Genomic DNA, 72,089 nt, shown 5'->3' with positions numbered 1-72,089 from the left:
TCACTCATATTCTTAACAACTTAAGAATAGAATTTATAATAAAATATCAATGGACCTTTTCAATTACACATAAATATATTATATAAACGGAAAAGTGAAATTGCCTTTTTATTAATAAAATATGTATAAGATACGTACAAAATGATGTGCTCTAAGGCATACTACTAATAATCTCCCACTAGCACTAGAGCCATTCATTACAATATCTTAGACCCATCTTCTCAAGATGTCGGTCTAACTGAGCTTGTGACATAGGCTTCGTGAATGGATTAGCTGATGCTATATTTTGCATGGCTACATGGCCTCGCCCAACTCTCTCTCTAATAATATGGTAGTGCCTTTCTATGTGTTTGGATTTCTGGTGAGACCGAGGTTCCTTAGCCTGTATGACCGCTCCATTGTTGTCACAGTAGAGAGGAACTGCTGACTCAATGGAAGGAATTATTGCAAGTTCTGTCACAAACTTTTTTATCCAAACAGCCTCTTTTGCAGTATCTGATGCAGTAATGTACTCGGCCTCTGTAGTGGAATCATTAGTCATACTCTGTTTAGAACTCTTTCAACTCATTGCACCTCCATTACAAATGAACACAAACACAGAGGTAGACTTTCTATCATCGATATCTGATCGAAAATCAGAATCAGTATAACCATCCAATTGCAAGTCACCACCTCAATAAATCAAGAATAAATCCTTAGTTCTTCTCAAGTACTTAAGGATATTCTTGACAGCTATCCAGTGTTCCAAACTTGGATTGCATTGAAACTTCCTAGTCAAACTAACAGTATATGCGATATCCGGCCTAGTACACAATATTGCATACATTAAACTTCCAATAGCCAAAGCATATGGAATCATGTCCATTTTATCTCTTTCTTCTGGTGTCTTTGGAGACATCTCTTTAAAAAGGTGGATACCATGTCTTACTGGTAACAATCCTCTCTTGGAATCAAGCATGTTAAACCTCTTTAACACCTTTTCCAAGTATAGACTTTGGGATAAACCAATTATTCTTTTCGCTCTATCTCTATAGATGCAAATTTCAAGAATATAGGTTGCCTCCCTTTAGTCTTTCATGGAGAATATATTTGACAACCATAACTTGATAGTTGTCAACATACCTATGTCATTACCTATTAATAAAATGTCATCTACATATAAAATAAAGAAAGTTACAACACTCTCACTAGCCTTTTTATATACACATGGCTCATCCATATTTTTGATAAAACCAAATGATTTAATGACTTCATTAAAATGGATGTTCCAACTCTTCGAAGCTTGTTTCAACCCTTAAATAGATCGTTTTAGCTTGCATACCTTGGAACCATCTTGGGATTCAAAACCCCTAAGTTTTTCCATGAAAATGTTTTCATCAATGTTTCTATTGAGAAAAGCTGTTTTGATATCCATTTGCCAAATCTCATAATCATAGTACGCAGCTATTGCTAATAAAATCCTAATTGATTTAAGCATGGCAACAGGCGAGAAAGTCTCCTCATAGTCGATTCCTTGCCTTTGGCGAAACCCTTTCGCAACTAGCCTTGCTTTATAGGTCTTTACCTTTCCATCAGAACTGATTTTCTTCTTGAATACCCATTTATTTCCTATAGGTACAATACCTTCAAGTGGGTCAACAAGGTCCCAAACTTGGTTTTTATACATGAAATCAATTTCAGATTTCATAGCTTTAATCCATTTTGAAGAATCTATATCTGATATAGCTTCTTCAAAGGCAAGAAGATCATCTCCATTATCTATTTCTTCATGAGTAAACAACTCTTGTTCATCTTCATGAGAAAAACCATATCTCACTGGTGGGTAAGATATCCTAGTCGATCTGCGAGGAATTACTGTAGATGTTACATCAATAGGTGTAGGTTGACTAGATGGATCTATATTCATTTGATCTATTGGTTGGTCAGAATTCTCCAATTCTAACTCTATTTACCTTCCTTTGCCACCTTCTTGAATAAACTGTTGTTCAACAAATATGGCATCTCTGCTTACCACAACCTTTTGTGATGTAGGTAAATAAAAATAATATCCAAAACTTTCTTTTGGATATCCAACAAATCGATATTTTTCTGATCTGGTTTCCAATTTATCAGTGTTCAATTTTTTAATATAAGCTGGACAACCTCAAATCTTAACATGCTTAAGACTCGATTTTCTTCTATGCCATATCTCATAAGGTGTGGAAAAGACTGATTTTGATGGAATCCTATTCAGAATATGCAAAGCTGATTTTAATACAAATCCCTAAAAGGAGACTAGCATATCAGTATAGCTTATCATACTGCGTACCATTTCTAATAGGGTACGATTTCTCCTTTCAGATATACCATTCAGTTGTGGCATTCCTGGAGGAGTTAGTTGGGAGATAATGCCATGCTTTTTCAAGTATTTATCAAATTCAGTACTTAAGCATTCACCTCCATGATCTGATCGAAGAGTTTTAATACTTTTTACTGTTTGATTTTCTACTTTACATTTAAATTATTTGAACTTTTCAAAGGATTCATATTTGTATTTCATCAAAAACAAATGCCCAAACCTTGCTTTATCATCAGTAAAGGTAATAAAGTAATGAAAACTGCCTCTAGCCATTTCCTTAAATGGACCATATACATCACTATGTATCAATTCCAAAATATTTTCAGCTCTTAACCCTTGTCCAACAAAAGGTGATCTAGTCATTTTGCCTTGAAGGCAGGATTCACAAGTTTGAGTGGGTACAAAACCCAATGAGGATAAAATCTCCATTTTCTCTTGCTTTGCAATCATATCTTCTGCAACATGACCTAATCTTAAGTGCCAAATATATTTTGAACTTGAGTTGATTTTCATCATGGCATTACATTCATTTAGATTGCTTGCATTAGATTTGTATTTAACATTATTATCTAAATAATAAAGTCCATCATGCATATAACCTGAGCCAACATATTTATTTCCAAAATAAATATTGTATACATCATTTGTGAACTGAAATTCATAGCCATTTCTAGTCAAACTAGATATAGAAATGATGTTCTTAAAAGCATCCAGTATATGCAAAATATTATTTAAATACAAAACATGTCCATTCATGTATAAAGATTTAGATCCTATGGCTAAAGCTTCAACAGTTGAGCCATTGCCAACCTGGAGTCTAATATCTTGTGACTGCAAGCTGCTACTACTTACTGGTTCCTGCATATCAAAAGTAATGTGAGAACTAGCACCAGTGTCTAAAACCCAAGCTGTAGATGAACTATGAGTATCATCAGAATCTAAATTATAAGACATAGACATACCTTCTAAAGGTCTATCCTTCTTATCCTTCAGAGAAGTAAGATACTCTGGACAGTTCTTTTTCTAGTGCCCATCCTTCTGGCGGTGGAAACACTTTCCCTTGCCTTTGTCAGTTTCGGTCTTGTTCTTCTGTTTGGCTATCTTCTTGGAAGGTCCAGGAATTTAAGGTTTCTTATTCTTATTACCTTTCTTCTTTTTTGACTTTCCAGTAAAAGAAGAAGATGCAATCAAAGCCACCTCTTTTCTTTTGTTGCCTGGCATATTCTTTTGGGCAATAACCAGCATGTTAAGCAACCTAGCTAAAGTACACCCTTGCTTTATCTTATGAAAATTTGTTACAAAATTCCCAAATGACTCAGGTAGGGATTGAAGGATTAGATCCATCTACAATTGGAAATCTATGTGAAAATCAAGATGTTCTAGCTGCTCAATAAGCCGAATCATCTTGTGGACATGATCTCCTACATTCTGTCCCTCAGACATCCTCATGCGGAATAGCTATCTGGATATCTCATACCTAGCATTCCTGCTATGCTCACCATATAACTCTTACAGGTGAAGGAGGATCTCACTTGCATTCTGCATATTTTCATGCTGTTTTTGTAACTCATTAGACATATAAGTAAGCATGTAACAGTTGGCTCTCATACCATGCTCCTTCCACTTGTCCAAAGTTTATAGTTTCTCTTGAGTGGCCTCTGGAGGTAAGGGACTGTAACACCCTTATATGTATAGCCTGGTATATTTTATTGTTCCGGTGACTGGTGTCGCTCCAGACAATTAAGAGAATTAGAACTAAGTTTAAGTCACTTAGAAAAGCTCTGAACAAGAATAAATAGTAATTATCAGAATTTCAAGTAGAAATAAGAAAAACAAAGCATAAAAGGTTAAATGAGTCGGGGGTCACAGCGATGGGTGACCTTACTGAGATGTGACTGTGAGGTCAGTTCTAACCCTAATTTCGAACGAGAAATTGTGACACCGCTGTCCTAAGAAGTATTGTGAACCTAGTGGAAAAGAGAAAATCATAGAAAAGAGTTGATAAGTAGGTCAAATAATTAGGTCAGGGTTCTGAAAGAAATACCGAATTATTTATAAATCGGATCAAACCGATAAGAGGCAAATTGGTCAATTCACCCTGTTTTGCTATTTTGCAACCACTGCAAGTGCACGGATCGTTAACAAGTAATAAAGTGATGAATAGAGTATCGGTCCCACGAGGAATTTGTTTAGCAAGTACCAATCTACATAGTAATTTTGACTGTTTAGGCTATCGAATACTTAGGGAATGAAGTTTATTAATTTTAAATACTAGAATGGTAAACTTAAAATGAAATAATCTATTTTGGAAAAATTCTGGAATTAAGATTTCATACTTGAATCTTACTATGGATGTTATCTAGTTTATTTACTGAATTTACTGTTGTTTTCCTTGATGGAAATCAGTCCTAAGCTATCCTAAATTCTCCCTCAAGGCATTTAGGGTGTATTCTAATTAACTCAAACCCTACTTTCGTGGCGATTAAATTAATTAAAATCCTTTAAGATCTTTGATCGATTTTGAAGTTCCACAAAGGTATCAGCCTATGTCTAGGTCAGAATTCCTAGGTTCAAGATCTTGATTTTCTAATGTTAATATTCACCTTTCAGTCCTTCAATTAACATTTACAATCATGACTAAGTGGGTACCAGCACATAGCATACATTAAGATCACAAGAAATTAAATCAAGAAAAGAATCCAGAATAATAATTACAAGAGCTACTCTCCCAAATCCAGAATAAGAAAACTACTCACTCATGGTGAGTTCAGCAAATATCATGATAAAAGGTAGAAACAATAAAAAAAGAGAGTTATGCAGAAGAAATAAAATAATAAAAATCTGTCTAGGGAGATGAAACGAAGGAACCAAAGAGAGTTTGCAGCTTTGATCTTGTGGAGCTTCAGCTGGAAAACTTCTTTTGGTACTGATGTAGAGCCCGACAACAGCAATCTTCAGCAGCAGTCTCGATGACAGTGACAGCCCTTATTCCTGAAGTCTTCTTTTCTATTTATATTGGTTGCTCTAGGGTTAGGTCATTTTGAGTCCAAAAGGCCTTAGGAGTCTCATTTGAATCAGAAAACAGGAGGAGAATTTGAGTTATAAAACTGGCTGCAGCACAGTACAAGGCCCATGTGTCACTACACGAGTCCCATAATGTAGGGCCGTGTAACTTGCTGGAGGAGAATTACAAAATCTTGTTTTGGCACAGAAGTTACACGGATCTACGCCAAATACACGGGCCTGTTTACATAGGCCGTGTACTGTTGTTCCCATAAGGTTCTTTAAGCTTGCGCCAAGCAGAGACTTACACGAGTCCTTCCAGATTACACGGGTCTACTTACACGACCAGTGTACTTGTGTTTCACCATTGATTTTCTTGGCTTTCTTCTGGCAGAGAGTTACACGGGTCTAGGGCTTGGTTTACACAACCCATGTACTTTGTATCATCAGCAATTCTCTGTTTTTTTACCTCTCTAAGCTTTCCTTTGCACTCCCATACTCTGGGGCTTCACCCAAACACCTGAAATGATGCAGAAAATATGGAATTAAGGGCTTGACAATAGTAATTATGAAAACTAATGAATTCAACTACTATGCATGAAAATACTTGCCTAAATGCTATGAATTAGTATACAAATGTGTTTAAAAACATCTATACAATTCAAGTGTATCAAATACCCCCAAACTCAAACTTTTGCTTGTCCTCAAGCAAAGCAAAACTCTTTTTTAAAACACATTTCAGGGGATGCTTAGGAATATAACCAACAACTTAATAAGCATAGAATTAAACTCCTCCAACCTTCATTCCAATTTCCCTCTTTCAAGGTATAAGGGTTCTAATAGTTGTCTGTTTAGAACTTTACCTCCTTTCATGGTATTTCGACTAATTATTTCTCTATACAAGACCATTAATAAGCCACAAATAAACTATTTTATCGGGATAGATTTGAGAAACACTAACTCTCCCAAATTTGCCTCTTTGTGAGTAATTGTGATGAGGTATTTCAATTTCAATTCCATAGGCATATCTCAATTTTTTATCTCCACTAATATAGCATGCACTTTTCAAAAGATCAAAAGGTCTTTAAAAAGGGTTATAATGGGCTAAGGGATAATGACTTGGTTGCCAATGAAAGGTTTTTAGAGAATGCAAATATGAGGATAGTATGTATGCATAAAGCACTGATTTTGTATGGAGAGGAAGGGCCTTTGGCTTTTTACAGTACTAAGCATGCTTCCATGATACTTATCTTGGGACTTCTTTTCTTTTCTCATTTTTTTTTCTTCTTTTTATGTCCCTTTTGTCCTCTCCCCCAAACTCATTGCTTTTGCTGGTTTGGAAAGGCAAGTTTTTCTTTGATTTCAATTGCACACTTGCACTCTTTCTTGAGTTCTACATCCTCTCTTCATTTTCCTTATGCATATTACTTTCTCAAAAGGGTATGGTAGGTGTTTAGGCTAGGAGCTAGGTAAATAACATGGGTAATCAATAAATTTTAAGGGGTAAACATAGGCTTCAAGTTGGCTACAAGGGATATGCATTTTAGTTAGGGATGGCTAAGGTTTAGTGAGGCTATATCAAAGAATGCCTTAATAATTTCTTCATCAAGCATATGCTAGGATTTCGCCTTGATAGGTCTAAGAGATATGTTTTAGAGCTAGTGAGGCAATTTTTAGGGTTGCTTGTATTTCAAAAATTTTTCTCCTAATTTTACAAGTTCAATGTGATAAATTAATAGTTATGAAGAGGTTTAACTAGTCTAGTTCCGTTAGGAAGATTAGTTTCTTCACAAACAACATGTTAGAATCCCTTTTTGCCTATCTAGATATGTTCATTCTTCTATCCCACGGAGTCCAATTATTAGCTTACTAGAATTTGGTTATGATGCTAAGTTTCATAATTTAAAGTTCAAAATTTTTCAAAAATTCTCAAAAATTTTGATACACAAGAATAATGTAGCTGAATTTAAACAATGCAATGATGTGCATGTAATGATATGCAAATGCAAATGTATTCCCCCCAAACTCAAACCAGACACTGTCCTCAATGTTAGAATAATATGCAAAATTAGAGAAGACGTACAAAAATTTTAAGGAAGCATATTATTTATTAAGCATGTAAAATTTTTTGAACATAAAGCAAATAAAAGAGACCTATGATTGCAGTATAAGACTAAGGCATGTAAGATATTACAATAAAGATTCTATCCTATAATCTTAGCTCTAAAAGGTCTCTGATGATGATGATGGTGATGCTAGTGATCCTGGCTCTTCTTCCTCCTCACCCTCCTCATCTAGCTTGTCCATTAGTATGTCCAGCTTCTTGTGTGCTTCTTGGAGGCTGTCCTCGATAGCTGGCATCCAGTCATATATTGTGGTCTCCATGCACTGCAGGTATGCAAGGACCGGGTCTATAGGTGGTGGTGTGTATGGAGGCATCTGAACGGGGGACTCCTCGAACATTCGGTCTTGGCCTTCTTTTTGAGGTTGCAAAGTCTCGCTAGGTCCCTCTCGTGCTTCGTCTCTCCTAGGTATGGTGTTTCCTTCAGCATCCACCAAGTAGCATGTGTTGCCCACCTTCTAATATATCCCCATGGATATACAGATAGTTTGGTCAATTCTTAACGTTCCAGTGAGGAGCACAGCCTATGGTGTCCTGGAATGAAGCCGAAGTGGAGGGTAATAGTTGGGACAAGGCCACTAAGCACGATGTGCCCGGTAGACTGTTGGCAGAGGCATTGGAGATGGCTGCACAAGAAGAAGTCGATGCTGCAGTGTTGCCCAATTACCATACACCACAAAAAAAATAGTTCATTGGCGTTTACCGCGCCAAGGCTGTCGCCACAGCCCATTATGGTGTAGGCGGCGAATCGATGCCCGTAGCGCAGGGTTGGAGTAGTGATACCTATGGATTTTGGATTTGCTGGAGTTATACAGCTCTGAGTTCAGGGCAATGGAACTCCAGAAGTTGAAGTTGTTGTAGAGCATGCGGTTCCTAGGAATTTCTTAGTGGCCAGCGCTGTCAAAGCCAAAGATGGCGTTGAACTCATCAATGTTCATTACTTAGTCGATACCAAGGAGGCAAAATTCAATTCTGCCCCTGTCCTCCCTATCGGTAGGCCATAAGTTGGCCTTTAAGCTACCCAAAAATTCCAATGAGGTGTCCTTGTATGCCAAAAATTGGAGTTGGGCGAACCTTGTCCACCCGATACTGTCAAGTAGCCCATTGATTTCATCTTGCAGCCTGATTTACTCTAAAAGCAGAAAATCCATGTATTTGGTGGAGTATATTTTTTGGGCATGAAGTCGGGTGCACATTGCTTTGTGGGAATCATCACGAAATCCCTAAAGAATAGAGATTTCGGGTTGTGGAGCGGGTTGTAGCTGTGGTTGCGGTTGTGGTTGTGGTGGAGGATGGGCTTGTTGAGATGGTTGGGGAGTGGCTATCCTTGTTCTTACGCGTTGGGGTGGAGGCTGAGGTGGAGAAGGTAAGGATTCTCCTCTTTGCCTCGAAGAAGAGCCGATTCTTCTTGCAGATCTCTTTGCAGGAGCCATGGATGAGATTTTGGGAAGGAAAAGAGTAGGGTTTTAGTGAAGGGAGATGAGATTTGAGAGGTTTTTATAGGCTAAGAAGGGAGGAGATGAAAGGTTTTGTGTTTATGAAGAGTTTCAATGCTAGGAGTGTATTTAAAGAGTCATTAGGACTCTTCGTTTCACCCGTTTCACGCCCCAGGAGTCGTGTCTGTGACATGATACACGGGTTGTATATCACTACACGAGTCCTGACATGTAGGGCCGTATAACTTTCTACCCGAAATTTTCAAATTATGTCGTAGTACACGGCCCATGTAAATGAGCACTGGGACCTGTGTAACTTTCTGTTTCTCGAGTTGCTTTTTTGGATATGTTACATGGACTGTGTCAAATACAAGGAGGCCTGTGTAACTTTCTGGCTTTTAGTTTTTCTGCTAGAGACATTACAAAGTCCGTGTAAATTGGTTTATGGACCCGTGTAACTTTTTGTCTCTCAAAGAGTTAAAAATATATGAAATTTACGGACTTCTAGAAAGTTACACGGGGTGTGTAAAACCAATACACTACCCGTGTAATTTTCTGATTTTTCAAATTTTTGGCAAGTGAAATATTTTATCATCACAACACATAAAATTGATGTAAAGTTTAGCAATAGAGCTACTTCCCTGGTTTTCTCTAATTTTCCCTTTCGTGGTTTTGACTTGGTGATTCCTTTCCTCTCTTGATCTCTACTCTCGTTTTCCAAAAATCCTACAAAATGAAATGCTAATGAGTAGGAAATAAAAATCAATATGCAAAAGAAGAAAAAGAAAAGAAAAGTTCAGAAAAACTTTTGGGTTGCCTCCCAAAGAGCGCTTATTTATAGTCTTTAACTGGACTTTACTTTTTTATAATTCATCAGTAGGATGGTTGAGAGTGCAATTGACTCCCGTTTCTATGGGTTCTCCTTGAAAGTAAGGCTTTAACCTCTGTCCATTGATCTTAAATGCACCTAAGGTTTCACTCCACACTTCTACTGCTCCATGTGGGAAGACTTGGGTGACCTTGAAAAGTCCGGACCATCTTGATTTAAGCTTCGCTGGAAAGAGTTTCAATCTAGAGTTAAATAAGAGGAAAATGTCTCCTTCTTTTATTTCTTTCCTTGCTATGCGCCTATCATGCCATTTTTTGGTTTTATCTTTAAAAATTTTGGCGTTCTCGTATGCATCCTGTCGGATTTCTTTCAACTCATTTAGTTGTAGGAGTCTTTTCTCAATAGCAGCTTTGAGGTCAAAGTTTAGTACCTGAATTGCCCAATAAGCTTTATGCTCAAGTTCAACTGGGAGATGGCATGATTTTTCATAAACCAGTCGGAAGAGTGTTGTGCCAATTGGGGTTTTATATGCAGTACGGTATGCCCATAGTGCATTATCTAACTTCATGCAACAGTCCTTCCTGGATCTGTTTACAGTTTTCTCCAGAATCTGCTTTAGTTCCTTGTTTGAGATTTCTACTTGACCACTGGTTTGAGGATGATAAGGTGTGGCCACCTTGTGAGTCACTCCATACTTTTTCAGTAGTGTTTCGAATTGTTGGTTGCAGAAGTGACTTCCTCCATCACTGATTATTGCTCGTGGTGTGCCAAATCTTGTGAAGATGTTCTTCTTAAGGAACTTTGTGACCACTCTAGCATCATTGGTTGGTGTTGCAATTGCTTCTACCCATTTTGACACATAATCAACTCCAACCAGAATATACTTGTTTCCATGGGAAGAGGGAAATGGGCCCATGAAGTCTATTCCCCATACATCGAACAATTCTATCTCTAGTATACCATACAGTGGCATTTCATTCCTTCTTGAACTGTTACCTGTTCTTTGGCATTGATCATAAGCTAGCACAAAGGATCTTACATCCTTAAATAAATGTGGCCAGTAAAATCCTGTTTATAAAATCTTGGCTGCAGTTTTTGAAGTGACAAAATGTCCTCCATATAGTGATGAATGGCAGTGATAAATGATACTTTCCATATCTTCCTCTGGTATGCATCTTCTTATCAGCCCATCATTACATCTCTTGTACAGTAGGGTTCCTCCCATAAGTAATATCTCAAATCATGTAAGAATTTCTTCCTTTGTTGATAAGTCATGTTTGGAGATAGTACCCTGCATACAAGAAAATTAACAAAGTCAGCGTACAATGGAACCTTGGAGAATGCAAGTAATTGCTCATCAGGAAATGAATCATCAATTGGTAAATCTTCGAAGTCCTCTGTGTACTCCAATTTTAGTCTAGAAAGATGGTTAGCTACTACATTTTCGGATCCCTTTTTATCCTTGATTTCAAGGTTAAATTCTTGCAGGAGTAGAATCCATCGAATTAACCTTGGTTTTGCTTACTTCTTGTTCATAAGGTACCAGATTGTAGCATGATCTATGAATACAATGACCTTTGACCCAATGAGGTAAGATCTGAACTTCTCCATTGCAAACACCACTACTAGGAATTCCTTCTTTGTGGTGGCATAATTGATTTGCACATCATCAAGTGTCTTGCTAGCATAATAAATAACATGTAGCTTTTTATCTTTTCTTTGCCCGAGCACTGCTCTAACTACAAAGTCACTCGTGTCGCACATCACCTCGAATGGTAGCTCCCAATTTGGTGGCTGCATTATTGGTGTTGAAATCAGGGCTTCTTTGATCCTGTTAAAGGAGACAAGGCAATTTTCATCAAAATCAAAGGGAACATCTTGACTTAACAAGTTAGTAAGTGGCTTAGCTATTTTGGAAAAGTCCTTGATGAATCTTCTGTAGAACCCTACATGTCCCAAAAAGCTTCGCACTCCCTTGACTGATGTTAGGGGTGGTATGTTTTCAATGATCTCAATTTTTGCCTTATCAACTTCAATTCCTCTTTCTGATATCAAATGTCCCAGAACTATGCCTTCCCTTACCATGAAATGGCATTTTTCCCAATTTAGGACTAGGTTTGATTCTTCACATCTTTGCAATACCTTAGATAGATTAGCTAGGCAATCATCAAAAGTAGTTCCATAGACAGAAAAATCATCCATAAAAACTTCCATGATACCTTCAATATAATCAGAAAAGATAGCCATCATGCATCTTTGAAAGGTAGCAGGGGCATTACAAAGACCAAAAGGTATTCTCCTATATGCAAATGTTCTATAGGGACAAGTAAATGTTGTCTTTTTTTGGTCTTTTGGGTGAATAGGAATTTGAAAGAATCCTAAATACCCATCTAGATAACAGAAGTACGAGTGTTTCGCTAACCTTTCTAACATTTGGTCGATGAAGGGAAGAGGGAAATGGTTTTTTCTGGTGGCACTGTTCAATTTCCTATAGTCTATGCACATCTGCCAACCAGTGACTACTCTAGTAGGGATTAGTTCATTGTTTGCATTTTGGATAATAGTTGTCTCACCTTTCTTAGGAATTACATGTATTGGACTAACCCATTTGCTATTAGAAATTGGGTATATGATACCTGCATCTAATAGTTTTAAAATTTGTTTCTTGACTACTTCTTTCATGTTTGGGTTAAGTCTTCGTTGGTGTTCGATTGTGGCTTTACTGTTTTCTTTCATGGGTATCCTATGCATGCAAATTGAGGGGTTGATTCCCTTCAGGTCTTCTATTTTATACCCTATGGCTTTGCTATGGATCCTAATTTCTCTTAACAATTTTTCCTCTTCTAACTTAGACAGGCCAGCATTGATTATTATAGGATATTTAGAATTTGAGTCCAGAAATGCGTACCTTAGTGAGGAGGGGAGAGGTTTAAGCTCTACCTGTTTGGCATTTTCCTAGTTTATTCCTCCTTCAACTTCTCTATCTCGTAAGCCTTAGCTAAGGGTATGGGTGGATGAGCTGCTAACTGTTGTGCACAGGCTGCTATTTCTGTATTTTCATCATTCACTGTGTGGCTGTGCACAATACATGCTTCAAGAGGATCTTTAAGATGTGTCTCATGAAATCCCTTTTCAACTTGTTCGTCAATTATGTCAACCTTGAAGTATTCATTAGGTTCAAATTTGTATTTCATTGTGTCGAACAAGTTGAACTCCACTTCTTCTTCTCCTACCTTGAGAGTTAGTCTACCATTTTTGACGTCTATGATGGCTCCGGCAGTTGCCAAGAATGGTCTTCCCAGGATAACAGAAATTTAAACATCTTCTTCCATTTCAAGGACAACAAAGTCCACTGGAATGAAGAATTTGCCCACTTTGATAGGAATGTTCTCAAGTATGCCCATAGGATATTTAATAGATCGATAAGCTAATTGCAATGAGATTATAATGGGCTTCAGTTCTCAGATCTCCAGCTTTTTGCATATTGATAGAGGCATTAAACTGATGCTTATATCATGTATAAGTGCCTATCATGTTTGTTATGTGGCATGAGACTCACCACTCCATCTTATTTATATCTCATATAAATACCTTGGGAACAAATATGATTACAATCTTTCTGGATAAGTCATGTTCTTTGTGAAGTATCATCAATTGTGAACCAATTTATGATACTTTATTCTAGAAATACTGTCACTCATATTCTTAACAACTTAAGAATAGAATTTCTAACAAAATATCAATGGACCTTTTCAATTACACATAAATATATTATGTAAACGAAAAAGTGAAATTGCCTTTTTATTAATTAAATATGTACAAGATATATACAAAATAATATGCTCTAGGGCATACTACTAACAGGGGTAGCCTATAACTTTGACCCAGTTCCGAAGTGATTCCAGCAGCTTATCTGCTCGGCGGGAAATTACAGATCCGGACGACAATCGAATTGCCATGAAAAAGAAAGTACCTACGCAAAGCCCACAATACCAGGGGTTAGACTAAAATATTTATATTTACATATAAAATAATTATTTAAAAATTAGGGATGTTACATTCTCCCCCCCTCCCTCCCCTACAGAAAATTCATCCTTGACTTTCACATAAGGCAGAATAAAGAATTACAATATTACATAATGGACAAGTACGGGTACTTGTTGCGCATGTCCTGCTTTGACTACTAGGCACACTCTTCTGCCGATTGGCTCCTCCACAAAACCTTAACCATAGGGATTTGTTTTGACCTTAGCTACCTCATCTAAAAGTCCACTATGGCTACTGGCTGCTCCTCGAAGGTTAGGTTTTCCTTTAACTCCATTGTATCGGGTTGTAACACATGAGAAGGATCAGGTATGTACTTCATAAGCATGGAAATGTGGAACACTGGGCAGACATGAGAAAAGCTTGGTAGTAACTCCAACCGATAGGCCTCTGCTCCAACTCTATCAGTAATCTCAAAAGGCCCTATGTATCGGGCCTGAGGCCCGTAGTAAGCCTAACTATTCCTTAATCCAATCCTAAGGCCCATTTTAAGCCCAATTTCAAGAATTCAACCGGACAGAGTCTGGCCATAATATGGACTATACAACGGGGAGTTTTTGACTCGCTCGACCTATAAGCACAATATATAATCATTTAGGGAGTTCAACTCACCCTTCACATACTCATAATATCATAAATCTAATGGGAGCTCAGCTTCCTCATCCAATCCAGTCATGCATGCATTTAATGTTCTTACAAATTCAACATAATATTATATTACAGTTCCCAAATTGATTAAAATACTCCTAACACATGTGGAGTCTAAAATTTTAGCTAAATTATACAAAATACATTAGATATTACTAATTGACCTGCGAAGAAAAGGAGCAGGTTAGTCACAACAAGTAATCCTCCTGTAGCTTGCAAAAATAAGGTGAACAGGAGTGAGCGTTTGACTTAGAGAATAAAATACCAATTTTAACTATAATTTTTATAGCTACCTAAAGCTAATACATCCTAAGGAGTAGAATGCAACACCATCAAAATTTTTATACACATCACATCATAACAGTAAATAGGGAATTTGGAGCACTCACATACCCAATAATGTTCAAATAGTATATATATAGGAGCTGATCCCCTATACAACTCTCTTAATCTAACCTTTGCCAGCGAGTGTCTCTCAAGTTAGACTTTTGCTTGATAAACCAAATGCGACTGCCAGTGAGATCATCTCGAGCCGTGCCTACCCTGACTTATCCATAAAGGACTGGGTCCCAGCAAGTATCTCTCAAGCCGCATCTACCCGTCCTATCCATATCCAATGCCACACACCACACGCACACTACTCCAAATTACCACAAATAACATCCATGGCACTTCATCAATTAAGAATGCAATATAAAACGTGCCTAGTATTTAATTACATAGATACATATTTATAAGTGATGCATGAGCATGCCTGAATATATAATAATATTGAAATTATAATTAAAATTAATATTTTACTCACAGGCATAAATCGAGGTCACTTTAGTGGTTGGGAGGAGGAGGAAGGCTGTCCCAGCTCACCTGACAATTTCATTATAATTATTTAATACCATTAACTCAATACAAGTTTAAAAAGGATCAAAGACACCCTAAGTAGTGCTAAAAATTCGGTAGAATTTCCTCTATACCTAGGACCTACCTAACCTGCAAAGTAGTTCAAATCACACTTCTAAAGCCACACATCATCTCAACAACAATACATGGCCCCTCCTGAGCCCTCTAACTCAGGCAAATCTCACATAATCTAACAATTCAATTATAAGGTTTAAAATGGATATTTTGCAAAAGTCATTCTAGCTAGCTCTAAAAAATCTAAAATTTTATCCCGCGGTCCTTAGCAATATTATAGAGCTAACGCAAAAGAAATCATAATTTTCTAGCTACTCATGAATATTTTATGAAATTTTATTCTAAACCCAGCACTATAAAATTGAAGAAACTCAGAGTTCGGGTTTACCTATGCCAAATCTGATGCTTGGAACGTGTCCGGGGCATTTGAAAATCGTGGGGTAACCTATAACTTTGACCCGGTTTCGAAGTGATTTTGATAGCTTATCTGCTCGGCCCGAAATTGCAGATCCGGATGACGATCGAATTGCCACAAAATAAAAGTACCTACGTAAAACCCACAACATCAGGGGTTAGACTAAAATATTTATATTTACATATAAAATAATTATTTGAAGATTAGGGGTGTTACATCCTTTCTCTCAAATATATAATCCAGCTTGGAGGAATCATCCCAACTTTTTATGGGGAAATCAGCAAAACCAAGTCCTAAATTAGAATTTTCAACCACAACAGTAACAGGGAATTCCATATCAGCAAAATAGGCAACCATTGCCTAATTTTTAGCAGAGAAACATGAATCCTCCACCAAAACAATAAGAACAAGGTTCAACCACAGAAGCTTTGTCATAACAAATTCTTGCCAACCAAACTAAGAATGATGAAGAGATGAAAGAAATGAAAGCAAGGCTAGAACAAATGCAAACACATAACAAAATGCCAGAAAACCAGATTGCACAATAAGCATCTTCCTCAGGTATGAAGTCTTTTAAAAAACTTTCAAGTCAGCCAAAAAACCCAAGAGAACAGTGTCAAGCTATCACTTTAAGGAGTGAAAAGGTTGTAAACAATGAGAAGAGTGAAAAAAGTGAGAAGAGAGAAAATGAGAAAGAAGTTGATGTGGGTGAAAAACAAGAAAGTGAGAAAGAAAGTGTAGAGAAAGGTAAAGAGAAAGTTGAAGAGAAGGAAGTGAAGTATATACCTCCAGAGCCCTATAAGCCACAACTTCCCTTTCCACAAAGATTTCAAAAAGCTAAGCTTGATAAGCAATTTGGGAAGTTCTTAGAGGTTTTGAAGAAGCTATATATAAATGTGCCTTTCATTGATGCTCTTTCACAAATGCCTTCTTATGCAAAATTCTTGAAAGAAATTCTCTCAAACAAGAGGAGACTTGAAGACCATGAAACTGTAGCTTTGACAGAAGAATGTAGTGCCATACTCCAGAGGAAACTTCCTCCTAAGCTCAAAGACCTCGAAAGATTTTCAATTCCATGTAATATTAGAGAGTCGTGTTCTACAAAAGCTTTATGTGATTAAGGGGCTAATGTAAGCCTTATGCTCCTCTCCATCTATGAAAAGCTCAATATGGGAGATCTTAAGCCAACCCACATTTCTCTTCAATTAGCTGACAGATCAATTAAGTATCTGGAAGGGATTTTGGAGAATGTGCCTCTGAAGGTTGGGAAGTTCTATATACCTATTGACTTTGTCATTTTGGACATGGAAGAGGATTCTAATATCCCAATTATCTTGGGAAGGCCCTTTTTATCTACGACAGGTGCATTGATTGATGTTAAAGGAGAAAAATTGACTCTTAGAGTTGGTGAAGATCAATTGGTTTTCAATATTAATAACACCATGAAGAAGCATCATTTTGAAGCTGATACTTGTTTGAGAATTGATATCATTAATGAGCTTGTTAAAGAACATTTCCGAAAGAGATATCCGAAAGATCCACTTGAAAATTGCTTAGTTCATAGAGAAAGTATAGACAATGATAATCCTAGTGTGGCTGCATATGCTCAACACTTGGAGAGTAGTCCACCATTCATTTGTGCTCCAGTTTTTCAACTTACACAAGCGGAGAAAAGTGAAATTAAGCAACCATTATTTAAGGAAGAAGATGCACCTAAGGTAGAACTTAAGTAACTTCTTTCTCAGCTTAGGTATGAGTTTCTTAACCCCAACGACACTTATCCAGTAATTGTAAATGCAAATTTGAGCACTTTAGAGGTTGATAAGTTGTTAAGAGTTTTGAGGCAATATAAGAAGGTTTTAGGATACACCATTGATGACATCAAAGGAATTAACCCTCACTTTTGCATGCATAGAATTATTTTGGAAGAAAATTGTAAACCATCTATTGAACATCAGAGGAGGTTGAACCCAAATATGAAAGAAGTTGTTAAAAGGAAATTTTGAAGTTGCTTGATGCAGGGATAATATATCCTATCTCAGACAGTACTTAGGTGAGTCCAGTACATGTTGTCCCTAAAAAAGGTAGAATGACAGTGGTTAAAAATGAAAATAATGAATTAATTCCCACTAGAATAGTGACTAGTTGGCAAATGTGCATAGATTACAAAAAATTGAATAATGCCACTAGAAAAGATCACTTTCCACTTCCCTTCATTAATCAAATGTTAGAAATACTGGATGGCATTCTTATTTTTACTATTTAGATGGGTATTCGGGATTTTTTCAAATCTCTATCCATCCAAATGATCAAGAGAAAACCACTTTTACTTGTCCATATGGAACCTTTGCCTATAGGAGGATGCCATTTGGGTTGTGTAATGCACCTGCCACTTTTCAAAGGTGCATGATGGCAATCTTCTCATATTTCATTAAAGATATAATGGAGGTTTTTATGGATGACTTTTCTGTTTATGGATCTTCATTTGACATATGCTTGGCTAATCTTTCTAAAGTTTTGCAGTGATGTGCAGACACTGACCTAGTGTTAAACTAGAAAAAGTGTCATTTTATGGTTCAGGAAGGGATAGTGCTTGAACATTTGGTGTCTAACAGGGGAATAGAGGTTGATAAAGCCAAGGTTAAAGTGATAGAAAAGATGCCCCCTCCCACCAATGTCAAAGGAATTCGAAGTTTTCTAGGACATGCTGGGTTCTACAGATGCTTTATTAAGGATTTTTCCAAAATAGCTAAACCTTTGTCTAATTTATTAAGTCATGACACACCATTTGTATGTGACCAAGAGTGTTTGGATGCCTTTTGCAGGTTGAAGCAAGCTCTTATTACTGCACCAATCATGCAACTGCCTGATTAGAGTCTACCTTTTCAAATTATGTATGATGCTAGCAATTATGCAATTGGAGTTATTCTTGGTCAAAGGAAAGATAAAAGGGCTTATGCTATTTACTATGCCAATAGAACACAGGATGAGGCTCAGACCAATTATGCAACAATTGAAAAGGAATTCTTAGCAATTGTCTTTGTATTGGAAAAGTTCAAACCTTACATTATTGATTCAAAAGTGGTTGTCTTTTCAGATCATGTTGCCATTAGGTATTTACTCCGTAAAAAGCAGGCTAAACCTAGGCTCATTAGGTGGATTCTAATGCTATAAAAGTTTGATTTGAAAATTAGAGATAAGAAGGGAGCTGAAAATGTAGTTGCAGATAATCTTAGTAGGTTGAAATTGGATGATGAAGAAATGGATGTAGTCCCTATTGATGAGTTTTTCTTGGATGAACAACTTTTCTCTCTTATTGCTAAATTACCTTTGTATGTAGGCTTAGTGAATTATCTATCTTGTGGAGTTTTACCTCTAGGAATGACATGGCAACAAAAGAAAAAGTTTTTGCATGAGAAAAAATTTTATAGATGGTATAATCCTTACTCTTTAGGAGATGTTGTGATAGTTTGATAAGAATATGTATTCCTGATGAGGAGATAGAGAGTGTTATGCGTCATTGTCATGTTTCTGACTATGAAGGACACTTTGGAATCTCTAAAACAATAAGTAAAATTCTATAAGTTGGTTTCTTTTGGCCAAACCTTTTCAAGGATGTGAGTAAATTTGTGTTAGGATGTGATAAATGTCAAAGGAGTGGAAATCTGTCAAAAAGAAATGAAATGCCTCAAAATGGTATTCTTGAGGTGGAATTATTTAATGTATAGGGAATAAATTTTATGGGCCCATTTCCTCCCTCATATGGCAATAAATACATTTTAGTTGGAGTTGACTATGTGTCAAAATGGGTAGAAGCTGTTACAACTCCAACTAACGATGCTAAGGTGGTAGTGAAATTCTTGAAGAAATTTGTCTTAAGTAGATTTGGAGCTCCAAGGGCTGTGATTAGTGAAGGGGGTTCACATTTTTGTAATAAGCAATTTTAGAGTTTAATGAGGAAGTATGGTGTAGTACACAAGATAACTACTCCATACCACCTTCAAACTTCAGGACAAGTCGAAATTTCTAACAGGGAACTCAAACATATCTTGGAGAAAACAGTGAACAATTCTAGGAAAGATTGGTCTATCAAACTAGATGATGCTTTATGGGGATATAGGACTGCTTATAAAACTCCTATAGGAACTACTCCTTTTAGGTTGGTGTATGGTAAGTCTTGTCATTTACCTGTGGAGCTAGAGCATATTAGGCCATTCAGATATTGAATTTTGATCTCAAACAAGCCAGTGAGAAGAGGCTATTGGAACTTAATGAGCTTGAATAATTGAGGATGGATGCCTATGAAAATGTCCGCATTTATAAAGAAAAAACCAAAGCTTGGCATGATAAGCATCTCAGGAAAAAGGAATTTAAAGAAGGTGATTCAGTTTTGTTGTTCAAATCAAGATTGAAGTTGTTCCTGGGAAACTTAAATCAAGATGGACTGGCCCGTATAGAGTTTCTAACGTTTTCCCTTATGGAGCAATTGAAATTTGGAGTGAAAAATCTGGGAATTTTAAGGTCAATGGGCATAGATTGAAGCATTATATCACTGGAGAATCAATAGAAGGAGCAAGCTGTTACAAGCTCTCTAATCCCACACCTTCTTTTTAGTGAAATGCACCAAGAGTCCAGCTAAAGACTATAAATTAGCGCTCTTAGGAGGCACCCCAAGCTCTTTTATTTTGCTTTTGTTGATTTACTTTTTTTTTGCATTACTTTTGTTTTTGTTTTAAATCTCCCCAAATTCAGTTTTTGACATTGTTGATTTTGTCTTTTGTAGATGTATTTTAAAGGGATAAGGTTGTTGCACTACTGGGGAGTTACTCTTAATCTGATATTTTATCTATTATCTCTTCTAAGATTGATTTATTTTCACTGCTTTCTATGAAGAATCCCTTCTTGGCTTATGCAGAAAAAGTCTTTAGCAAAAGGGGTCTACAGTATATGTTATTTGCTTTTTTATTGAGGTTGGTGTATTTCTTTTATATATCTGTGCTTATCATGATGATATTATGGTGAGTGGGTCATTTTTGTGGTTTTCAACTTAATTGGGTTGTGTGATTCAATTTGGACATGCTACATTTAATTGGCATAATTTAGAGTGCTTATTTTTCTTTAGTGAATAAGTGCAATTTAATGTAGATTCTTGTTGAGCTTTAATGTACTAAAATGTTAATTTGTATGATTTGAGTTGAAATGGCACTATTCAGAAATATTTCTTGTGTAGAACTTGCTATCACAACTTGTATGGTGCAATTGAGATGAATTTTGCATTTGTTGATGTGTTTTTTATGATAATTTTTCATGATTTATGCTTCACAGGGTTGAATTTCTTCATTTCCATGCATTTTCCAAATTTTCAATGGACTTCTGTTGTGATTTGAATCTTGTTTAATCGTGCATAAGTAACTGTATAACTTGTGCAGTTTTCGGATCTCATTTTGCCTTAAATTCTCATTTCTGTAGAAATCTACATAAGTGTGTGCACAACTTATGCAATCCTGCAAAACTCAATTTCCTAAAATTCCCATCCTTGCCGAAATCTGCATAAGTGTGTGCATAACTTATGCACTATTGCATAACTTAATTTCCTGAAATTCTCATTTTTGCCGAATTCTGCATAACTAAGTGCATAACTTATGCACTACTGCATAACCAAATTTATTGGAATTTCTTTTCTGCCAAAACTTATATAAGAGCTTGCATAACTTATGCGCTCTTGCACAACTAATTTTTCAGAAATTTCCATTCTTGCCGAAACCTACATAAGAGCCTGCATAAGCAATGCACATCCAATTTCACCTTATGCAAAAATTCATAGGTCCTGTGCAGATCAAAAAAATATTCACACACCCAACTTCCCACTTTTCACTTCCCGTGTTTACTGTTCACAACCTCCCCTCTCCCCATTTTGCTTGGCACCATTGCTCCATTTCCCTCTCTTTTTGTCAACCAAAATCTTAATTTCTCCGATATTTCTTTTCTTTTCTTCTTCTCTTTCTCCATCCCCATCATCATTGACCTTCATGGAAACTCCACCCCTTTCTCCTCATGGCTCTTCCCTCCAAGTCACGCCCCTCGTCATCCAAGCCTCGAATCCTGATTCCCCTCCACCACAAACCTCTCCACCTCCTTAACCATCTACCTATAAAAGAAGAATCTGGTCCAAGAAAACCCAACCCATCGCATCTGTACCACCTCCCACAAAGCGAAATGACCCACCTGCCACTCCTACTTTCGAGCCTCCACCCAAAAACCCTACTACTGCGACTTCCACACAAAAAGGGTCTAATGCTTCTGCCTCTAACCCACAAGCCAAATCTCCCACCTCTAGCAAGAAGTAATCTTTAGTAGCTGCAACACAGGTATCTAAATTGCCTTGGCCTCTCCTTGATGCAACCCATAAGGCAACTTTTAAGCGTTTAAGGGACAGAAAAGTGCAACCCACTTGGTATATTTCTGAAGATGCCCTGAAATCTGTTGGTCTATTTGATAGTGTTGTTGCTTATCTTGATGGTGTAGGTTGGATGGAATTTGTGCATAAACAGGAGTTAGTTTATCCAGCCCTAGTTTTGGAATTTATATCCTCATTTTCTACTACCTTAAAACTGCATGAGATGGATTACAAGCCAATTATGAAATTTAGGTGCTTAGGGCAGGATAGAGAGTTATCATTAAACTAATTTCATACTATTTTTGGATTTGCTATTGATGGATTATTTAGGGTCCCATATACAGACACAGAGGTAGCAAGTAAAGGAGTTTGGAATGCTGTTCAATTTTGGAGAGATATTACAAATTAATTTCAGGGCTTTCATGCTGGCAGATCCAAGACATCCCAAATAATATACCCAGCCCTTAGATTAATACATAGGCTTATTACTAGCACCATCTTGGGCCGAGGGACTAGCTTTGGTGCTGTTGGAAAATCTGATCTCTTTATGCTTTGGTGTGCTTTTCAAAAAGTCAAACTAGCTCCTGGTTACTTCTTTTGTGAACATGTGTTGCACATTGCTACCAAATCTATAGGTGATATTATCATAGGTGGACTCATAACTGTTATAGCCAAACATTTTGGCTTTGACCTGGAAGAGCATCCCTTACCTGCACTTATAGATACTCTATATTTTGATGCTCCTCACTTATTCAAGACTGGCTTCAGTTTGCCACCATCTGACACTGCACAGCCAGCAACAGACACAGGACCATCAGCACAATCAGAACCATCTGCACAGCAAAAGGAACAATCTGCACCACCAGTCCCACAGCCTTCTATTGATCCTGCAAAACCTACACAGTCTGTATAAGATATCCCAGCAGCATCTGCACAGCCAACACCCTCTGCAGCTAAACCGTCTTCCTCCACAGCACCCCCTCCTTTCAACACTAAAGCCTTATTCACTTATCTTGAAAGGCTTAGTGATGATATATATTTTGTGGATAGGAAGCTTGACTCTGGTCTTGATACCCTTAAGGATCGTCATGATCATCTTTTCGATCTCGTTATGGAGACTAGGGACAAGCAAAAAGAGTTGAAAGAGATGATGAAGCAGCTTATGGCTTTTCTGGGTATGCCACCTCCACCTCCATTAGAGCCAACCCTTCAGCAGCAGCAACCTCCATCCAATCCACTAGCAGCTCCCTTGGACAAGGGCAAAACCATAAAAATAGATTAATTTTTTGTTCTGCTCTTGTTCAGCTTCTAGGAGTTTTTATTTTTAAATGTGCTAGAATAATTTTAGTTTGTTTTGAATTCTATTTATTTAAAATACAATTGGATGGATGTTCCCTTTATTTTTCATTGTTTCTATTTGCCTTTGCTGTTCCTTTATGCATGTTTGTCAATAGATTGTATATATTTACATACCTATGCAGTTGTTTTCAAGTTTTTCCTTAATATATCATTATGCTGCAGCTATTCAGTATACTGCACAGGCTATGAAACTGCTTATGTAGCTGCTTTTCAACTTATATTTCTCCTTATGCAACTGTTCTGCATAGCTTGTGCAGTCCCTTATGCAACTCATGCCATCCTGCACAGCTTGTGCAGTCTCCTTATGCAACTGTTCTGTAAAGTATTTATTCTGCATAATCTGTGCAGCTTCCTTATGCATCATCATCATCTTTTCTATTCACATTTTAGATGCTAAATTACTGCTCTATGCCAAGTACCTCCTTTTCTTTGCTTTTAAATTTAATAATTCCTGGTTATTCCTCATTACTTTGAGTTTTCCTGCTGCACTACCTTAGACATTGAGGATAATGTCCAATTTTGAGTTTGGGGGCGTGCATTTTGATTTTTGCTAAATTTTTCACATTTTGAGTACAGGAACATCTCATCCCACTCCATTTGTATATATATATATTATAAATATTTTGCATACATATTACACATACATACATATATAGGACATTCACATACATATTATACATCACTTAGAAATTGTACATATTGCATACAAATAGATTTCTTCCATTTAGTTAATGCATTGCTCTTTTTTTTTCAGGAATCATGCATTCATGAAATAAAACTTTTTGCCAAATCCCTTGAGTAATGAGAAGTTGCTTATGAGAGTGATTTGACTTATCTCTTGTTGGGTTTATGGATTGAAAGTTTTCTTAAGAGGTGCAAAGTTTTGAAGTGTGCATCCTTTGCATATATCTTCTTAGCCAAAAAGCCACCCAACTAGTCATTTAGAGATTGGAGTGCTTAGAGAGAGCTATAGGATAAAAGGTAGTTAAGTGATGTCTCACCTGTCACACCTTAACCCTCTGTAAGGCATAACATGATCCCGTAGTATACCTAATAAATTACCAACTCCGTCTACCGATAACCCATTAAATACACTACAAGGGATTTTAAAACAATTTTCTTACTTTTTGGAAATGATGAGCATTTTTGGTAGGAACTAAAAACATTTAATTGAAGTTAAAAAGCTATGTAAAATTTTTTACTAATTTTATTTTTCCACAAATTCTAGAAAAATTTCGGCAGAGTGCCGGCAATAATTGAGAAAAACTAAAAATTTTACCTGTAAAAAAACACTCCCAATAATGATACACTTCATCAATTCAACCACCAAAACTTTCAATCAATACAAGTCCATCCAATCTCCACAATTCATAACATTTTCAAAACAGTTAAAAAAATTAATTCCCATTGCATTCAAAATATTTGATTTCATTCACAAGTTAGTTCACAGACATAAAAAGCCAAAGGACCATATTATTACATATGACAGTACAACTGCTCAGTTACAAAAGTACATATGACTACAAAATTATTTACATCAACTAATTATAAGGGTATAATTAAATACCCATACAAAAGTATCTGAGTAGTCTCCAAATCCAGCAGCTCACTCTGCTGCTTTTTCCTTGCCTCTATCTGCGACAGCACAAGAAGTTATCGCTGAGTATATTTTACTCAGTGGTGCACAATAAAGTATAAAATGTATAATATAAAACATTTGTTATCAAATCACTGTTCAAATATTTTACAATCACATTTCAATTTTCAAAGCACATTTATAACAAATCACAATTTAAATATTTGATAATTTTCAAAGCTTAATATAACACAAATTTGATCAAACAATTTAATAAACACAGTGTTGCCAATCAATAACATAACTTAGACCATGACACAAAATTTCCAAACATGCCGTGTTGTACACCACGACAAGGCAAACTCACCCCACTAATCGAAATCAATGAGGGAGGTGGCTAGCTAGCTAATGAGTACTCATCCAAACTCACATCAGACTGGCAAGCCAGAGAGAGAGGAAAATGATCAAATATCAAACTCAACCCCACAAGTGGAGGAGGAACATAGTAAGGGACTGCCATGCCAAGTGTGAATCAAAAATAATTTCAAAATCATATTATTCAACATTTTATGCAAAACATTAATCAATTTTCATTTCAAATTTCTATTTTCAAAGTAGGCAACACAACATTTCTCAAAGTATTTTTTAGCATAAATTGTTCCAAAATGTATTCAAATAAATTGTCTAATAGCAAATGGAAAGTGAAAAGTTATTGTGCACAAACCTGATGTGAGTCGCCTCTAGGCCTTGACTCAGTTTGCCCTATCCTTTTCCAAGTCTTTTTCAGCTGAAACACACAATTTATAGTGTTTCAATATCTTATCTCACAATAAATCCAATAATTAATTCATATATACTTAATTCTAGCCCTAATATGCTTAAACTAACGTTCTTGAAAATTTTCATTTTGGGATTACTAGTCATGTCAATATGTTGGCTTTCTTATGCTTAATAGGTATGGAAAATCCAATTATACCCATATACCACATTTTGGATGCCAAATTTGTTGGTTTTGATTATTTCTTCAAATTTTAGGTCTCTTAGGTACAATTTCAAAATTTTCAGATTTGATGTCCTGTTTTATACTGTTCTATTGGTCATGTTACTGTGGGAATTTGATAAAGTATTCTTCCTAAAACTTGTTCCTTATTGTTTTAACTTTAATTTCCTTTTTGAATCACTCCATTTGGAGTTTTGTAGCCCAAGTTATGGCCATTTGAACAAGGCTAGCCGGATTGGTCTAACCCAGATTTATGGGCACCTAATTTGGTTCTGGCAGTTTTGAATCACTAACTTTAGGTGGAAAAATGACTGGGTTATGGATAGAATTTGAGGTTGGTGTTCTTCATAAAAGTTGTAGTGTTATGTCATACCTTTCCAATGCCGCAAAAATCAGGTCATTTGGACCTGTATAACCCAAGTTATGGCCAAATGAACAAATACTGTTCATTTGGTCATTTTGATACAGTGGCAGTGCACTATACTCGGGTTTGACCTAATTGTTCACTATGTTATGGCCATTTTATAGGCATGATTCCTAAATGAAAAATGTGTCATTATGTGTCTGTTTTCATCTTCAATTGGCCTCACACCAATTGGATTGGTAAATTTTTAGTTTTGGTCCCTGAAAGGGACCTAGGTCAAGCTACTAGAATATGAACACTAACCAATCCGAATTACAATTTGGTTCTACCAATTCACACACACCACAAATGGTCCCAATTGACCATTTCTCAACTCAACTAAGGTCAATGGCATCAATTGACCATTTTCCCAAATTTTCTCCAATTTTCAAATTGCTCAAGAACCCTAATTACAAAATCTTGGAATTTAATGCAATTAACTTACATATTCATTATCTACACCTCTAATTCACCTAAATTTACCATTTAATTTCATCAAAATCACTCAATTCAAACTCCCTTGATGGCTGGCCAAATTCCCTAAAAGTCCCTCAATAATTGTTTTCTTTGATTTTTAAATGAATTTCTAAGTTAATTGAGCTAAACACACAAGTAATAAACTCAAAGTTCCAAAGTAAATAGCTTACCTCTACTTGAATTTCAATTCTTCAATTTTACTTCCTTTTTCCCTTTCTTTCCTTCTTTAAATGCCACTTCAAGTGAGGAGAACAAGCTTTTATCAATTAATTGGGGAAGAAAGTAGGGTTTAGTGGGGGATTTGAAGCTTGTATCAAGCTTCCATGGAGAAACAATAGTGGTGAGAGAGAGAGGATGGGCTGCCGATTCTAATGAGGGAGAAGAGTAAATTTTTTTGTTTAATTTTTTATGTATTTGTCTTATTTAAACAAAATTTGACTTGATCAAAAAAAAATTGGCAAAATTAAAAATTTATTATGACATCATTAATGACGTCATTAAAGTGATATAAGCATTATTTTTCTTTTCTTTTTCTATTTTCCTTAATTTTTCAATAATTCTTTAATTTAATTCTCGATTCCAAAATTTTCGTTTCTCCGATTTTATTAAATAGTTAGGTCAGAAGTCAGCTCTAGGGGTGACTTGACCAAATTGCCCCTCACTAGTTCAATCCGGTTTACAAGTTATTCGATATTTCTTCTGGATCCCTGACCTAATTATTTGACCTGCTTAACAATTCTTTTCTGGGATTTTCTCTTTTTCACTGTGTTCATAATAGTCCTAAGGACCGCGGCGTCACATTTTTCGATTCAGAATTCGGGTTAAGACTGACCTCGCAGTCACTTCCCAAGAAGGTCACCCATCGCTGTGACTCCCGGCTCATTTAACCTTTTATGTTCTGTTTTTCTTATTTATACTTACTTATCTGGCAATTATTAATTATTTTCATTCAGGGCTTATCTAGGTGTCTTAAATATAGTTCTAGTCCTCTTAATTATCCGGACCGACATTGGTCACCGGAACAGTATAATTTACCAGGCTATGCAAATAGGGGTGTTACATCACCAATCCTATAACAAATTTTCTAAATCTTTTAAGGAGAAATACCAGCTTGTACTTGAAAAGTGAGATGATTAGGCATTCTTTGATTGCAACCTTCTTATTTTAAACTTTTAACCTTCCCTTTATTACAACCAACTCTTGTAAACCCCTTTGAGCCTTTATATTCCAATTTTTTCTTGAAACCCTTATTACTACCTAGCCATTGAACCAAACACTCCAACCCTTTTTATGAGAATAATTATTTATAATATTAGGTACTCTATAAAAAAAAAAAGAAAAAATAATAATAATAAAAGGGAGAAGAAATACTTGTTATCTTGTAAAAGTGCTAGTATATGTACTTTTCACTATTGTCATTCAAATTGAAAGAAATCCACCCAAAGTAATTAAAAGAAATGAGTTTGGGGGTGGTATTTTTAGCGACAATTATTAAGAAAAAATACAAGATACAAATTTAAAATGTCAAATTAGTCCCTTATCTTTTATTTTTCGTAAAATATGCTAGCACATAGTCAGTTTTAGTGTGCATTTCCTTTTCCTTTGTGCTTTGATATATATTAAAAAAAAATAATAATAAAAATAAATAAAAAAAAGAAGGTATACCTTATATTTTCAAGATTAAAAGTATTCTCATGCTTTGAATCCCTTTTACCCTTTTCTTCTTAGCCTCATTTTAAACCCCTTAGCCCCATTACATCCCTAAAAGACCTTTGATATCTTAATAGTACTTACTACATTAGTGGAGATAGGAGTAGGGAGTTTGCTTATGGGATTGGAGCTTATTCATACATCTATCAAATTCCACCATTCTATATAGAGACACTTTGATTATTGATTATTCTAGAATTCTTTTTTAGCATGATTTTCTCTTTTGATTAGTTGGTTTGGGAATTTTGGATGATAATTGACTTGATGGCTAAGCGACGAAAGCTTGGATAAGCATTAGATTCTTTGCATATTGAAGGATGAGTATATGGATTGTTGGTATGGCTAAAGGTATGTTAAGTTACTTTAATAGGTGATTTTCATAGCTCTTTAGAAAAAGCACCCCTAAAATTGCATTATATTTTAAAGTTTACTTGAGGACAAGCAAAGATTTGAGTTTGGGGGTATTTGATACTTGCATTTTGCATAGTCATTTAGGTTAACTTTCATGGCCATTTCATTTATTTTTTAGTTACTTTTAGCTAATTTTATTAGTTATTTTGATTGTTTTTCATAATTTTCAATTTTTTTGGGTTAATTTATAATTTTGCTTCATTTTGTAGGTAAAATGGTGTTTTTGAGGGACTACAAAGAAATTATGCTAATGAAGAGTGATTCCCATAGCCAAAAATGTCAAAATAAAGCTTGAAGATTGAAGAATGCAAAATTGCCAAAGTCTGCATAACCTGCTGCACAAGTTGTGCAGTTCTGCACAGGAAGAGGAAACAATTTGCAAACCTGCAGAAACCTGCATAAGTTACTGCGTGACTTATGCAGATTCACTCTCCACTTATGCAGCTTCACCGAATCCTACATAACTTACAGCATAACTTATGCAGTCTCACGGCCTACTTATGCAGCTTCACGGAAGGGACAACTACTTTGGCCAAAACTTGCATGACTTGCCGTATAACTTATGCAATCTCACTCCCTACTTATACAGCATCACAAAAAGAGCACCCAAATCTGTCAAAAACTGCATAACCAGTTGCATAACTTATGCAGTTTTACTGAGGACTCCAAAGCATGAAAAATTTGCACAACCAGCCTACATAACTTATGCAACATCACGGAAAGTACCAAAAACTACCAAATTTGCACAGAATCTGCATAGGAAGCTTGCACAACTTGTGCAATTCTTCATAATGAGCTGGCAGAAGAATTTTTACATGTGAATCCCTTCCCCAAACACACCATTTTAGGGTTATTTGTCAGAGAATATAAATAGTGTCCTTATCTCATTTTGGAGAAAAAAAAAAAAAAGGAAGGAAGAAAAGGAAGAAGCAGAGGAAAAGTCAAAAAACAGAGCAAGAGGCATCACTTCCCTTTTCTAGACCAAATTTGGATTCTTCTTCTTCTTTTCACTATTTTCTACATTTTTTGTATTGGGTTTCTTAGTTCTTAGTATATTTTCAAGTTTTATTTACATATTTACTTAGAATTTCTTGTAATTATTATGGATAGTGAGTAGTTTTTCATTGATTCTGGATTTAGGGTATAATATTTAAGATATTTTATGGATTTTGATTGGGTAATCCATATTTTGTGATTTTTATGAGATTTTATCCATTTCTTGTGTGTCTAATTACATGCTTAGTGTAAGATCCCATTAAGTATTGTTCTTAATCCATGATTAAAGTACCGAAAGGAGAAACTCCTATGATAGATAATCAATAAATTGGACTTAATTAACTTAGATCTAGAAATAGACTAAGGATTGAGAGGATTTACATATTAATTAAGGAACCTGATGGGTCTTGATTAATTTTAACTCCATGAAAGTAGGATTAAGTTAATTAAGGCACTCTTTGTCTCACTCGAAAGGATATTCAAATGATTTAATAATTAATCTACTTAAAACCCATAATTTTTATAAGATTGGATAACCAATTTAAAAATCTCAAAATAACTTAAATATGAATCCTTAAACTCTGGATCGCCCTTTTATCATTGTTAATTTTTAATCGAATTTAATTGCTTGTTATTTTTTCTTATCATATTTCAATTTGCTCATTTTAATTACTACTAATATAGTTGAATCTTCATTTTGGCAATTAGATTGTTAATTTTGCATATATATAGATTTCACACCTCAATTTCTATCAATCAATTACTTGAATTTCAAAATTAGCTTAAATTAGTCAATTTTTATATCAAAAATTCAATCATTAACACAACTCTTCGAGGGAACGATATCTTTTTTATATTACTTATACGACCCGTGTACTTACAGTTGAGTCACATTAATTAACTAAAAACAAATAAGTTTATAACTCTTACAAAAATTTATCAATACTGATATCCCTTGCAATAACCCAAGAAGGGGATGAATTGGGTGTTAATTAAAAAATTTAAAGATAAGAGAAAATTTTGAAATTAAGTACAAGGAAGAGAGAAAAGAAAAATGAATATAAGAAATTTTAATTTTATTTTTATGACTTTTTTCTTCTAATTAAAGCCATTTTCTTACTTAATTATTAAAATTTATTACTTTATTATAATATATAAAAAAATATAAATGATAAGGACATGTATTAATAACTAAAATGTATAATATAATATTTTATTTATTATTTATAAAATTAATGAATTAATTACATAATATATATATATATATTAACTTTTGTTTAATATATCATTTCTTTATTTAATTTATAATATTATATTATAATTTATATATCCATTTGTAATATCTGTAATATATAATTGATAAATATATAAATGAGGACTCATGCGTAATCTTACTCACAAGCAATTTTGTTAATAAAACTATATAACATTCCTAACTCTCCTCAATATTTCGTAATTTAAATATAAAAACTATAATAATAAAAATAAAATAAAATTTTAGTGAACAACTTTATAATAAAAGGAGATTATCTCCTTTCCATAGTTTTGGCTTAGATGTTGAGTAATTTAAAAAAAAAAAAATGAATGTTGAGCACTATTGGGATTAGAATTTAAATAAAACTAGGATTATATAAAAATAATTAGACATATAAATATAATTAGGTTGGAAAGAGAAAGAGTTAGCCCCATTTTCATTTATAATTTTTTTAAAAAAAGTAAATGATTAATTATTATCAAAAACAAAATATCTGCGATTCTTTTATTAAATTACAAATCTTAATAACCCTTACATATTATATTTTTTTATATTAATTTTATTTAAAATTATAAAAATATTAGACTTAGTTTACTGAATAAATATTTATTCTAAACTTTATTTAACAAATATTCAAGAACAACGTTCCAATTTAAATTGATAAGTACTCTTTAATTTTTATCTTTTCTTTTTGATATTTGACTTTAATCTTATTTTACTTTGAATTTAATCTTATTTTACTTTGAATTTAATCAACGCCCTTAATACCTTATAAAAGAGTTTTTTTTTTTTAATAAAATTTTTACTATTATTTTCAATATTATCTTTAAAAATTACAGCAAAAAATTCAAGCTTGGTGTAATTATTATAAAATAATAATATAATATTAGAAAATGATTTTTACATGATGCATACCAAATTCTTATTAGATGATCATGCCATTTTTTTAGCTCTTCTTATATATATATATATATATATATATATATATATATATATATATATACATTAAAATTAAATATTATATTTTTTATTTAATATATGTGTAACGCACGTAATTTAAAAATTAATATTTAAAAAAACTATATGTATGTGTATTAGTCTCCTAGACATTAAAAAAATTTTCACATATACCAAATTCAATCAAATTGCTTAAAAATGAAGTCAAAGATTAAAACTATGATTAAACCAAATCAAAATCAACACTAAACCGCTTTAAAAAACAAAAGTCATTTCTAATCTATTTGGCTTCAATTATATTCCCCTTTCATCTTCAGTTAGTCTGAGTATAGTCTCATAGTAAATTTATTTGTTATTGAAAAATAAATAAGATTTCCATTAAAAATATCTTAAAAGGACAAAAGGATAGGCATAGTATATGGCCATGGTTCAAAGTCCTATCTATTGTTAGAAAATATATTAGAATGCTTTGATGTATAGCTAATCTCTTTGAGAGAATTATGCCTTCCTCAACTATGTTGCTGTTAGGTAGTACAGTAGATCCCTTTAAGAAAAAAAAAGTCAATTTATAGCTATAAAAAATATTTTTAGAATTTCCATAAGAACAAACTAAAAGAATGTGTTTGATTGTATACAGAGAAAAAAAAAAAAAGAAAAAGAAGAGGGAAAAAAATTCAACAGTGAATTTCGTTTTTTGCAATAACATGTATTTATAAAGGCTTTGCATCTTTTTGAGAATACATGTTTGTTGGCAACTTTTGTATCCTTTAGAATAGATGTACCTGTTTGAATTCTAATAGTTAATAATTATTAATTCAAAACAAAAGATTAATAACTGTTAATAAATTAAATGACTGTTGATTTAATAAAAATCAAAATTATTTATTTAGACATTAACTAATCTCATTTAGCAATTTTGGAGTTCCCTCCAAACTTTCTCTCCAACCAAATTTCTTTGATTTAGTTGATAAAGACATTTGAATACCTTTGAACTCTCGTACTCTTCCAATATGGGACAAGAAGTATTATCACCAACTATATCTAACATCTACAGCAAAAGAAACCAAGCCCAATACATATAAAGGCCCAAGGCCATCCCAAAGAAACACAGTCAACAGGGCTTAGGCCTAAAAGAATAAAGAATCCTAGGGCAATAGATAAGCAAACCAGGTAGTGAAACTTGAAAGAAGGATATGGAACAAGTTTCCTCCTACGCTACAGCACCCAACCTAGCTCAGCCATGGACATCCTTCAAATGGTGGCCATGCAGCCAAGTAGTTGAATAAACATAATAAAAAACCAATGGGCATTGGGTCATAGCTAGTAAAAAAAAAAAAAAAAAAACACCATGAAAACCAAAACCCATACACTATCAAGGAAGAAATATGGTGGAAGGAGAAGAAGGCAGGAGGCAAAACCCTGTTGGTCTCTCAATCTCTTTTAGCCAAAGGGCGACGATGCTCACTCGGCTGGCACTTTTAACCCTTGGGAGTACCTTCATCCTTTGCCATAACAAAGTTCCTTCCTTTGAAACCTCCAAAGCCTGAAGCCTGCGAAGATAACAGTAAACACAGGTAAAACAACTAGCTCCAATGAACGAAATTCAACAGATTTACAAGAATTCCTCTCCATTCCTCGCAAATTTGCATGCAAAACAAACTTCTTAGGTATTTACAGCCTCGACTAGAGGTGGAGAGGGAGAAATCCACTTTTATCAATAATAGTAATCCTTTTACATATTTTGATAAATTATCCAAGTCTTTCATACATATAAAAAATATGATTATTATAAACTCAATTTTATATAAAAATAAATTTAATAATTATTAAATTAAATATTTATAAATAAATTTATATATTTATTATAAATATTTAATTGATGCTATATAAAATTTTGAACCCATATATATAATCTCTATTTTTCATAATAAATATAAAAATAAACTTTTTTCTTTCATATTTTTTCAACGAAAATACTATTTATTATGAGACAAAAATTTAAATAAACTCTCTACCTTAAGAAATTATATTATAAAACAGTAATATAATATAGTATCTTATATAGAATAATAAAGCAATGAGAGATTAGTAAATATATAAATATAATTATTAAAATTAAAAAAAAAACAACATGATAGTTACAATTTTTTGAAACCTATTATGTATATATATATATTTATCATTAATTTATCATATACACGAGTATATAAATTTTCCTATGCCCCGGCCACGTTTGATGTGATGATTATCCAATTGGCCGAGGGAAGTCATTACGCGACTAGTCTACACATCAAGGGTTGATAATGACCTTAAGCTAGGGTCCATCGCATTTGATTAAATACCTTAATGAACTTCTCCCACCACCATCTAGGGTTTCAGCTTTCGAAAAACCCACATCCTTCTTTTCTCTCCCTACACTCAGCTCTTAACGTTTATCCTTTTCCTTCTCAATTTCCGCTTTTAATAGGTTTCAAGCTAGAAAGGCTTCATCTTTCAGTTTGACTTTGTCAATGATTTTTTTGTAAGTACTCTTTGCTTTCTCTCTGTCTCTCTGTTTGTTAGTAGAACTGAAATTCTTCTGTGGAACACCTCCAAAGATTGCTGATTCAATTTTAGTTTAATTTTTTATTGAATACAAGCTTGGATATTTATCTGGTGGGTGTCTGTGAGCGTGCGTGACATAAGAGTGAGCTAATTTCATGGGGAAATCAGGAGGTAGAAGAAAGAAGGGCAGTGGTGTTTCAAACCAAGTATCAAGTGTTGATAGTGGTAATATTTCAAATCCAACGACGCTTCCAAATGCTAATGGCGATGTCGATTTTGACTCCTCAATATTTTTGAAAAGAGCCCATGAGCTCAAGGAAGAAGGGAACAGGAGGTTCCAAAACAAGGATTTTGCGGGTGCTTTTGAGCAGTATGATAATGCTCTTCGATTAACTCCCAAAACCCATCCTGATCGTGCTGTGTTTCACAGCAACAGGGCTGCGTGCTTAATGCAAATGAAACCTATTGATTATGAGACTGTTATTGCCGAGTGTACTATGGCACTCCAAGTCCAGCCTCGGTTCGTAAGGGCTCTCCTTAGGAGGGCTCGTGCTTTTGAGGCGATAGGGAAGTATGACATGGCGATGCTGGATGTTCAGTTATTGTTAGGGGCTGAACCAGACCACCGAGATGCTTTGGAGATAGCCCGGAGATTGAGAACTGCTTTCGGTCCTCGCCAAGAGGCTCAGCAGGACCTCCAAAGCCGCCCTTCTCCTGCTGCACTAGGGGCATCTGCAGTCCGTGGTGCACCAATTGCTGGCCTTGGGCCTTGTTTGCCAGCACGGCCTGTCTCCAAGAAGGCAGCAACTCCACCTGGTGTATTGGCTGTTTCAGTCAGTAATAAGCTGGAAAAGCCTCAAGTGAATGTGGTCAGTGAAAATGGTCCTGAGACCAAAACCCAGTTGTCAAAACTTGGGTTGAAGCCTTCAAGTGGTTCTTCAAAACAGGCCGCAAATCTGTTCAAGGATAGCCAAGGAGGAGAATCTTCTTCAGTCCCATTGCCCATTCGCGGTAATGTTCCGGAGGTGGCAGTTCGATGGAGACCATTGAAACTTGTTTACGATCATGACATAAGGCTGGGACGGATGCCAGTGAATTGTACTTTTAAAATGCTAAGGGAGATTGTGAGCAAACGTTTTCCATCTTCAAAGTCAGTTTTGATCAAATATAAAGATAATGATGGTGATTTGGTGACTATAACATGTGCTGCTGAACTCAGATTGGCAGAGTCCTCTGCAGACAACTTGTTGCACAAGGAGCCTACTGATACAATTGGCATGTTAAGATTACATGTCGTTGAGGTGAGTCCCGAGCAGGAGCCTCCTTTGCTGGAAGAAGAGGAGGAGAAACCTCTTGAGACTGAAGGGAATAAGGGAGATGAAACTGTGTCTCATTCGTCACTTGGTGAATCTGTGATGGGAACAGCTGATAGTGAAATTGATAAGGCAGAGAAAGAAGCTCCAAAAGAGAAAACAGGAGCTTCGGAAGATCCAGAGAGCAAGGAAGCAGAGATGGATGATTGGTTGTTTGAATTTGCTCAGCTTTTTCGGACCCATGTTGGTGTTGACCCGGATGCTCATATTGACTTGCATGAGCTTGGGATGGAGCTGTGTTCTGAGGCACTTGAGGAGACAGTGACAAGTGAGGAAGCTCAAAACCTCTTTGACAAGGCTGCCTTAAAGTTCCAGGAGGTGGCTGCTCTAGCTTTCTTCAACTGGGGAAACGTTCACATGTGTGCAGCAAGGAAAAGGATTCCCTTAGATGAGTCTGCTGGAAGGGAGGTAGTGTTAGCACAACTTCAAGTGGCTTACGACTGGGTGAAGGAGAAATATTCTTTGGCCAGAGAGAAGTATGAGGAGGCACTCTTGATCAAACCTGATTTCTATGAGGGGTTGCTAGCACTGGGTCAGCAGCAATTTGAAATGGCCAAACTTCATTGGTCATTTGCGCTTGCTAAGAAAATAGATCTCTCTGGCTGGGACTCTACAGAAACTCTTAAACTTTTTGACAGTGCAGAGGAGAAGATGAAAGCAGCAACTGAGATGTGGGAGAAGCTGGAGGAACTGAGAGCAAATGAGCTAAAAGATCCAAATGCAAGCAAGAAAGAACAATTGTTGAGAAGAAGGAAGAAGCAAGGAAGTGTTGAAGGTGATTCATCTGCCAGTAGCGTTCAGGGTGAGATTTCACCGGAAGAAGCAGCTGAACAAGTAGCACTGATGCGATCACAGATACATCTCTTCTGGGGTAATATGCTTTTCGAGCGATCCCAAGTTGAATGCAAGTTGGGGATGGATGGTTGGAAGAAAAACCTTGATACTGCAGTTGAACGATTTAGGCTTGCTGGAGCATCTGAGGCCGACATTTCAATGGTTTTGAAAAACCACTGCTCCAATGGAGGTGCAGTAGAAGGAGATGAGAAAAAGGATCAGAATGCTAATGCTGATATTGGATCAGAAAAGAGCAAACAGGCTGATAAAGTATGAGGGAAGTAATAAGGACTGATTTTTTTGTGTGCATGGCAGCAATGAGTTACATCCTTATATTCTTTTAATAATGAGTGACATGGTACAAGGAAGTGCTTTCTTCTCAGCTAAAAGGGTTGAACTGTAAGAAATTTTCTTTTGGAATTGAGAATTTTGGTCCCAACATTGAACAATCAACATTGGTATATTTGAGCGGCATTGCTTTTTAAGGCGTCCATGTTTGGTTCGAGGTGATGTTTTTCTTTGGACATACTAATGAGTTTCTGATAAACAATTTTATGTCCTTGGGAATTTTGACATTGGTGGTTCTTCTAATTGTGTTCTAATAATACAATTCTTGATTTTTATGGAAATAGCTTGTCTCATTATTTGAAGCTGTCTGCATGTTTCACTTAAACACCTTATTCATTTATAATTTTGATTTATTGAATTTCTTTTAGTAAAGTTATTAGGAAACGAGGATGGAGAAATTGCAGTTAAGGGAAATTCTGTTCAGATTTATCAGGGGATTCTCCGTGCATGTTATGTGAACACATTAATAAGGATATTTGCAAACAGTCGCTTCCTCGCATCTGTTGTGTATCGAATTGGAGGGCTATATTTATGGCTATTAGATGATGTCTCTAATACATGGTTCGAAATTAGAATTGATTGGGAGTGGATGATGGAATTGGATATCTGAAAATTGAAAGTACTCCGTTGCTGTGTTTGATTCAAAATTGTCAACAGCCACGTAAATGCAATGGGTCCTGAAGTGCACTCGGATAGCAAAATTTGGAAAACATATTTCTAAACTGCGTTGGATTCATCCTTTTCTATTCCCATCTCACATCCCTGTGCCGCTAAGCTAGAGCATCTTAGTTTCTTACTTCGTACCGAAATACATAATAGCTGTTGTAGATGAACAGTTTAGCCGTCTGTTTTTCTTTTTCCAATTTCTGAATAGTATATTCTTATATTAATGCTATTTAACTACTGTTGAGGCATTCCTTGTCATACTCTAAACAGTCAACAACATAAAATGCTTATTTTGTTGGGTGAGGTACCGTAATTTGTGTGTGCAGTACATGAAAAATGGTTATCGAGAGTTGGATTTCCATCTCAGGCGCCCAATGTAATGCTGCTGTTATGGAATTGGCAGGAACATTTGCATGTGAAGATACAATAACATTATTTTCAGGAAAGATATATATATATATATATATATATATATATATATATAATGTTATATAATTATACATGAATGAGAATGAACTTGGATCAGGATGTCTTGACTAACTGTGAAATCTTTTAATCGTTGAAGGTACAAATTGATGGTTGTGTTTCTTTATGATTGGCTATTTCCACTCCTGCAAGTCGCAATTAAGTGATAGTGGTGCTGCTTTAATTTGATTTTGTTGGTGTTTGTGAGCCTAAGCCGAACTTAGCATGATAGGATTGGTGGGCCTGGACCTTCATTTCTCACGGGATATTTTTTATCAATGTCGGGCAGTGAGTGCAATCTTTCTCTTTTTTTTTTTTTTAATCTTAATATGTTGGTTTATGATGGGAAGGCAAGTGGATTTTGTTAGTGTTCCACTCACACAAGTAAATTATTATCTTTAGAAGGTCCAATTAAATAAACTAGAAGACATTTCCCATGGTTTATCAATTTTCATGAGTTGGATTAAATCTATTTTTATTATTAAACCAATTGTGGAATGGATTCACAAATGAAGAAAAAGATAAATAAATGTGAAATTTGGGATCCACAAGCTTAATTAATAACTAGAATTTCTGCATCTCATCAGACTGAAAACTCGCTTTCCTGCAAGAAAGGATAGAAGCAGCTGCAATTGCTGCCACAACTTTGTGAATATGGACGTAGCCATATGGGTGGTACAATTGTTTTTCTTGTTCAGTTTGGATCATCACACTCGTCAACACCATAATTAAAAGGTTGATTTGCTTAATAAAAAAGATAAACTTGCTATTCCTGTCCTTTTATTATACTTAATAAAATCTTTTGCTTATTTAAAAAAAAAAAAAAAGCATAAATGTATCAACAGCAGATGGAATCTTAGGACAATTATATCCCAAAGGTGATTTTCATTTTTGGTCACTTTATAATTAATTTATGCATTATAGTCCCGCCAAACATCATATCGTTCGCTGCATAATACACACATTAGAACCAAACTTTCGGCATAATTATTTATTTTAGTTACACTAATCAATCAGTAACTTCATCATCAATAGCGGCTTAATTAGTTTTGTTATTGACACATGCACACACATACATAACTAAAGCCTCTTTGATCAGTCTCAAGCAGTTGCTATAGGATCCATGGCCTTCATTGCTTCAAACCTCGGCTCCTTGGCTTGGAACTTGAGGCCTGCATAGAGTTTCATGTAGTCTTCGAACACAAATTTAGGATACCCTGGGGTCTTCTCTGCCTCTTTCTCAACCAACGCTGGAGCTGGGTAAATAACAGCATCACTACCTGGGTTGTAGAATGAAGCTATTGACATCCTGGTACCGTCCGTCTGAGCAATCACACGGTGCATCACACTCTTGTATTTGCCATTGGTAATTACCTGCAGGGGTCAGTATTTTTTTGCATGTAAACCTGATTCTTTAATTCTCAACTGCTAATTATTAATTAATTTTAGCAAGTATAGTGATATATTGTAAAGTTAATGGTTCATTAGGTTACCTCAAGTTGGTCGCCTAAGTTGATGACGATGGAGTGTTTCATGGGTGGCACATCAATCCACTGCCCATCCTTGAGGAGCTGGAGGCCACTTACTACATCATCTTGAAACAGTAATATGATGCCACCTGCGTCTGTGTGGGCTCTCAGTCCCTTGATAAGGTCTGGTTTTGGACAGGGAGGATAGTTGCTAACTTTTGTGCCGAAGGTTGGCCCTTTTGACCCGCAGAAGGCCTTCTTCAGGTAACCCTTCTCCAACCCAAGATTCTCGCCCAACAGCTCCAGAAGTTGCTCAGCTAGTTTCTCCAGTTCCACTGCAAACTCATTCATGGTCTTCCTGTTATATTTTTTTTTTTTGAAACAACTACTATAAGTTAACAAGATCTTTTTTTCAAGAAAAAGCAAAAAGAAAACTTAATAATAATAAATGTAGTCACCTGTATTCTTCATCAAGATCAGGGATTTCTGCCATGTTGGAGACAGGACGGTGGCTCAAGAACAAGGTGCTTTCCCAGTCCAAGTCATTGATTTCAGACTGAACAGCCTCCAGACCCTTGCTGGCCACCATTTCCTTGAATCTTTGCTCCATACACTTCCTGTAGTGCTCCTTCGTGAGTATCTCCACAGTGTCCATGAGCTCAGGAGACATTCCATGATTCACCAACTACAAGAAAAATTGAGAGAACAACAATCAAATGATATCTTAGCTTCAAAATTGACATTATAAGAACACTTTCACTTACATATTCTCGTTATCATGAGTTGCAATTAATATGTAGTTATATTACCTCAAAGAAGCCCCAGTTTTCACAGGCATCATGGATCATCTCCATGGTTGGTTTTCTCTCTTCGTCACTAAGCTTTGATAAGTCAATAACAGGGAAGGTCTCCATTTTCTTCTCTCTATGTCACTCTAAATTAAAATTGTCTCTGATGTGTATGAAATGAAGTTGAAGGCGGAGCTGCAATTTATAGGCAATGAAAGGGAGAAGCTAGATAAGAAAAAAGCACTAAATATGAGGCAGCTTGAAGAAAATAGTAGAATTGAAAACAAAGCAAAAGAAAGAGGGACTGGTGGAGCAGGCTTGTAGATTACATCCTTGTGGACCCCTACCATCTTTTGTATGGAGGGCATTCCCACGATCTTATGATTCTCTAGTTACATCTTTCAATGCTTTGATGGGTGAAAGAAAGACCCCACCCCGCCCCTTTCTTTTGCTGCTACTTCACTTGCTTTCTTTCTTCAGACTTGACTGTGGCTGCTGCTCTGGCATTTTCATTTTCTTAATTCCTTGAATGCTTAAAGGATGACATCTATATGTGTGTGTTTTTTGAAGCAGTCCACTGGGTATTATTTTACTATTAATTAAGGGAATAAAAAAGGAAAAGGGAAAATAAGTATGGAAAGATTGAAGGATATCCAGTAACATTTCACGTTTTAATTAAGTATTAATCGGATTATATATGGACGTGCATATATAAAAGGCCTTTCAGATCTTCCTCTTTTTCAAAGGAAAATAAACCTATAACACTTGTAGGCAATACTAATAGCCGATAACGATGAGTCGTCTCCATAATAATAATAATAATAATAATAATAATATTATTATTATTATTATTATTATTATTATTATTATTATTATTAAAATTTGAATCAGAGATTTTACAGTTTTAGGGACTATTCTAATATTATACCGAGTTAAACTTCATTGGCGAAGATTATAATGGTTTTACTAGGAATAATAATTATATGTGGCGAAAATAAAAGGCAAGGCAAGCCACAAAAGATGATGAAATGCATGCCACAACCTACAACATAAAAGGAAACAAAGGCTTAAGCTGTGAAAATAAAGGACCACTCTAAATCACTGCGGGGCCTGTTAGTTAACGATTCGGAGTTAGGAGTTTTGTGTATAGAAGAAAAGACAATGGATATGAAAATTCCAATGTTGTTTGTTCAAAAATGACTTCAAAAAGTTTCCAATTAGGGAATGGATGCATTTCTTCTACTCAGAAATATTAATCAACAATACAATCACCATTTGGTTGTTGGGATTAACTATATAGACATAGATTGTTTTGTTAATTAGCTAGTAGGACATCATAACATAAAAAGTTAAAAAGAGTATTTAAAACTGAATTAAAGCAATAGAGTTTCCACTTTCCAAGGATGGCAATTAATATAGCAATGAATTTAGAGTTTTCCATATTTCAGACATACTTAGTAGTAGCTTTATTATACAAGGAGAGAGAGAGAGAGTTCATTCAAAAAAGCGAATTTGATTGACCGTAGAGAAGTGCGTATATGGAGGATTCGAGGCTGTTGGTCATGCAATCAGTGGGCGAGTGGGAAGGTAATTAGGCAGTACCATCAGCTGGCATAGATTTATTACAGTACCTTCAACGTTTGGAACGCCCAGAGCATAATTAAGTTACTACCAAGCTGTGGGCTTTGAGTTGACTCCTCTCCGTCAAAGCTTGATTAATCACTGGATGTTAATAGACATGTGCAAACAAAGTCTAACCATGCCTCAGTCTATAGCTTCAATTTTCAGTCGCTAGCTAGTACAGGAATTGGTGGATGGGATCAAATTAACGTCAATGGCGTTTAATCCTGGTCGGTAACACTTGGGAAAAAAAAAAAACCTAAACCAAACCAAAAGGTGTGCAGTAATTAATCATAATCCAATAAGAAAAAGGCACACAAAATTCTACCCCTGAAAATTGATCTTCCTCAAGGAATAAATAAAAAGAAGCCCATTTTCATTTCCAAGGTGGGAGTCAATTATAAGATAAGTTAGGCACATAGAGGAGTGAATTTACGAATCAATTATGATTATATATCATGTTGATTAATTTAGTTTTAAATAAGAGACGAAGACGCAGTAATTAAAATAGAAGACGTGAGCTTTAATTCACTATTGATTTCTAAAATTTTAAATTCAATCAAAATCAATTATTAAAAATATAAATATAGAAATGTGGTTTACCTAGCTCTAAGGCATATATATTGACATTCTATGCAAATACTGTTAATGAAACAGAGCCCATGTGGCATGTAATTGGTCCTGGATCCTGTTCGAGCTAGGTTCTCTGAATTCCTTCTTTCTTGTAGCTATAATGCTGTTTAAATCTGAGTTCATCTTCGGCCTACCGGTTGAACTTTAATGCGGATGCCATGCCATGCCAAGCCATGGATTCCTATATAATTTTCTATACAAAAATGTTGACTACATTTTATATATATATATGAAACGGCACTTTGCTAATTTTAGGTCATCACTGCTGGATAAGGCTTGCTTTAAACATGCATGCATGATTGTTATCATTTGACAATAATTATAGCAATTAATTTTTACTTCTAATACGTGATTGATAATGTAAAATGCTTGCTGTTGTTAGATTTAAAGGTCTAATATAATTAACTAAAAGACTAACGAATAAATTACAATATTACTTAAAGAAATAAATGAATTAAGAGTCACGAGGTCGAACTCTTTAATTTGTTTCTATAGCGACATACCCACTTAACATTAATTAATTCTATGAATAACAGTTATATTCTTTTTTTAAAAAAAAAAAATAGGGGGCAAAGATATTTCATTTCAGCTATAGTATGAGAATAAAACCCTTCATGATCGCCAATAAAATACTAAAAATCATTTGGATGCCAAATTGTCTAAAGCAACGGCGGCAAGTTAAAGGGACCGAGATTTTTTATATAGATATACACCTGATTGAATAGTTCTCTCATTCTGTTAGAGGACAATCAGCTTCACTCTCTATTATTGTGATTTATTTTGGCCTTCCTCTTCAATATAGATATGCTCACAACTGACTCATCAAATGTCATGCCCTACCCATTAATTATATGCATAATATAAATATATATGATCTGGCTTCTGTCACTGTAGATTCATTGTGATTTGAGTCAAATTATAGAAAAGTTGTTCTTGGAATCCATTAATGTATAGTGGTCGACCTTGGCTTTTTCTTTTGGATATGGGTGTTGATGTGATGAGCTTTGGAAAGATTGGTTTATATGGATTTTGAAGCACATGTAATGGTACTGTTAATGCCAAAAAAGAAGAAATCAAGGATTTCATTCATTTTTTATTAACAAATTGACCGCATCCACTTTAATAATTTCGACCCTAGCAAATTGTAGAAAATATGGAGGAATATGTAAATATAAAATATAAATATATATATATATATATAAGAGTACATATATAAGTTTTAACCGTTTATATAAAATATAGAGATATTTATAAATTTTAATTTTTACATAAAACTATAGCAGTGTTTTTAGATATTTTAATTTTGTGTAGGAATTTTCTGGCCGTAAACTTTTCTTTTTAGATGGTAAAGTGGTTTAACTTAAATCGAATTTTATGAGGTGAATTCATTCGATTTTGATTTAATTTCTTATCATTTCAATTTTACTTTAATTTGAATTGAGGAAATTTAATTGTTAAATTTTTATCATCTTTTTTAAGTTAGTTTGAACTATTATACCTAATTTTTGAATGGATTTAATTCACGATTGCGAGGAAAAAGAATTGAGCCTGATTATTAATATTCTCGATTTTAATTTAATTCGGATCCTCATGATTTCAATTTAAATTTAGTTAGACTAATTCCAATTCGAATGTAGGCCCAATCTCAGTCGTATTTGAGTCTATCCCATCAAATAATCAAATGCAAATCCTTTGACCTGAAAAGTGATAGACAAGGTAAGTTTATTTTATTTATGAATTTTGTTTGTGAAATGTGTTCTTAAACTTGAAAAAAAAAATTGTCAAATAATTTTCTTAAATTGCATAAATGGCCTTAAATCATTTTGGGTGAGTGAAATAAGGATACATTTGAAATAAATTATTTATAAAAAAAAAAATAATAATAAAATTCTCACACAAATTTGTGAAAAATTCTATAAACTTGAAAACTTTTCCAAAATACAGAAACTAAACTATAGTACCATAAAGCTTTCGTGCTTCATAGCTGGGAAGATAAATTTATACCTGAAATTACTTTGATATATATTTCCAGAGTTTGCAAAGTGGGGAAAAAAAAAAAAAAAAAAAGGGAAAGAATACCAAACAGTGTACCTACCGATAATAACAACAGCTTTAAGTGAAAAATGAGAGGGTACACCAAATCTTGCAACTTCTTATACATTGTTTTGGGATGTAAGTAACATCACAGGGAAGGGAACATTAAAAATCACAGATGTTACGGAATACATAGAAGACAATATTCGAGCGAAAACGGAAAGAGGCTTTATACAAGTGAAAAGGTGGAATTTGATGCAAATGTGGAACACCCAACAGTACTCTTAAAGAAGCTTTTTCATTGAAAGATACATGTGTCCCTTGAACGTAACAGGAAAATGTCCATTTCATACTTACAACTATTATTCCCGCATTCTTCATAAGCAACCTTTACTGGCTTATACTCATCCAGGTTGCCAAAGAACAAATGAATGCAAGTACTTGAAGAAAATGATTGATTTTTTGTTGCAATTAATGATCCTTTCCTGAGAAACTATTAGCAAAATCAAAGCTATTGCCAATTTTTAAAAGCCCATTCTGTATTGTGTAGAAGCCCATTGAGAGTGGAACTTCAACCTAGAAAACTAAAGCCCAATTCAGTGTCTTCTCTCTTCAAATCCATTCAGCTGACCTGACCATCATCAATTCCCACTAGAAAATATCGAGAATCTCGAGAATTGATCGATTACAAAGGGGACACGACCCTCTATTCAGCCATAGCTCCCTCGAACACACCCTGCAATATGTATGCCCACATGGGATAAACGCTGCGCCCTTTTTCCTCGCCATGCACACGCAGCACACAGTATCGCTCCCCACTGCTCCTTTCTCATTCTCTGCGCCCACTTCCCCATCTCCACCGTCCGCTTCCTCCAGCAGTCTCATCAAAGATACCCTCAACGGTGTTCCCGCTGCTGTTATCGCTTCCACGTTATTTGTGCTCGGACCAATAATACTCGCCTCCCGGAATTGTCGCTCCGCAGCTAATGCCGCGGCTAAGTTCATACCTGAGGATGCCGGAATTGAAGTTACAGCCGGACAACCCGGATCCGATACTCCTTCCGTTGGATTCGATCCTGCATTTACGACCTCTATTTCTTCTCGCTCTTGTTCTAGTGCCTCTTCCTCATCGCTTATGACGCTAATGGTGGTAGGCTTGAATCCCCATGTGGCCCCGCAACAACCCAAGCCTCTCAATCCTAGGCGTTCTTTTAGACTCATACTCGTTCGCCTCCTCGCAACTACACCGTTCATTTGCCGCCTCAGGAACCCGAGAATCGTTGTCACTTCTCTTTCTCTCCGGGCAGATTCCTGCAATATCACATAGAGAGTGAGCTGACTCATTTTCACTGGTTACAAAGGAAATGAAAGAGAGGAATATGAATAAACAAAATGAAAACCATATGGTATTTAAGAGGCACATCACATACAGGTGGTTTGGATCAGAGAGAAAAAGAAGCGTTTGTGCATGGAAATCTCGTGAGTTTCTTCAAGAATGAGAGATTTAATTGCACACCGCTCTTCTCTCTTCCAGTTCATGGGAAATAAATGGACAGGGGGGAGAGGAGAGCAAAGAAAGGAACAATAGAGGGCAGAGAAGTTAATAAGTAATGGGATTGTGAATTCATGGATAGCTCCGTCTTTGAAAAGAGGGAATATAGAAAATTTGAAGAAGCAAACAAGGACAAAAGGAAGAAAAGCAAATGTGGGCTTTGGAATTGTAGTAATGGAAGCAAGCACTGTCTTTTAGGTTAATTAGTAAATGTACCTGTAAATAGAAGATGGCAGTGGCTGTGTATCATGATAATTAATGGCGATTAAGGAGAAGTTTGGCCGGCCAAAACGAAAGTCAAAAGCCATTGAAGCCGGCGCATGAACCGGAGTGTTGCCAAGTGGCAGTTGCCAGTGGAATCCGATTATATAATATAAAATCCCTTTCTTGTTGTAATTAAATATATAAAAAAATACACGCCTTACAATAATTAAATCGTGTGTGCATTTGTTTAATGAATATTCCGTGCTTTGTTTGTTTTACGCCAATTTGATGGTATTGTTTATAGAGACATAGGAGGAGATTATAGCCTCTGATAAAAAAAAAAAAAAAAGGGGAGGAGATTATGGCCATTGACGTGAAGTCAGATTATAATCACAGGCATCAGCCACTCTCTGCATCTTGTAAGATGACTTTAAGAAGTTTGTCGTAAAAATAAATAAATAAATAAAGTTTAAGAAGTTAAATTTCCTTGGAGTCGCAGTTAGCTTAATTGACTTGGCCTTTCTTGGAGTGGAGAAATGGACTTTTTCCTTGTAGAAAAGTGATTAAAAACAAGCATATCACTTTTTTTTTTTTCCTTTGGATAGCAATTAGAGCTGGGTTTGATATAATGATAAATTTAACTGAATTTTTTTTTTTTATAGCATCATAGCAGCAATTAGCAAATGAGATGGCTCTCCAAAGTTGGCAAGGTGATACCAATGATTCAATAGCATAATCAATTAAGAATATCAGGTTTTTTTTTTTTTTTAAAGTCGCATTGTTTGCAATTATGGTCAAATTTCTAGAGGAGCCCATTATACCATTGGTGTTAGTTTTGAGATCAATGATTGTTGTGCATGGTATTACGCCTTTGATGGTGGACTCCACCCAAAAGCCCCTTATTTCATCCTTCAGAACTTTATTTATTTTTAATTGAAAAGGGGCTCTATTATTTGCGTTTTATTATTAGGAAAAAAAAAGTAATATGGGTGTCAAGTACATTTAAATCATTTTAAATAATGATAATCTGTATTAAGAAAAGTGGGATCATATCATATTCACGGTGTTGAGACGAGAAAGATGGAAATGCCAAAACTAATGAAAATTTAGAGAAGAAGTATGCTTATGGGCTTGAAACGTGGGACTTGTGAATCTTTCAAAATCCATATTGAGACTAGGGCTGACCCAAACAATTCATGGGTCATGACCCAATGGACAGAAATGTCCATATCAGATTTGAAGCAGCACTTGCTTAAAAAGGCCTTTAGATATCTTGTGATCCATCCACCACCCATTAAATTTTGGTAACATGCTGGCAACTAGTACAAATCATTTCATAGCTTGCCTCCGTTGCTTGGCTTTCTTGCTCCTCCACGCCTCATATTGCTTTTGTCCCCCTAAGTACTATTTCCTAACGCCCATATTGCCCTTAGCCCCTTCTTCTCCAATCAATAAATAAATCGTATTAGAGCTCTTTCCAAAAATTATAAGATTTTATATTCAAATTGCAATCAATATCAGTTATTTAAAATAAAACTAAGCTAAAAATGATAAATTATAATTGCACCAGAATTCAATAATTTTTTCTTCTGGAAAATTTTCTCTTACAAAATATTAAAACTTTTTAAAATAATCTTAATTTAGACTAAATTTTCATGAAATTAAATAAAAATTAAATCTTTTTTTTTTCTTTGAATAACAGATCAAATCAAAATCAAAACTAAAAAAAAAATTGTGATTTGGCCCTAAACCCTTGATTTTAGAAATTAAAATTCACGGTTTTGATGTCGAAATGGGATCAGCCCCGATAGTGGCCTGGTCTATCAAGGGGATAATATAGTCTTTTTAACTTGTCTGAATACTATTTGGGGGAATGCCCGCGAGGAATTGATTCGACTCTGTTCTTCAAAATCATACTCTGTTACCCAATACCCTCCGCTTTCCACCTAGCAAACGTAGAAATGGCCGCCATCTCTCAATTCAATCACTTTCCATGCAACATTCTCTCTTTTAGGCCTCCTCCAAATTCCCAATCCACATCTACATCCGCTATTCTCCCTTTATGCTCAATCAACACCACCATTTCAATCTCCAAATCAAGACTTCTCGCTGCCCTGCCTGTCCCATCAAGCCGAGGCCCCACTTCTTGGTTCGGTCCGTGGTCAACGACGAAGAATGGAGTCCAGAAGAGGAGGGCTCTGGCCCTGCGGTTGCTCTAGATGAAGAGGAGAAGCCTAAGCATTTGACGGAGATTGATAGTCTCAAGAAACAGTTGGTGGATTCGTTTTATGGGACCAATGGTGGATTGAATGCCAGTAGTGAGACTAGAGCTGAGATCTTCAAGCTTATTTCACAGCTTGAAGCCAAGAACCCGACCCCCGCCCCCGCTGAGGCCTTGACTCTGCTCAACGGCAAGTGGATTCTTGCGTAAGTTTTTTCTTCTCTTTCCTGCCGTCTTTGGTTGCTGAGAAAATTCGGGAAAGTGGATCGTATTGGGGTTTCGAGCATTTAGATGATGGTGGTGACGATGATGATGAAAACTGAGGATAATTCAACTTTGATAGCGTAGACGAGTCGAGTCTTATATGAAAACAGTAGAAACACTAATTACTCGACGATTTGAATCATAATTACATAATAATAGTTTAACACTTCCTGTTAAATTTGCTAGTTCTTTGGTGATGTTTTATGCCAAATTCTCAGACCGATTCAGGAAACCTTGATTAGGGACACAATTTTTAGATAATCACTAAGCATTGGCGTACTGTTGAAACATATTCATTTTACCGGCTTTTGACAAAAAATGTGTAATTAAAAATATAAAATACAGTAAAAAGGTGAGTTTGTAACTTCCGTGGATAATTAGGAGGCTATTCAAAAATTTTATTTAATATTATAATATATAATATTTATTTTATTTTTTAATTTTAATTTTTTATTTTATTAAATTTTAATTTAATTTTAAATTAAAAAATAATATTTATAATGAAAATATTATAATATATAATATTACATATTATAATTTTATTTATTAAAATAATATTTATAATTTATTTAAAATATAAAATAAAATAATTAAAATTTTAAAGAAAAATTGAATGCTAACTTATAGTATAATAGCGTTCAATTTTTTTTAAATTTTTTTAATTATTTATTTTTTAATTTTAATTTTTTATTTTATTAAATTTTAATTTAATTTTAAATTAAAAAATAATATTTATAATAAAAATATTATAATATATAATACTACATATTATAATTTTATTTATTAAAATAATATTTATAATTTATTTAAAATATAAAATAAAATAATTAAAAATTAAAAAAAAAAAGTTGGACGCTACTCAATTTTTTTTAATTATTTATTTTTTAATTTTTATTTTATTAAATTTTAATTTAATTTTAAATTAAAAAATAATATTTATAATAAAAATATTATAATATATAATACTACATATTATAATTTTATTTATTAAAATAATATTTATAATTTATTTAAAATATAAAATAAAATTATTAAAAATTAAAAAAAAAAAAAGGTTGGAAGCTACTATAAGTAGCGTCCAACCTTTAAAATAGGGTTAGCGTCCAACCTTTAAAATAGGGTCTAGCTCTCCTTTCAAATTTTTTACACGAACGCTATTTTAAATAGCTTCCGGACTTTAAAAACGCTATTATAGTTTTTCGCACTCATCTTGTCCAACTCAGCATAATTCATTCATTTTTAATAATTAATTTCAAACTCACCCTTTTTCTATATTTTGTATTTTTTATTATAACAAAAGCCCTCATTTTACTCTAATCTAGACTGGTGAATCTATTCATCTGCATGGTAACTGTGCCACTGCAGGTACGCTTCTTTTTCAGATTTATTTCCACTGTTGTCGAGGGGTACACTGCCATTGTTAAAGGTGGAAGAGATATCAGAGAATATTGATTCCGAGACTTTCAGTGTCCAGAACTCTGTCCAGTTTTCCGGTCCATTAGCTACTACTTCCATTAGCACCAATGCTAAATTTGAAGTGCAAAGCCCAAAGCGTGTGCAGGTTTGTGTTTATTACGTTACTAATACACATATCCATCATCCATTCCAATTGTACCTGCAGCTTTAGAAACACTAAGAAAAGTTTGTTCTTGAATATATAGATGAAAATATGAATCAATAAGGAATGAATGAAATTAATACCGGCCTTGCTCTATTGAATGGGTAACATTGGACAAGAAATTACTTTTCAAGATTTTGTGATAGGATTTGGAAATTATTCGTTGTTATCTGTAATCTTGCAGATGTATCTTTCATATGGTTGGGCCAAGACCATTCTAGAAGTGTTCATTTGATCATTATTCCTTTAAAACTTCAAACTGACATGTTTTAAAAATTTCCATGGAAGAACAAATATAAAGATTTTATCCTTCTATCTGCTTTAGTGTTCAGTGTTAAGCTTAGCCATGTGCTTTTCTCAAAATTTATCTAACAGAATTATTTTGTTTATTCTCTTGTCAAGTTAACAGCTCTGGATATAGCTTGAAATGTGGCCTTATATCCTTTTATTTATTTATGTTCATGTATTTACTTTTTCTTTAGATCAAGTTTGAAGAAGGCATCATTGGGACTCCCCAGCTAACAGACTCCTTAGAATTACCTGAAAATGTGGTATTTCTAGGGCAAAAGATTGACCTCACACCCATTGAGGGATTATTAACTTCTGTCCAGGACACAGTATCATCAGTAGCAAGGACCATTTCCAGCCAACCACCATTGAAGTGTCCTATCTCAAACAGTAATGCTCAATTATATTTACTGACCACATTACCTTGATGAAGACCTACGAATCACGAGAGGTGATGCTGGCAGCGTTTTTGTTCTCATCAAAGAAGGCAGCCGTACTTGTTTTAAAGTAGTACAGCCTTTCCAATGACTCTGGATTATGTATTAGTGTAAGGTCAGCATGGAATCAAGATACTAGGGTGTAAGCTGGTTTAACTAGATGTGCCGCAGTAGAGTTTTCTTCAGTTTATTTCTCGTTATGTCATGAAGGTTTTTCTTTCTAAATTCTTGAATTTAAACAATAACTTTTAATAATCGGCCAGTAATTGAAATATACACTGCGAAATAAAGGGCTTTGCTTATTTTTAGGATCATGAACAGAATCAAAGAAGCGTTTTTTATTCAGTTTTAATTATTCAACAAGAGTCAAATGCAAATCCTACCAAAACCTTATCGAATTAGAATTAAATTAAAAAATATATATATATATATATATATATATATATATTTAGTTAGTTAAAGACTTTATAATTAAAAATAACTGAAAAAAAGTATATTGTACGTTAACTACTAATTTTAAAGAACAAATTATAATCTAACTCTCCACAGCAATTACACAACTTGTTTCAGGAGTTGAAACTTGCCTAAAATCAGATTAAATCAAAACACCAACAACTGAATGAATCAAAATTGAAACATCAAAGTATGAAATTACAATCGTAAGTTTGGTTCAATTCCAGCCCTTAGGAAGAACCGAAATCAAATATGCACATCCTTAATATGGCGTATGAGGAATGAAACCTTTGGGTGCATGTAGACCTGGCCACAGTCTGGCTCTTATATGTGGACCTGAGGGCTCGCGATTGAACAGCAGGTCCCGCTGGTTCCAATTTCAATTTGGTTTTAGTTTCCTTGTTTTTAATTGGGTTCAATCCGATTTGAGTCAATCCAACTATTAGAATTTTTTTTTTAAAGAAAAAAAAAAGTCAATTTGAACAATACCTAGCTATTTGGTTCAGTTCAAGAGAAGAGAGAAATGATTTGATTTTAGTTCCAACTCATGGAGCTATGAATCGATTTGAATCAAACTGAACTGTGGTTAGATGCTAAATGATGCAATATAAAATAAGTTATTTCTTGACAATTCTAATCAATTCACATGAAAAACCGTCAATCCAAACGAAGAAATCCTCGAATTATTCACTAATGTCGGACTTGATTAACTACAAGTTATAAGGTTTTATTAGCTAGGGAATCAATTCGGAAGGGCTAATGACATCTCTGTCTATCATTCGTTAGAAGGGAAATTTGGTTGAACAAGAATTATTTCTTCTTTTCGGTCCCAAAACACTAACTTAAGTATGGAACGGTTTTCGACGAGGAAATTTGCAATTCCCTCTGTACATTTGGTTTCTCAGCAGCACTATGCAGGACTTTGTCAGGTCAGTTGTCAAGACTCTTCCTTCCTGCTGGTTCTTCCCTTGTCTAGCTACCATATTAAAGGAAATGTTTCCGTAATTATACACATAAATATGGATGATGTTCATTTTCATTTGGTTTTATTCTAGGAATGACAAGATTCTCTTTAATGGACCTTTATATATTGTCTGTGTTTGTGATCCACACTCTCATATATAATTAATTTTACCTTAAAATACTTTTATTGATTTTGATAGAATTAATTTTATTTTATTTTTAGAAGATTTGGGAACATTTCCAAGTTGCCAATTTGATAAAAACACTGAGAGATATGATTCTTCATAACAAATCGCAGTTATTGCATAAAACATTAGGCTTAAGATCTGGAAAATTTTTGCTCAACAAATAACACTAACCAAACAATAGAGCATTACAAGAGTTTGGCAAAGATTCGCAAACCACTGATCTAGCATATAAGTAGGCAATCCTTGTTAATAAGTGAGCCAACATGTCTTCTAATCCACCAAAGTGACAAATTAAAATCTATCTTAATTAGCCTCTTAAGTTATTTTTAAGTAAAAGAAATTATTATATGCTTTTGAAGTACATGCTCTTTTCTATAAAAATATGAATCTCACTCCCTATGAACATGGAAAAGGTAAAATTTTTTTGTCTAAAAAAACTCTCTTGATTTACAAACTTGATGTGGAGCATTTATTTTATTTTAATTGGGATATTTATTAGTTATCCAATTTCAAATAGAATTAGTTATTTAGCTTTTATATCTAAATTTCCTATCGTATTTATGCTTATCTAAAACTCCTAGATAATATTTATCTTATTTTAATTAGTTTAGGACTATCAAACCCTACAAATACTCTTCATTATATTCAGATTTTGTAACTTTATTTATTTCTTTTATTTTCAATAAAACTTCTTTGCATACTTTTATTTCTTTCTTCTTGAGACTTTGGATTAAATCTTTATTGTTATTTGGAGATTAGTTATTGTGATAATCTCTACACGCTACACGCTGCGTCAGGTGGTATCAGAGCAGTAATTTCACCCTCATTACGATGGCCAATATTGGTGGTGGCAGTGGCAATCAATCTCATGACGGTGATTAGGGGTTACCAGTTGCTTGGAGAGCAATCGAAGAGCATCGAAATTCTCTAACAAAAATTACACAGCAATTGCAAATGATACAAGAGCAATTGCAAACCAGAATGGTTGGTGGAAATAGGAATCAAGTGCGTATCTAAGCCAGTGGAGTTGACCCTGATAGAGTTGAACTTGATCCTATTCTTATCAATCCAGAAAGAAATAGTCATGATGGATGATGAGTTCAAATTGAAGATGTGTCACAACCCAAATTATGGGCCAGACTGGCACTAAGACTTGGGTCAGCATAAGGCCTTCGAAGCATGTAGTAAGTCCACCTAATCTTTAACCCATCCATGAAGCCCATATTTTGAGCTCAATTTTAAGAAATCAACTAGACAGAGTCCGGCCATAACATGGACCATCCAACGGGGAGTTCTCAACTCACCCGACCTGTAATCTCAAAATAAAACTATTTGGGGAGCTCAGCTCACCCTTATAATCATCCACAAATTAATATAAAATCAAATGGGAGTCCAACTCCCTCATCCAACAAGCCATCTATCCACACATTTACACATACATAGATTAGTAAGTTTACAACTCTAAAATAATTAATCTTATGGTCTCAAGCTAAATAAAATGATTCTACATATGCGGAGATCTAGAATTCAAATTTAACAATACAAATTATGGAAATAGAAATTAATAGACCTGCAAGGAAGAAAACAAGTTAAACACAAGAATAAGCTCTTTTGTAACCTGGAAAAATAGGGTGAACAGAAGTGAGCGTTCGACTCATAGAGTAAGATATTGATTTTATATATAATTTCTATAACTATCTAACACTAATTCATCCCTAAAGATGAAATGCAGCATATGTCAACAATTTCAAACAATACTCGTTCAAAGAATAATTTAGAATACTCACACACCCTTGTGTCACATCAATATAAATACAATATGAGAGATGATCCCCTATACAGCTCTCTTAATTTCAACATCTGTTAGCGAGATCAACTTGAGCAGACTTTCTCTTAATAATCCAAATGCGGGAGTTAGCGAGGTCAACTCAAGCCGCACTCAGCCCGGCTTATCACAAAAATGACCGAGCCCCAAGCGAGACTAGCTCAAGTCGATTTATCTGTCCTACCGATATCCATCACCAATATACCACACGCATGTCAACACACGCACACAACTCTAAATTACCTTAAGACGACACCCACATCAAATCTTCAAGTAATAATGCAGCACAAAGCATGCCTATAATAACTAATATATATATCTATAAGTGATGCATGGGTATACTGTAAACACATAATAATAATATTAAAATTATAAATAAAATCAATATTTGCTCATTTATTAATCGGAGATCGCTGAGGAGGCTGGATAGAGGAGAAGAGTTAACCTAGATCACCTAAACAATTACATTACAAACTAATCAATATTTACTTAAATAAAACTTTGAAGAATCAAAGGATATTCTAAGTTTTACCAAAAATCCGGTAGAGTTTCTCCTATATCTAGGACCTATCAAACCTGCAAAATGATCCAAATAATACTTCTAAAACATATCTCCCATATCTATATCTCATTAATATCATATGGCCCCTCCTGGGCCTACCAAATAGTAAAAAATCATATAGTCACATATAAAATAATTATTTTAAAATTTGGGGTGTTATATTCTTTCTCCCTTATAAAAAAATTTGTTTTCAAATTTTACACAAGGTAAAACAATGTTACAGAGTTTCATATCAAATAAATATGGGTACTTGCTATACATATCCCGCTCTGACTCCCAAATGCATTCCTCCACAGATTGACTCCTTTATAGGACTTTAACCATAGGGATCTACCTTGACCGAAGCCGTCTCATGTTATAGTCTACTATAGCTACTGGTTGCTCCTCAAAGGCTAAATTCTCATTTAGCTCCACTGTTTCTTATTGCAGCACATGAGAATGATCGGGAACATACTTCCTAAGTATAGAAATGTGGAATACTGGGTGGACATGAGAAAGATTTGGTGGCAACTCCAACTGATAGGCAATTGCTCCCACTCTGTCCGTGATCTCAAAAGGTCTTATGTAATGGGGTGCCAACTTGCCTTTCTTTCCAAATCTCATAATCCCTTTTATAGGAGACATCTTCAAGAACACATAGTCACCCATTACAAATTTTATATCTTTCTGCCTTAGATCTGTATAATTTTTCTGCCTACTGAAAGTTGTCTTTAAACATTCCTTGATCAAAGAAACTATCTCCGAAATGTACTGCACAAGATCTAAATCATGTACTCTCGCCTCTCTAACTTCTGTCTAACACAGAGGAGATCTACACTTCCTGTCATATAATGTCTCATTAAACACCTTTCTGAAATAACTAACTTTGCATGCACCTTATCGAAAATCATTGTTGATCCTATTTAGCCATTGAAGCGTTAGCAAGACTTTTCTCCATGATAAAAGCACCTGTACTTCTTAGTTCCATGATATTATGAGCTTCTAGTATACTTTTTACCATGAGGTCATTGTACCAACTCCTCCTGTCTTATGTAACCAGCTGTGTAGAACTTCATCCATCTCCTCTGCCTCAAATTTAAATCTCTCAATTGAAAAATATACTTTAAGCTTTTATGGTCAGTGTATGTTTCACATATTTCACCATATAGGTAATGCCTCTAGATTTTTAGTACAAAGACTACAACCGCCATTTCATTATCATGAGTGGGGCAGTTCTATTTGTGCTTCTTTAACTACTTTGAAGCATAAGCTACTACTTTATCATGCTGCATCAAGACACACCCCATTCCAACTTTAAAAGCATCATAGTACACTTATACCCTTCTCCACTCACCAGTAAAGTCAACACAGGAGCTGTAGTTAAACAGTTCTTAAGCTTTTGGAAGCTTTCCTCACATTCATCTGACCAAAAGAACGGGACATTCTTTTGAGTCAACCATATTAAAGGAGCTACTATTCTGGAGAAATTTTATGCAAAATGCCTATAGTAACCTACTAGGCCTAAAAAACTTTGCACTTTGATGACTGTAGTAGGCGTAAGCCAATTAGTTACTACTTCAATTTTCTTAGGATCCACCCGAATACCTTCACTAGAGACCACATGTCCTAAGAATGAGATGCTCTCTAGCCAAAACTCATACTTTGAAAATTTTTCATACAGCTGATGCTCCCTCAATGTCTGTAACAACATCCTCAGATACCACACATGTTCTTCCTCAGTTCGAGAATACACCAAAATGTCATCAATGAATACAAGGACAAAGGGATCTAGGAATGGCCTAAACACCCTGTTCATTAAATCTATAAAGGCTGCTGGTGCATCAGTGAGTCTAAAAGACATCACCAGGAACTCATAATGACCATACCTAGTCCTAAATGCTATCTTTGGCACATCCTTACTTCTAATCCTTAGCTAGTGATAACTTGACTGTAAGTCTATTTTTGAAAAGTACTTTGCTCCTTGTAGCTGATCAAACAGGTCATCAATCAGAGCAAGTAAATATTTGTTCTTAACAGTCACTTTGTTCAACTGTCTATAATCAATACACAACCTCAAAGTTCCATCATTTTTCCTCACAAACAGAACAGGAGCACCCCAAGGTGAAGTGCTTGGTCAGATGAAACCCTTATCCAACAACTCTTGTAGTTGATCCTTCAGATCCTTTAGCTTTGCTAGTGCCATCCTGTAAGGTGGCATAGAAATGGGATTTGTACCTAGCACAATATCTACGCAGAACTCTATCTCCCTATCCGGTGGCATGCTTCTCAGGAAACACATTTACAAATTCTTTGACAACAAGTACATTCTCCACATCAGTACCTTCAATTGTGTCCCTCACTAGTGCTAAATACCCTTGACATCCATGCCTCAACATCTTTCTGACGCTAATGGCTGACACTAAGTTGTATGGAGCTACACTCCTATCACCATCAAAGCTAAACTCTTCCACTCTAGGAATATAGAAATACACTTTTTTATTATTTCTTAATCTTAACTCTGCGATTGGTTTTCATGAGCACATCTACTATATAGTATCATACTATAGTACTAACCTACTACTCATTTTATGAAACACAAGCCATTCACGATGGATGATTCTTCATGTTCTTCCTTCCTAATCTGACCATCAAAATATTATTGTCTCCTACTATCCTTTGCAAGGAATTGCTTTTCATAGTTAGATAGGTATCCTTGAACCTATAAGTTCCACCTAAACTGTCATAGTAGTGAGGAATGTGTGTTGTACCACAATCCTAAATAAGATACTTTATGTATTCATTCTTCTTGATGTAGCTACATCTATTGCCTACAGCTTTTCTGACTTCAGCCTCGAATCTACCCATTAGTAAAAGTTTCATCCATCAAATCTCATCCACTAATAATACTTCTTCCAGCTTATAGTTCAAATGTGTTGCCTCTTTAAATTTATTTTTATTTGAATTAGCACTAATAAATTCATAATAAAATTATGTAGGTGATCAAGGTCAACCATCTTTCTACACCCAACCTCTACAATAATCTCTAGTGTACTATGAGTAAAATATTAATTTTAATTATAATTTCAATATTATTATATGTTCTAGCATGCCCATGCATCACTTATAAATATGTATCTATATAGTTAGACCCTAGGCACATTTTATATTGTATTCTTAATTGATGAAGTGCCATGGATGTTGTTTATGGTAATTTGGGGCAGTGTGCGTGTGTTGGCGTGCTTGTGGTGTGTGGTATTGGATATGGATAGGACGGGTAGACACGGCTTAAGAGACACTCGCTGAGACCCGGTCCTCTTATGGATAAGTCGGGGTAGGCACGGCTTGAGAGACACTTGTTGGCCCCCGCATTTGGTTCATTAAGCGAAAGTCCAGCTTAAGAGACACTCGCTGGCAAAGGTTGGATTAAGAGAGCTGTATAGGGGATCAGCTCTCGTATATGTACAATTTGAATATTATTGGGTGTGTGTGTGTGCTCCAAATTACCTTTTTGCTATTATGATGGACTTGTATGGATATGTATGATGGTTTTGCATTTCATTATTAGGACGCATTAATTTTAGATAGCTATAGAAATTATACTTAAAATTGATATTTTACTCTCTGAGTTGAACGCTCACTCCTATTCATCCTATTTTTTCCAGGTTACAGGAGGAGACCTTTTTCAGAATAACCTGCTTCTTTTCTCGCAGGTTATCGATAATTACTTAATTGTATTATTATTCTCTAAATTTGTAATTTAGAACTTCGCATGTACTAGCAATAATATTAATCTTGTCAGGAACTGTATGAATTTAAGTTTTGTATTAATAAATGAAATTTTTTTATGATTTTTAAATAGTTTGTGAATGATATAACAGGGTTAAGTTGGGCTCCCCTAATTTTAATTTTTGATAATTACTGGGTTAAGTTGGCCCGAAATAAAACTATAATAGTTAATTTAAATTATTTCATATGTATATTGGGCTTAAATTGTGGGCTTGATCATATAACACTCCTAATTTTTAAATTTATTATTTTGTAGGTAAATGTTAATATTTTATTTTATTTAAATTTTAGGAAATTATTTGAAATTTTCCAGATTTTAGAAATCGGGTTCGATTTTTCGAAAATATAAAACTTTGATGATTTTTAGAAATTTATTTAAAGACCACGTGGCAAAACTAAAAATATATTTGAACTCTATAAATTTTTTTGAGTTTTTTAAAATTTTTTCGGAATTTTTGGGCCTCATTTTTTGTCCCAAGGCAGAGTAAAAATTTAAAATTTTATCTCTTGAATCGGACCGGCCGAATCGAACAGGACCGGATCGGATCGATCGAATCGGACCGGCCAGTTCTTTTTCTTCTTCCTTCGCCGCAAGCCCAACACTTCTCCTTCCTCTCCCATTTTCTCTCTCCTCTCACCTCCTCTCGCTGCGCCGCCATCACCCCAGCCCTCCCCACTCGCCGACCCGCCGCCCCAGCACCTCCCCACCGCCGGTCGACGCTCCAGGCCGGCGGAAAACGCGTGTGAAACCTCCCCAACACGCAGCCCGTCTCTTCACCTTTTCGGCCAAAATTCGGCCGATCTGGCCACCGATCGGACCGAGTGTTGTGTCAAAACTCTTCTAGACCTCGAGAGCTTTCTATAGACACCAAGAACACCAAAATTCATAGAGCGGTTTGCCCAATTTTTGTCCGAAAAGTTTTACCCTATTTCGACTTTTGGGCTAAATTTCTCGCAAATCGTGAACTCCACGATAAAACCGAGAGTACCGAAGTGCTCCACTAGTCGAAAGCTTCGCGGCAATATAAATTTCAAAATTTTTTGATACTGTTTTTTGGTGGGTCCCACGAAACTTTGTAGTATTTTTCCGAGCACTAAATGAGCTTAGGAAATTCCGTAAAAATTATATACTAGCCCTCATGTTGTGGGCTTCGTGTAGGTACCTTCAATTCACGGAAATTCAACGGTTACCCAGGTCTGCAAATTTTAGGTCAGACAGACAGGCTACCAAAAAATTCTTGGAATTGGGTTGAGATTTTGGCTACCCCACTGTTGTCAGACGTCCCGAGTGCATTCCTGATGTTGGAATTGGCATAAGTAAACCCGAACCTTACTTTTCTTAATTATTTAGTGCTTGAATTGGATTAAAAATCTATAGAATATTCGTGGTAGCTTAGAAAATTATAATTCTTTTTGCATTAGCTTAATAATATTGCTAAGGATCGCAGGGCAAAGTTTTAGAATTTTTAGAGCTCATTTGGGTAGTTTTTGCAAAAGGGTTAATTATAAGGACTAAACTGTAATTTTTCATATTGTGATTGTTGACTGTTTGGATGGGCTCAGAAGGGGCTGTGTGATGTGATTGAGTTGTGGGTGTATGGTTTGTGGATATAGAAGTGCGTTTTAAGCCCTTTTGCAGGTTGGGTAGGTCCTAGGTATAGGGGAGACTTTACCGGATTTTCGGTACAACTTAGGACATCTTTGGTCTTTTCTTAGTTTATATTGAGTCAAATTTATTAAATAATTATAATAAAATTGTCAGGTGAGCTTGGACAGCCTTTCTCCTCTGCCCAACCACCACAATGACTTCGATTAAGTCTGTGAGTAAAATATTAATTTTAATTGTAATTTCGATATTATTATATGTTCAAGCATGTCCATGCATCACTTATAAATATGTATCTATATAGTTAAATACTAGGCACATTTTATATTGTATTCATAAATGTTGAAGTGTCATGGATGTTGTTTGTGGTAATTTGGAGCAGTGTGTGTGCGTGGCATGCGTGTGATATGGTATTGGATATAGACAGGATGGGTAGACACGGCTTGAGAGACACTCACTGAGACTCGGTCCTGCGGGGTAGACACGGCTTGAGAAACACTCGCTGAGACCCTGTATTTGGTTTATTAAGCGAAAGTCCGGCTTGAGAGATACTTGCTGGCAGAGGTTGGATTAAGAGGGCTGTATAGGGGATCAGCTCCCATATATGTATTGGTTGACAGTGTTGGGTGTGTGAGTGCTCTAAATTGCCTTTTTGATGTGATTTGTATGAAATTTATGACGATGTTGCATTTCACTCCACATGGTGCATTAGCTTTAGATAGCTATAGAGATTATAGTTAAAATTGATATTTTACTCTCTAAGTCGAACACTTACTTCTGTTCATCTATTTTTCCAGGCTACAGGAGGATTAATTATTATGGCTAACCTGTTCTTCTTCTTCACAGGTCCCTTGATAGTATTTAATGTGTTTTGTACCATTGAGTTAAATTCTTAGACTCCGCATGTGTTAGAAGCACTTATTTTATTTTGGGCCTGTATTATAAAAGTTATGTTGGACCTGTAAAATTATTATCTGCATGCATGATGGGATTGGATGAGAGAGCTGAGCTCCCATTGAAATTATGATAATTTGATTATGAGGAGGGTGAGCTGAGCTCTCCAATATATTATATATTGTGTTTATAGGTCCGACGACTCAAAAACTCCTCGTTAAATGGTTCATTTTATGGCTGGACTTTGTCCGATTGAATTCTTGAATTTGGGCCCAAATGGGCCCTAGAGTTGGGTTGAGGAATAGTTAGGCTTACTACAGGCCTCGGGGGGTTTAGGCTGGCCCAGGTCCTAGTGCCAGTCTGGCCCATAGGTTGGGTCACGACAAGTCATGGGTTTGGGAACAGTAAGGCTTACTACGGGCCTCGAGGGCTTTATGCCGGCCCAGATCCTAGTGCCGGTCTAGCCCATAAGTTGGGTTGTGACATTCCTCCTATACCTAAGACCTACACAACTTGTAAAATGATCCAAATAACACTTCTAAAACACATCTCCCATATCCACATCTCATCAATATCATATGGCATCTTCTGGGCCTACCAAACAGTAAAAAATCATATAGTTATACATAAAATAATTATTTAAAAATTTGGGTTGTTACCAAATGGATATCCCTACCTTTAGTGGAGATCTTGACATTGAAAGTTTTCTTGATTGGTTGACTAAGGTGGATTGTTTCTTCAAGTGTGCTGAAATTCTAAAGGAACGAAAGGTAAAATTGGTGGCTTATAGATTAAAGGGAGGAGCTTTCGTATGATGGGATCGATTGAAAGAGACAAGGAGGCAAGAAGCGCACAATCCAGTCACCACATGAAGGAGGATGCAACAATTATTAAGTGGTAGATTTTTACCTCCAGATTATGAACAATATTTATTTGAAACTTATCAAAGTTGTTTGCCGGGAAATAGGAGTGTCAATGAATATACAGCTAAATTCTTGAAGTTGGCAGCAAAAAAATCAATTGTCCGAAAGTGATAATCAACAAGAAGCGTGATATTTGAGGAGATTAAAACCTTCAATTTGTGATAAAATTGGAATTCAAATGGTTATGAGCATGCAAGAGGCAAGGAACTTGGCATTAAAAGCTGAAATGGTGATGAAAGAAAGAATTTACCATGATCCCTATCAAAAGTATCAGTATGATAGAGACAACAACCATGGTGAATTTGAAAAAGTGAAGGAAGTTGCACAAGGCAAACCAAGCTCAAGTATTGTTAGCATGGAGAAGGTGAGCAATAAAAATTCAATAGGTGGAAACAATAAAGGTACAACTTTGAATCCTCCCAAAACCAATAATCCATATGCAAAACTTGCTCCTATCAAATGCTATAGGTGCAATGAGGAATGACATAGGACTAATGAATATCCAAAGAGAAAAATCATCAACATCATTGAAAAACATGATGACGATGATGGTGAAATATATTGGGGACTTGATGGACAGGATGAAGAGGAAGATTGTGAACAAGATAAATTGGCATGCTTGATGAGGAGGTCAATGTTCATACAAAGATTGAAGACAAATTATTAAAAGATTTTGAAGAACAAATGGATCATCTTGACTTTGAATTTGACACTTTTGCATTGCCTTGTGCTGTGGTAGATGATAAAGAGTTTAAAGAGAGTGTCGTGGGAAAAGAAGAACATCAAGCCAAGGAGATTTCAATGAAAATTGAAATTTCTCTAACTATTTTCCTAGTGTTTTTGTTGATTTAATTTGTCCAAGTGAGTCTAAGCATGCCAAGGAAGATGCAAATTTCCTCAAATCAATTTTATTCAAACCAATCTTGTTGATACCATTGAAGAAGAAGATATAGTGTGATCTTCCAATGGAGATTTTAATTCATTAACATGCTAAATTTATCTCAAGTGGAGGAGAATAATGTGGGAGATAGTTGTTCCATTATTATTTGATCCCGACATTAAAATTCGAGGTCAAATTTTCTCGAAAGTGAAGGTGAATAATGCAAAGCTTTTATTTTATTTTATTTTAATAGGAATATTTGTTAGTTATCCAATTTCAATTATGATTGATTATTTTCCTATTCTATCTAGATTTTTTTTATTGTATTTATGTTTATTTAAAACTCCTAGATAATAGTTATCTTATTTTAATTAGTTTAGGACTATCAAACCCTATAAATACCCCATTATATTTAGATTTGGTAACTTTATTTATTTCTTCTATTTCCAATAAAGTTTATTTGTTTATTTTTATCTTTTTCTTATTGAGGTTTTAGATTAAATTTTTATTGTTATTTGGAAATTAATTCTTGTGATAATCTGTACAAGCTGCATGCTGTATCAAAACTGTTGTTGAGAATTAAATTTTTCAAACTAAGACTAAGGAATATTTTATAAATAATTTCTTAATAAGAAGTCAATTATTGAGAAAAATACGTCATCTATTTATTTATTATTAGCATTAATGTTAACTCATTAATCTACATTAATTAATGTAGCATGCTGTATATAAATATATAAAGCTTTTTTTAATAAAATAGGTGATATAATTAGCAATTTAAGAATTTAATTAGGATATATAATTGATAAAATTAAAAGAGAATTTAATTATAATTACAATTACCTACAAATTTAAACCAAAGGGTCATCCTTTTTGGCCATTAAATTTGTGTATTTGTCGTCAGCATTTCCATTTTTTTTTTTTTAATATTAAGGTTGCTTTTCCAACGCCAACGTTTTCGTTGAAGCACCTGCTATTCTTCCATATAAGATAAAGCATAACCAAAATCACGTGTATCATATATATATATATATATACATATATATATATAGGTGTTTCTTGAACATGTATTCTGTATTCTATTTCTCACAATAAGATGGAACCCATACTCTTTATCAAGAAAATTCTTAAACAAAAGTAATAAAAAAAAAATCATGTTTTGTAATGAGATTTGCTATACTTTAAAATAAGACCCAATATTATTTTAGTGATATGTTAATTTTTAATTGAGTGAGTACGCACACTCTTATATTAATAAAAGGTACTCTCCTAACAACATGGAATAATTATAAATTTATAAGTATGTGGTGCATTAAAAATTAATACACCGAAATACGTAATATATTTCCTCCATGATGAATCAGGTTACAAATTTATTATGTCATCTCTCTCCATGGACATACAAATTTGACAATTCGTCCCGGCCATGCGATACATGTCTCCCGAAAGGATTATTCTGCACAACGATAGCACGTAATGGATAAAGCAGGGAATCCCACCATTAATCTTTCGAATGCCAACCAGATTTATTCTTTCTTTCATTTATAGGAAAATTTTACCTATTCATCATCATATATCTAAAACACTACAAATATATAGGTTTTATCTATTATATATATAAATTTATAATATATACATATATATATATATTTATTATAGACAGAATTTAAGTAAGAATTTATCTAATAGATAAAAATTTATCTAACAGTAAAAATTCGTTGAAATATAAGTTCAAGGTTCCACTAAAGCCACTGTAGAGATGATGAATATCAAATGAAGCTATTGAATTGGATGGTTACTCAATCTTCAAATGTTTTTTTATTAGATGACACACAACACATTGCAATAACCAAGTTGTATCATGCAAAATCTTCGCCTCTTTTATATGTTTATTTAATATGAGACTTCCTCTTATTATTATTATTATTATTATTATTTTAACTCTAAGAGCGTTTATTTGCAGCCCAAGCATAGCATAACTTGACAGCCAGAACAACTTGGTTTCACGTGCATATAAATAGACATTGCCTGGAAATCATGGAGGAGTGGACGATATATAGCATTTCTTTTGCTTCCCACCTTCCAATGATCTTTTATTTCAACTAAAAGTAGATAGATAAAGAAATGTTTTAATTAAATAAGAGCCTCTTAGCTGCTGCCTGCAACTCATGATGTCTTCTTGCAATGAAGATGCTGATACGAAACAGAGAATTAGCGGAGAATTATACACCGCTGTAGTGGAGGGTGAGAAGGAGAAGGTGTTAGAACTGTGCTCTAAAGTTTCTGATCATGCATTGCACAGAATAACAGTAAATGAAGATACTGTGCTCCACATGGCTACCTACGCCAAAAAAGCCGATTTGGTACTGAAATTGCTAGACGAATTGCCTGAATATCATCTAGATAAAATGACCCGCCAAAATGGTGTTGGAAGCACTATGCTCCACGAAGCTGCCACAAACAACAATGCGATCCCTATTGCTGATAAACTGCTAAAGAAGGCACCCGGACTGTTAGGGATGCGCGACAGCAATGGAGAAACTGCTCTGTTTCGAGCAGCCCGCTATGGCAAGACAGCAATGTTCAAGTTTCTTGCTTCTAAAATCGCCCAATATGACCAAGTTAGTCAGCAATTCTATCTTCAGAGGATTGATAAAACCACTGTTCTTCACATGTCCATTATTTCTCAGCACTTCGGTGAGTATATATATTAAATCTTTCTCATTCTATCTCTTTCCCACACACACAGGGATTATAATGGGTTAGATATTTTTAAATACTCAGTTTATGAATTTGAGTAACACATAATCATATTTGATTTAGATTTGAATTTAGACATATATAAATTTCACATTTTATGTGTTTGATATCTGTCATTCAAACATATTTATATAAATAAATAATTAAATATATATATATATATATATATTTATAAAAATATTTATAACTTTTTTATATTTTATATTTTAAATACATATAATTTAAATATTATTAAAATTTTAAAATAGATAAATTATTAATTAAAATATATAAGCATAAATGAGTTTGAATATCATTTAAATAATAACGATAATTGAGTTTTAAAAGATTAAATTTTATTGGGTTTGGTGATGAATATTCGACATAAAGAGTTTCTCATTGTATTTTATGTAATTTTATTTTATGTTATCAATAACTAACATTGTATGGATTGATAAAAGCTAATAGTATACATATGAAATGCTCATTTGATTCGCGCACTAAATTATATAATGTGAGAACAGAGTTGGCATGGCATATTGCGAATGAGTACTTAGGTTGCACGGAAACGGGAGGCGGGAGCGTTTCCCCGTTCCGGAAACGTTAGGACACGGTGAGGAAACGTCTACGGGCCGTTTCCGTAATTCCTTGAAATCGGAAACGCGTTTCTTTAAAAAAAAAACAAAAAAAGTCGCACCTCCGGGAAGAAAGGAGAAGGCAAAGAAAAAAGAAGAAGAAGAAGAGGAGGAGGAGGAGGAGGAGGACCTGGTGGTGCAGCAGCGTGCCGGCGATGGGAGGTGACTGGTCTTTGCTTCCTTCCCCATTCGATGCTGCTCTGCCAATCAGCCTCCCTTGCCTGATGGCTGCTCCTTTTTCATGGCTCTGCTCCTCGCCCGAATCTCCTGTTTGATTTTTTTTTAATCATTTTTTTTTTCAATTTTCACCATATTAAAACTCTCGACCTTTTATTTTCAGCATTTTAATATTAATTTTATTTTTTTATATATTTATTATTTCAATTATTTATAATTATAAATATATAAATAATCTAATTAATTAATTAATTAATTTCATTATTTTTTTCTTATTTTAATATTTAAATTTATTATAACTAAAACTTTCAAATATATATATATATTATTTATTTATAAATATATTCCTATATTTTTTATATTTATGCGTTTCCCTACGTTTTCGTTTCCTATATTTTTGAAAATGCCGTTTTCCAGTGTCCGTTTTCGCGTTTCCCCGTGTCCGCGTTTCCGTTTCGGTGCTACATAGATGAGTACAAACACTTAATCGGTGAAAAAGACACAGACGGAATGACTGCACTTCAACTTCTTGCATGTGAACCATCAGCTTTTAAAATCGATCGTGAAGATGGATTCATCAACTTAGGTAAGGTCACTAATTAATCTCATCATCTCTGCAAATTAATAAATTGATTAACTTAGTTTGACTGATTTTGTCTCATTTCTTTACAAGTTAAATGGTGCTGCAGTCCCGCCTGGCGGAGGAAGATTCGGAGCGAAAAAGAAAAATACAAAATAGCTGTGGACCTTGCCAAGTTTTTAGTTAAAAGAGATATCTCATGGGAAGCCACGCATTCTGCTGCTGATAAGAGCAAGCCTAAAATCCATAGATACAGTGCTGGTTCTGATATGGTGAAGGAAGGTGCAGCAGAAGGGTCTTCTACAAGTATTCAAGGGCAAAGAGATGACATTGGAGAAACTCCTTTGATTTTAGCCACGAAGTCAGGTTGTGTGGAGATTGCTAAAGAAATACTCAAAGTATATCCTCAGGCTATTGAGCATGTTGATGATGAAGGACGAAACATATTGCATGTAGCAATCAAATACCGCCAGTTAGATATATTTGAGTATGTGAAAAAAATGGAAGTGCCCATGAAAAGGCTTGTTCGAAAGATTGACAACTATGTAGCACGGAAACAGAAACGTGGACACGGGGGAAACGCGGAAACGGACACGGGGAAACGGCATTTTCAAAAATATAGGAAACGGAAACGTGGGGGAAACGCGTAAATATAAAAAATATAGGGATATATTTATAAATAAATAAATAAATATATATATATGTTGACCCCGTGTAGCTCAAAATGAGCATTGATTTTGATGATAACAAAACTCAAAGAGAATCTATCTAACCCAACTTTAAAAGTGATGTGTAGATTCTTTGTCTTATTACTAAAGAATTCTTGAAGTTGCATCTAAGGAGAAAGGATACTCAAAGGCATTTCAAGACAAATTCAAAATAAGAAAAGGACAAGACTATGAAAGCCAAGACTCAAAGAAAAGGTATAAAAGGCATAGTATTAAGGAGTGAGTCTTAGGTTTTTTGTAAAAAGAATGAATGAGAATTTAGTCATATGGAGCTCAAAAATGAAATTTTATTTTCTGATTATTTTTTTCTCATCATGACCTTGGATACTACCATTGAAATATTTTTTTAAGGTCTAAATCATTTTACATTGCAAGTTGAGATATGCAGATGTTGACTTAGTTTGCTAACTGGTTTGCTAAAATCGTTAGTTTACTAACCAGCCATCGATCGCTCCTAAAATTTTATTAGTTTGCTAATTTATCGTACTCAACTTAGCACAAAAGGACAAAATAACGGCTATTTTGTCTTGGGCAGTGTGTATAACGTTCCAAAAGGGTTTCAAACGGTCTAAAATAATTTGGGACTATATATACACCTTCTTTACTTCATTTACAATTTAATGAAAGCTTACATTTGATCTCCAACATTGAATTTTCATTTATTGCTTTCATTCAAGAGCATTTAAAGATTTTGAGCTACCATTGGCAAATCAACTCATCTCTTCTTTATAGTTTGATTTGTATTGAGTAAGAGTGAGTGTTGAAATATTGAATTGCATTCAAGAGAGGTTGTACAAGCACCTATTGAAGCTTGGGAGTGTAAGTGCTTGTGATAGCACTTGTGAAGGTTTCAAGCTACCTTGGTGTAAAAGCTTGGTGTTGAGAAATTGTAAAGGGCTTTTGGTCTCTTGCCTTCAAAAGAGCAAATAGTGGAGAAAAGACTCAAAGAGGGTTCTTTGAGAGAGTGGATGTAGGCTAGCTAAGCCGAACCACTATAAAATCCTTGTGTTTGATTTCTCTAACCTTTACCTCTTTACTTTTATGCAATTTAAATTTCTTTTCTCATATACATGATAGTGAATGTTGGTTAAATAGATTGAGTTGATAAATTTGTGGACATATTGAGAGACTTGAGAAAATTAGTTGATAAATGCTTTATTAGAGATTGCCATATACATTGATTGAGAATTGAATTGCAACATAGAAACACATTGTTGAAGCACATATTACTTTCTCGTTATATAGAAGAATCACATAGTTGAACAAAGCCACAATTTTTCATTAGGCTATAAGCAAGGGCCGAAAAATTGTTAAAGTCCAATTCACCCCCCTCTTAGACTATTTTGGGACAACAAATTGGTATCAGAGCCTGACTCTCTTGCTTAGGGTATTACAACCTTAGAGTGATCCATAATGGCTAGTTCATCTAGTAACACTGCCGGCATACCTGCACCTTTAGTTGAAGGCTACTCAATCACTAGACCACCGCTTTTCAATGGCACTAATTATTCATTTTGGAAAGTAAGAATGAGAAATTTCATACAATCTGTAGATATTGATGCATGGAGAATTATTAAAAATGGTCCACATGTTCCTCAAAAGAATGGTACCGAACTACAAAAGTTCCAAAACATGAAGATGAATATGATGACAATGATTGGAAGAAAATCTCTATAAATGCTAAAGCTATTAATATTTTGCATTGCTCACTTGACCTTAATGAATACAATCGTGTTTCAGGATGTCAATCTGCTAAGCAAATTTGGGATAAGCTTGAAGTGACTTATGAAGGAACTGATGTTGTTAAAGAGTCCAGAGCAAACCTTCTGATTCGAGATTATGAGTTGTTTGATATGAGGCCAGGAGAATCAATTGCAGATATGAGTACAAGGTTTACCGATCTTGTAAATCTTCTCAAAGCACTTGGTAAAAATTTGAGGAAGTGAACTTGTGAAGAAAATTCTTAGATCACTTCCAAAGTCTTGGGAAGCAAAAACAACAGTTATCCAAGATACCAAAGATTTCAAAACGTTCACCTATGATGAACTCATTGGTTCTCTCATTGCACATGAGATGGTATACAAGAAGGATGAAGTTGAATATGAGCAAAAGAAGAAGAAAAGCATTGCTCTCAAATCAAACAAAGATGAAGATAAGAAGAAAGGAGTTGCATACAAAGCTGACTCAAGTGACAACTCAAGTGTTTCAAGTGATGATGAAGATGAAATGGCTGTGCTTGCAAGAAAATTTAAAAGAGCTTTCAAGAAAGGAGGAAGCAAATACAAGAAATTCTTGAAAAGCATACTCCCAAGGACAAGTACTTTAAAGATTCAAAAGAAGAAATTGTATGTTATGAGTGTCACAAACCTGGACATATCAAGCCCAAATGTCCATTGCTCAAAAAGAAGAAAGGAAAAGAAGATAGGAGCAAGAAAGCTATGAAAGTAGTATGGAGCAACAGTGAAGAGTCTTTAAATGATGAATCGAGTGACAAAGAGGCTGCTCTTCTTTGTTTGATGGCATGTGAGGAGAAAGTTGAGAGCTCACAAAAAGATGAAGAAAGCGACAATGAGGTAAATTCTTATGAATCTCCTAATGTAGAAGAACTTGAACTTGCATTTGCTAGAGTATATGATGAGTATAGAAATTACAAGAGAAAGTGCACTAAAATGAATTTAGAGATTGAATCATTGAGATCACAAAACACTGCCATGTCCAATGTGTATAAAGAAAATGAATTTTACAAAGGACAAATTGCTTTGTTTAAAGAATTAGACTTAGAGTTGAAAATATCAAAAGAAACATGTGAGATGCTCATTGAGAAAAATAAAGTTCTTGAAACTAAGGTAGAGTCTTTGACAAATGATTTAGCAAAATTCACAAAAGGAAAAGAAACTCTAGATGTACTTCTTGGAAACCAAAGAATTCGAGTGAAAAATATGGAATTGGTTTTGATGGTTTCATGAACTATGACAAATATAAGAATCATTTCATTAAAGCATCTACATCTTCCTTGCCTAATGTTACATGTTATTACTGCAATAAAAGAGGTCATATGATTAGCTCTTGTGCATTTAGGAAAGGTCATCTTAAGACAAAGAAGGTATGGGTACCAAAGGGAACCTTACCTAAGGTCACTAACCCCCAAGGACCCAAAGTTGCTTGGGTACCTAAAGCTAAATGATTAAATTTCAGGTTTGTTGCAAAGGAATGAAGGAAAGTGATAAATGGTATATAGATAGTGGTTGTTCAAAGCACATGACTGGTGAAAAAGACAAGTTTTCAAAAATTGCAATGAAAGATGGAGGATATGTAAAATTTGGAGACAAAGGGAAAGGAAAAATAATTGGAAATGGCACAATTGGCACCAAACCTTGTATTGAAGATGTATCGCTTGTTGAAGGTTTGAAATACAACTTGCTAAGTGTAAGCCAACTGTGTGATAAAGGCTTTGAGGTAAAGTTTACTTCGTCTCTATGTACAATCAATAGTTTAGATAATGACACATTGTTCATTGCCAATAGA

At 34.8% G+C, this 72,089-nt stretch overlaps 4 protein-coding genes, 1 long non-coding RNA gene and 1 pseudogene across 6 annotated transcripts; 4 read left to right on the top strand and 2 right to left on the bottom strand.

The window, feature by feature from the left end:
- Positions 1–34,467: 34,467 nt before the first annotated feature.
- On the top strand, positions 34,468–38,960 carry LOC131175801 (uncharacterized). Its single transcript, XR_009145986.1, has 2 exons — positions 34,468–34,809; positions 38,619–38,960. It is a non-coding gene; the product is annotated as an uncharacterized LOC131175801 (long non-coding RNA).
- Positions 34,807–38,301, top strand: LOC110668707 (protein CLMP1). The gene has a single exon (XM_021830026.2). It carries the CDS (start codon positions 34,988–34,990, stop codon positions 37,313–37,315), a length of 2,328 nt encoding a protein of 775 aa, XP_021685718.2. The 5' UTR covers positions 34,807–34,987; the 3' UTR covers positions 37,316–38,301.
- Positions 38,961–39,482: 522 nt separating the features above from the next.
- LOC110656687 (1-aminocyclopropane-1-carboxylate oxidase) lies at positions 39,483–41,141 on the bottom strand. Its single transcript, XM_058140324.1, has 4 exons — positions 40,797–41,141; positions 40,446–40,672; positions 40,012–40,345; positions 39,483–39,892 (listed from the first exon to the last, which is right to left on the bottom strand). The coding sequence occupies exons 1-4, from the start codon at positions 40,899–40,901 to the stop codon at positions 39,620–39,622; spliced, it is 939 nt and encodes a 312-aa protein (XP_057996307.1). The 5' UTR covers positions 40,902–41,141; the 3' UTR covers positions 39,483–39,619.
- Positions 41,142–45,341: 4,200 nt separating this feature from the next.
- LOC110656688 (uncharacterized) lies at positions 45,342–46,987 on the bottom strand. Of its 2 annotated transcripts, none has more exons than XM_021813586.2 (2): positions 46,831–46,987; positions 45,342–46,373 (listed from the first exon to the last, which is right to left on the bottom strand). In XM_021813586.2, the coding sequence occupies exon 2, from the start codon at positions 46,314–46,316 to the stop codon at positions 45,714–45,716; it is 603 nt and encodes a 200-aa protein (XP_021669278.1). In that variant the 5' UTR covers positions 46,317–46,373; positions 46,831–46,987; the 3' UTR covers positions 45,342–45,713. The 2 variants fall into 2 exon arrangements, with proteins under 2 accessions (XP_021669278.1, XP_021669277.1); XM_021813585.2 differs by lacking the exon at positions 46,831–46,987 and adding an exon at positions 46,493–46,822.
- Positions 46,988–48,712: 1,725 nt separating this feature from the next.
- LOC110656664 (plastid-lipid-associated protein, chloroplastic-like) lies at positions 48,713–51,836 on the top strand (annotated as a pseudogene).
- A 13,954-nt stretch (positions 51,837–65,790) lies between these two features.
- Positions 65,791–67,051, top strand: LOC110668696 (uncharacterized). Its single transcript, XM_058140629.1, has 2 exons — positions 65,791–66,402; positions 66,969–67,051. Exons 1-2 carry the CDS (start codon positions 65,874–65,876, stop codon positions 67,049–67,051), a joined length of 612 nt encoding a protein of 203 aa, XP_057996612.1. The 5' UTR covers positions 65,791–65,873.
- The last annotated feature ends 5,038 nt before the right edge of the window (positions 67,052–72,089 follow it).

This window comes from Hevea brasiliensis, chromosome 18 (genome assembly GCF_030052815.1).
Source record: "Hevea brasiliensis isolate MT/VB/25A 57/8 chromosome 18, ASM3005281v1, whole genome shotgun sequence".
Lineage (NCBI taxonomy): Eukaryota > Viridiplantae > Streptophyta > Magnoliopsida > Malpighiales > Euphorbiaceae > Hevea > Hevea brasiliensis.
This window is presented reverse-complemented; position numbering and strand designations above follow the sequence as displayed.

Excerpts from the sequence above, each read along its gene's own strand:
- LOC110668707 (XM_021830026.2), top strand. The coding sequence starts at position 34,988 with ATGGGGAAATCAGGAGGTAGAAGAAAGAAGGGCAGTGGTGTTTCAAAC.
- LOC110656687 (XM_058140324.1), bottom strand. The coding sequence starts at position 40,901 with ATGGAGACCTTCCCTGTTATTGACTTATCAAAGCTTAGTGACGAAGAG. Across the intron at positions 40,673-40,796 it reads AAAACTGGGGCTTCTTTGAG|TTGGTGAATCATGGAATGTC; the intron begins GTAATATAACTA and ends TTTTTCTTGTAG. Across the intron at positions 40,346-40,445 it reads GATCTTGATGAAGAATACAG|GAAGACCATGAATGAGTTTG; the intron begins GTGACTACATTT and ends AAAATATAACAG.
- LOC110656688 (XM_021813586.2), bottom strand. The coding sequence starts at position 46,316 with ATGAACGGTGTAGTTGCGAGGAGGCGAACGAGTATGAGTCTAAAAGAA.
- LOC110668696 (XM_058140629.1), top strand. The coding sequence starts at position 65,874 with ATGATGTCTTCTTGCAATGAAGATGCTGATACGAAACAGAGAATTAGC. Across the intron at positions 66,403-66,968 it reads CATTATTTCTCAGCACTTCG|AGTTGGCATGGCATATTGCG; the intron begins GTGAGTATATAT and ends ATGTGAGAACAG.